Source organism: Athene noctua, chromosome 1, assembly GCF_965140245.1.
Source record: "Athene noctua chromosome 1, bAthNoc1.hap1.1, whole genome shotgun sequence".
NCBI classification, from domain to species: Eukaryota; Metazoa; Chordata; class Aves; order Strigiformes; family Strigidae; genus Athene; species Athene noctua.
In genome coordinates, this window is record NC_134037.1 from 132,681,676 (window position 1) to 132,753,764 (window position 72,089).

The window sequence follows — 72,089 nt, forward strand, 5'->3', positions numbered from 1 at the left end:
ATTTCAAAGATGTATTTGAATATATTAATTTTCTTAGATATTAAAAATCAGGCATTTAAAAAAAAATGTACCGCCCATTATCAGACCTCTCTTTGTCTCCTATCTTGGTAAAAGAATACAGACTCCAGTGACCCAAGAGTATATGAGGCAAGAGCCTACCCAGTGAAAAGGGAGGGTGGAAAAATATCACATCTTCATAGCTGAAACACTTACTATTCTGTGACAAAAAATTTCTTACTAAAACTGTCAAATAAGAATTTGTTTCTCATAGTATTTAAGGGGGAGTCAAGGCATCAATGGGAGAGAGCAGTAAAAAGGACTTCAACCTCCCCTACAAAACTGGCTAAAAGCTTTGCTAGCTCCCACATAAGTGGAACTCACTGTAACCTTGCACAAAGACTTTATATCACTTGCTTCTTGTAATTAAGCTGGTTTTGTTTGGGTATTTTTCCTGTCACGTGTAATCTTGTTTTCCCCCCAGGCAGGGTCCAGAGGCTGCTCTGTGGACCGCTGTCTCCCCTCAACATGGCTGCTGCTCCCCAGTGCTCTGGATAGCCCGAGAGCAGTGTCAGGCCTCAGTTGGTGGCCACGTTGAGAAGGCTTTCCCCATTGTTCCCAACGGGGTCTGTGTTTTATGATGCCTCACAGTATAGGCAGCCACCATCCCTTGAGGGCAACGGCAGTTTCTGTTTCATGGAGAACAATGGATGATGGTGGCCAGTCCAAAAGGGAATAATTCTGCATGGAGGAAAACCAGCAACAACAACAACAACAACAAAACAACTTCTAGTTATGAAAAATAACAGCAAGTATAGCCATTTATACGAAGCATCTGGGAGGAAAGCACCTATTGTGCCAGATCCTCTTTACAGGCAAGCTGAGAGGGAGGTGGGAGGCATCACGCTCGTTTTCTTCACTGAAGGGGAAGCCAGGAGCACCCTCCCTGGAGGAGTGATGGAGAGGAAAGCAGATGTCTGTAGACAGCTGGCTCCAGGCTTGTAAGCAACGTGGGCAAAATCAAATTTTGCTGCCCAAAGGAGAAAGGACAGGATCACTTCTGCCATGAGATGGAGGAAAGGTGAGAAGCTGAGGCAGAGGGCTCGGGGAAAATCTGTGAAGAGCCGATCAGCTGCTGCCACCATCACCAAGAGGCCAGAAGAGCTGGAGACGCAGACCAAGGCTGCTTGCCAGTGCCACCCTCCTGCCCAGTCAGAGCTGGTGCCCATGGAATCCTCTTGCTCCCTCTGCAGTGGTTGACCTTGCTCCCTGAGTCTGAGGCACAAGAAAAGCAGGTGGCAGAGCAGGGAGGTTTTGCCGTCACCCCCAGCCATGCTCTAGGCAGCTGGCCACTGACTGAATGAAGTGCTGGTTTGGCATACAGGGGGAGAAGGATTGTGTGAGCCTGGAAAATTTCATAAATTCACAAGGTAAAATCAGGCTAAGGGAATGCAAATGAGGGGGTCATGTATGAAGAATAACTAATGGTGGGAGGTGATGAATCAGCAGGAATTTGGAGTGCAGAAAGCAAAGGGTGTTAGAGTCTATTTCAGCAACTTTTCATTGCTCTGGTGAAACAAAGCAGCTGCAAAACCAAAGTATCCCATAAACCATAGGTGTTCTGCATTCCCCAGACGGGAACACAATAGTCAGAGAACAGCCATGAATGTGCATATAAATGGCAAAACAAAAAAAAATTAACACTGAAAATCTTTATCTGGAGTGTTATTTAATATTACATTAACACATGTGAATGATATTTTTAGAGATAATTATAACAACTCTGCATTTTACATACTTCAATCTTTCTGATATTCAGAAATACACTTGGCTCTGCCATATCTACATTGTTGTAAAGTGTTTATTTTGCTACTTTGTGACAGTCCTATTTTTTAAATTAACGTAACATAATTAGTGAAGTGTATATTGAACTGTATATTAAAAGGATGTTAATTCATTACCAGTTCAACAGGTGTTAAGCCCCTGATCTCATTTTAGCAATTAGTATTTTTATTAACCACATAGAAGAAAATATGAAAGCACTGCTAGTAAAGTTTGCAGATGATGTACAGCTTGGTGGAATGATAAATAGTATTGAGAAAGAGACAGTTATCCACAGCTGGGTTGATTTGGTATGAAGGGGAACTCATTCAAGCAGTGTGTCTGAACACACATAAATGGGGAAGGTCACACACCTGGAAATAAACAGACAACGACACTCTTACAATCTGGGGGACTGTGGAAACCACTGACACTAAAATTGGTAGACAGAAATCAGATAGAAAGAATGTGAGATCTCAGTGAAGTACAGCAGCTAACACTATTCTCAGATATATGTTATTTATTGTTCTATCAATCTGTGCATCATCTGCAAACTTTCTTAGTAACACTTCTTTTTTTTTTTTTTTTTTTTTTTTTAGCAGATGGTTGAGTAGAAGCAGACAAATGATAATGAGAATAGCAATAGTATTGTGGCACATTTTGGTGCTTATCCTGAACGGAAGAGCTTGAAAAATGGAAAAGATTAAGGAGCCACAACTGTAATTTAAAATGTGTAAAGCCTACTTTATGACAGTTTTGAAAAAAATCAGTCCATGCCATTTCTTTAAGTAAAAAACTCCACCATATTCTTTGATTATAAGGGGAGCAGATTTCTGAAAATAAAACGTGTTTTAGCTTGAAGGGCAATAAAGTTATACAATCTAAAACTGGTAAATTAAATTGCACTAAATTAGACTGGAAATAGGGCATGTTTTTTAGGAACTGGACCAGTTTATGAAAATAAATCATAGGTTTTAAACCAATGATTTTTCAAAAGTGTCTGGTGTTTAATGACCCCTGATTTAAATGTGAATTTGGCAAGCAGATTTCTCTGTACCCTACTCTCAAATCTTTAAGATCCTTATTCCAATAAGCAAGTTGAGGGATTCATTTCATTATGTAGAGCCTCTTCTGAGAACCTCGGGCAGACAGGTAAGTCACAGGCAAATGTTCACACCGTAATATAACCTTCAGAGAAAGTGAGAGAGATGTCATGCTAATTGCCATTGTAAAAAGGCAGCTGTGAGGTTTTCTTACTAAACTGAACAACCAGAGTTACAAAACAAAGGTTCAGACTCTGTGAATTCATTCCAACTCATAAATTTTCCAAATCTCTTTGCTTATGAGATTTTCCCTAACAGACATTTCTTAATTTTGCCAACTTTGCTTAAACTTTTAAGCTTTCTTCACTTTTCTATTAATTCTAGTAATAATATTTGCAGTCTTAGAAGTCTTTAGTAGGTTTTCAGGTACGGAAATACCACCATCAGTTGGGTATACCTGAAGGAAGTTTGGCAGATAGGGGAAATTATTAGGAGAGAGAAGGCCATCCTCACTAATAATGTTGCCCAGAGTAAAACTATAGTCCATGGACTATTACTTGAACACATGCTTCCACTTCAGAAAGGAAGAATTGCTGTTTCATACCAGCAAAAGCCTCCTCAGTGCCCAAGAAGATTATGACGGAACAACCAGTTCAGACGATGATTTTATCAAACTGTTTCCCAGATTCATTCCAGTTTTACATACAACTTAACAGATGGGTACAATGGGGTGAGGGAATACATGAATTTAGTGTAATATATTTTGTGTGGTATTTGCATTGATGCATATTAGTATATTGAAGTTTTAAAAGGAGGGCATTTATGTAGGAGATAGGAAGGTCTCAGGACAGCATCTAAGCCAATAAATTTCCTTCTTTGCAGGGCTAAATTCCTGTAAGAATACCAGAAAGTATGAGAAAGTACTGTATATCTGGCCTCCAGTGCTTCTTACAACATCTTTTCTCTCCTTTTCCAGTCTTGTGTTCTTTAAAAGGAGACAGATATGGATGATACATCAGCACTAATTTTTTTCTTTGTTAAGTCTGTTGACATAAGACATTTTTTTCTGTCTGTGGCTTTCATTTAACTTACAGAGGGTAAGTATGTCCATTCACCATTTCTACTGACAGTCCCTAAGAACACTTATCTGGACAATAGTATTTGCATATAAAACTGAATTTTAGAAATTTTAGATACAAAAGACATGAGTTATAAAAAACATTGTTTACGTTACACCCAAAAATATATTAAGCATTTTAGAGATAAAAAATAAGATAGCTCTCTCCTGGGAATAATGATCGAAGGTCTCCTCAGACACCCAAACTGGATTAACCGCTGGAAATAATAGCAAAACTGGGTTTTCTATTTACTGTAGTAAAGCAACCTTGTCTATAAACTCCTTATTGCTGCAAACCAAAGGTGTGTGTCTGGGGAGGGCAAGCTTTTCCCCTTGATGTTCCAGGACATGGAAATACAATCCTTTTTTAGACACAGATGTTTGCAATAGAAAACTTTCACTCCACTCTCTTCTGTTTTTAATCTGCTCATGACAGGAAACACAGATTCAAAATGAATGTAAAGAACACAGTCACCATAACTGATGATAATACAAAAGAACATGTAGGAAAGATTTCTTTTTCCCAACATATTATAGGGAGAAAAGGCTTACAGATTTCAGAAGATTCTAGGTGTTTTTATTTCTCAGGGGCTACCAGTAGAGTGTTTTTCCATGAACTTCACAGGATACAGCTCTCTGCAATGCTGCGATACTATCAACAGTTTCAGCATACAAAAGATAAAACAAACTCCATGCTCTCTGCCAGATCTTCAGTGCTTTCAAACAACTACCCTGCCAAAGCTTCACTGAACAGACAGATGTATAAAAATGGTCCAAAATTTTTCCATAGCATGTGTAAAATGTAAAATGAAACAGGTAAAAGCAATTGATGCACCCTCTTCAGCTAACCTCTAGTCTCTCAAGAATTTCAAGGATGTGCTTTTAAACTATGCCAGCCTACACATCTGAACTAAAGTTCTTTATGTATGACAATGTGAAGGGCTTGACTGGACTCTTTCCTCGGCTTTTTGGTTGCCTGTTCCAACTTTTCCTCTTACTCTGTTCAGATCCCACCCTACCTGGTCTCCTTTCTCTGCCTCCTCTAGTTTGCCTAAATCCCCTTTCCTTCCTCTTTCATTCAGGTAGTACCTTGCCAAAGACATCCCTCATTTAAAAACCAACAGGAGTCACAATATTTACATGGTGATTTCTGCAAATTCATTTATCTCTCAGCAGCAACTCTGTGATGTGATTTTAATTCATTTCTCTCTCTTCTTCTGTATAAATATTATGATATTGTCTCTAGCTATATGACAGCATACTATTTTTTCTGCAAGGGTCTTGCTTCATTGATTATTGTTAATTTTAAAAACTATTTTAATTCAAAATGGTGTCCTAAAACTTTCTTACCATAGGATTTTTCTGTCATAAACCCTCAACTTGAGTAGAGAATAACTAATTTCCTTCTTATTCATTATTCTTTGTTACTTTCATCAGAGAATGTGAGTGTTTCAAAAGTATCAGCAAAATTATTTTGACAATGATGACTTGAATAGCTGTTACTTTATTTTAAAGACAGGAGCTAAAGCACAAATAAATCAAGCATAAAGCATAAATCTTACATATTAAATTAATAGACATAGGTTCTAATATTTTAGGCTGTTTCATGTTTTTAGCATATGGGATATTAGAAGCACAGCAGCAAAAAATCAGCTTTTAGCTAGGAGTGCACAGAATTTCCACTGATTTTTCAGGTGAGGAACACAAAATATTTTAGTACACACGATTTTTTCAGTGGCAAGGAATAAAGCCAGGTTTTCAAAATTTATTCAGCTTCTCTAACCATTCTTCATTCTTACAATCTTCTGCCAACAACCAAACATCTTCTAATTTCTACATTAAATAAGACAAGGAGGCTGTGTATAAAAACTCTCTACACATACCTAACTCCCAGGACGTCATTCACATTGTAGATCAGCCAAGGCTGGGTCCTGTGTAAAGCACTGCCTCCTCGAGGCTTCATGAAAATACAAGTTTTATGGGCTGCAGTCCAGCTACAGAGGCCTTTCTACCTGGAAAAAGAGTTGCAGACTTTCTGTTCTGTTCCTAGCAATATCCTGTATTTTGAGCATTTGCCTAAACCTTCTCTTAAATTATCTTACAGCTATTTTCTGTAGTTTTCTCACTGATTTTTCAGTATCTCCTTCTGAGTATGGAAACCCAAAGTGGACTTAGTATTTACTGACTGGTACCCCAGTACTAAAAAATCACTTAGTTGACCATTTCAGCAACAGAACTGCACTAGTAGAGTTGCTTGTCCAACACAAACTCCAGATCTTTTGCAGAATCACTGTGTCCCAGGAAACACACAGTCATTTGAAAGATATGGTCTAGAACTTTTCATTTCTAAGTCAACAGTCAGTTTGGTGGTATTAAAAACAGAGAATTGCACTACTGATATTTTGACTGAGTTCTGGTTCATGTTCACCCATTACTGGTATTTTCCTAATTTGGACAGCAGCAGATTTTGCACATCTGAACAGTCTTGAACGGATTCACACTGTGCATTGGGGTAATATGGGTAAGGGAAAAGTGTCTAGGAATCACACATGAGGAAGGTTAGAAGGGTTTCAGCAGCGGCAGGAGATTTCAGAGGACAATAAACATGAGAAGTGAATTTTCCTCCTCCTCTAACTTGGCCATCTCTCAGGATGTGAGCCATCTCATCTTCTCTGGGATTCTCAAGCCAACCTCTTTCTCTTCTCACCTGTCTTGCACATTCACACCACTCTCACTCTCTGCCTGCATCAAGAATATCCCATGCTTATTCTTCTGCCCCTGCTAGATTTCTATCATAGTAGTGCACTCGTGTTAAATAGCTATCATAAATAGCTATTTCTTTTTGTTCATCTTGAGTTTGGGTTTAATAAAGACTTCACAGTAATAACTCAGAAAAAAACCCACTTTAATTCAAGCTTTTACTTCAGTTTCAATTTGATTTTAAAACATGCTTTGTTTCAATACACTCCTATTATCAGAATGGTCTGAGTGGTCACCATGTTTTCAGCATTATTTACAAGTCTGTCAATACTTGTGTCAAGGGCACATTTCAACATAAATTATTCAGCATCTATTTCCAGATTACTTCTAATAGTAATGAGTAGGGCAAAGCAAGGGGCAACACAGAACTCTACTAAAAGTCTCCCAATTCAGATTTAATAAGTACTTTTGGAGAGCTGTCAGCTAATCAGCCCTTAATCATTTAATGTGTGCTATTCTGGTACATTTAATTAGAATGCTCTGTGGTACTAAGTCAAAGGTATTAGAAAAGTCTAAAAAGTATCACCTCTTACTGTTCCATTTATTAACTTAAATTCTAACAATCTTGAAACTTAACATTAATATTTTTAAAGTAGTATTCACAGTACCTTAACCTTTAGTCTTTTATCACTGAATCCCACAAAGCTTTTTTTCTTCATCAGTTTGCCTCAAATCAACGTCTTATTGATTTATAATAACATTATAATATTTATATTTAGTAGATGATAAAGGCTTTCTCCTTGGTAACTACATACTAGAAAAGAGTTTGTTTTTAAATTCTTTACAACTGAAAAATTGTCTTAACATTTCCTTATCACAATATCTCAATTTTCTTTACAACTTTTTGAAGCTAAGTTTATATTCCATTTGCCTCTTCAGCATCCCCCTCTTCACTGCACTAGTTTAAGACAGTTCTATCTGCTCCAATTAGTCTCCAATGGAGAACAGTTCTAGTTCTGAAACAAAGGATGAGGCACCTGTGCACCAGGGGGTTGTCACCTCATGCTCCACTGAAAGCATGTCTTCAGTCTCACATTAGTGAGCCATTTTTTGGCCTTGGGGATGGAAAACCTCAAAAAATATCACCTGGACTCTTCCATTTTTCAGCTTCTTCCTTGATGTCTCCTACAGTTCAACCAGCTTCATGTGATTTTTGCTTAGTTATGTTCTCAAAAATTGCTGACACATTTTTGCTGAAATAGAACACTGAATAAAAATGTCAGACAAAGATGAACATTGCACATAGAAGTTTCCAGCTCAAATTATAAACAGTATCTATAGTGATGATGCAAAAGGGAAAAAAATTATATGTACAGTTCCTGGGTTCGAGTTAAAGTCCTTATTGACTGTGCAAAGTATATTTTTTAGAATTCGTATTATAGTAGAGTCTGGGGAACTAAATGAAAATTAGGCTATAATGTACTAAGCACTGTACATACAGAGTTTTAAAATTTTAGAATTGTTATTAACCAATGCATCAAAGTGAAAATAAATAAACAGTTATGTAAAAGTAGTTTCAGCTAAATAAATTACTTCAGGATACTACAGTTAGGAACATTCTATGGTAATATCCTCAGTGGTAAGGTTTGGAGTAATCTTGGTTAGTTGGCTGTAGGAAATAATCAACTGTATGACTTGAAGTGCCATGATAACAGACCTACAAGCACCTTCTTTCCTGACTGCTATTTTGTTTCCCCAAGTCCTGCAGCAGAAATCCCCCCAGTCACTGCCCTAGATGTTTCCAGTCCTACAGCGTTTTGTGGCTTCCCGGAATAGGAATTGAACTGGGTAATTAGCTGGGGAGAAACCTGGCACCCTTCCCAAAAGAGCCGGCACACAGGGTTGATGTACAACGCCTTCACGAGCATGTTAATCCTAATTTATAACTTCAGTGTTACTTGTTTTGATTATCTGGTGCATTGGAAGCAACATGGTCTCAAAGACTGGATTTGGGGACACGCTGTGTCAGGGTGAAAGATGACCAGAGCTGCTTCAGCCTCGGCACTGGGCATAAAGCAGGGCAGAGGAAAGCTTTTGTGGGTTTTCTGTGCGGATTGACTTTAGTTTGGCGAGAAGATGCGAGGCAGGCATCTTCAAGCAGGGGCCAAGCTGCGGATCTCTTGCTGGAAACGCTGCGCAGACACGGCCGGGCGGCCTGAGGGGAGCCGGGGAGACCTCGGAAGTTATAGAGGGGCTGGGGGGACACCCTGCCGAGAAGGGCAGTTTCAGGAGCAACCTGCACATGAGGCACGACTCTGAAAAAAGAGGGGCGAGGCACCTGCGTTTGCACCGCGGGCAAGACACAACGGGGAGAGCGCGACCTCCACAGCGGCTCCCACCGCACTCCGCGACGCTCCCCTAGCACGTGACCGCTCCCCTGACACGTGACTGGCTCCCCTGCCGTCGGCCGCGCCCCCGAGCTGCCAGTCCGGGACAGCGCATGTGCATTCTGCACGGTGGGGGACACCGCATGCGCAGATACTTCCGGGCTTCTGCCTTGTTTCCATTTCCCCCCCACTCCCCCCACCCCCCCATTCCTTCCCGCCTTTGCCATGGCGACACCGAGTGGCCTGATCCGGGCCCTGCACCGCGGGACCCTCGCCCAGGTAACCGGCCTGGGACGCTTTCCCCGGCCCGCCTGGACGCCGGGTCCCCTCCCGGTCTCTCCGGTTGGGCCGGCCCAGCCGCCAGCCCGCCCCGGCCCGCTCCGCGCATGCGCACTGGGGCGGCCGGTGGGCGCAGCGGGGGATCGGGCACCGTGAGCTCCTGCCGCCCTTCGGGCCGCCGTTCTCTCGGCCCCGTCCTCTCCGCTTCCCCGCTGGCTGTTCCCTGCCGCCCCTCGGCTGTAGCGGCTTTTCCTCCGCGGGGCACACGGGGTTTAGGGGCGCGAGAGCGAGGCCTGAGCCAGCAAGCGAGGTGTGGGGACACAGCGGCTGCTCCCGCCGCGGCTGGTGGGTGGCCTGGTGGTCCTGCAAGCGCTGAGGTACCGCTGGACCTTATTCACCGTTGAACTTTACTTTTTCCCTAGAGCATTATCTTCCGATTTTAAACGTACCGACCGGATACAAGCTCCAGCCTTCTCTAGCAGGGGAAAAAAAAAAAAAGCGCATGAGTGTCTGAACGTTAGTTAGAGGATATATGTCTACCCTCAGCCTCCGACTTACACAGCTCGGGTGGGGTGTAGTAGTGGTTAAATTTGCTCCATGGATTTGGGATTTTCACTGTAACTATACAGAACTTCCCTTCCCCATCGCCCCTTCCTCCCCTGTTCTATTATAAAATTGAAATAAGGGGGTAATTGATTGCACTGATCATATCTGGCAATCAGCCAAGTCAGGTAGGAATATATTAAGCGAGTTTGTAGGCAACCTTCTTCATAAAAGTTTTCTGTCTGTAAGTGATCCGCCTTACCAATCTAAATTTTTATGTAGTTTGTAGTCTTGTTTTTAAAATGAGTGGAAAAATTACTTATTAAAACAATCTGATTACAACAATACTAATGTTGCATCATTTTAGTGAACGTTTGTTTCCCTTAGCTGGACAATTGTTTTTTTCATTAAAATCATGCTAACGTTCATATATCATCCAAATCCTGAATGGTACGCTATGTTTCTATAATGGCACACTTTATCCAGAATGGGTGTCAGGGTAGGTGTGTCTTATGTTGCTTGTGAGGAGAAATAGGGTAAGTAGAAAATCAGAGGTGGCTTTCAGTTTCTTGGTGTTATCCATGCTATCTGGGACCTTGCAGCAACTGAATTCTGTTAGCCCCAACCACAGGGTTGTTATTCTGAGAATTTCAAGCTAAAACATACACTAAAACACAAAATGTTGGTGTATGTAGTGGTGAGTCTGGGTAAACTACAAGTTGCAGGAAAGTTTGAGTTATTTCAGAGCTAGGAATTTTAAGGTTAGACTTAGGAAATTCAGGCATATTTCAGTTACTTATCAAGACAGCTAATAGCATGCAAATGACCTTGATTCTGCCCTTTCCATCGAGGAGGTAGAGTGAGAGGGAAAGAGGGAGAACCAGTTATCCCATATGAAACTTTCATAACTGATATTTTACTTAGTAACTGTATGCTTATGTGTTACTCTGAGGCAGAGGTAAGGTTTCCACCTGTATTTTTTGTTTCTGTATTCATTTGTGCATGATTACTTTAAATTTTAACCATATAGAAGACTTAAGGAGTCTCCTTAATAAGTTTGTTGGATGTTTCCATTCCTTTAGGTGCTTTGCTTTCATTTTACTTCTGTGTATCTAAATCTTCCTAGGTTTTTAACACTTAAAATTTGAACAGTAACACTGTCCCTGTAGTACATTTGCCAAAGCAAACAACATGCAGATCTTGCACTCAAACCACTCTTTATTTTTAGAATAAAACCGGCAAAGTTCCTTAAAAAATATTGAAAGAGTTTATAGATGCTTATCTTTCCAGCTGTTCACGGTGGCTCTTTGGGATCTGTTCAGTGTCCTGGTGGTACCCACCCCTGCCTTCATTCCTCTAGCAAAGGATTCTGGTTTATCTTGCATAATAGAGAAATCTGCTTTGAGTGAACTTCATCTTAATGTTTGCTCTGATATGAACTTCTTTGTCACATCTGAGTCTATTGTCAGATCAAGATTAATTATCAAGTGCTTTGTCACCTGGTTACTGTTACTTCCTGTCCTTTAGATGTGATAGGGCTGAGAATGTACTTCCTTCTTTAAATATTTTAACTTAAAAAACAAGAGCCCAAAGGTAGTGTTGGTTATGTAGCTTCATACCATCCACCCTCAAATAACAGTAGTAGTTTGTTTCTCTGATTTTGAAATTTGCAAGTCCAATATGCTGTGGCCTTTTGTCACTTTCCTCTCTCGCTTTAAGTGCCCTCTTATGTCTAGCTGGAAAGAAATGCTCTAGAATTGAAGTGGTACTTCAGTGCTTCTTCAAAAGAATTACAGAAAAAGACTGGCTTCCTAATTTATGCTGTTCCTGTTGCCAGACTGGCCTTCAGAGTAGTTTGACTCTTATGGCAGCCAGACAGCTTGGAACAGATCATGTATTTGCTGTGTGCTAATGAATGTTCAAATTTCAAGTTAGAAATGTGTTTGTCTTCAAGCTTGAGCAGTACATATCTACTGGCACCCTTACAGTTTTGATGTTTAAGTGTTTGATCATGGGATCATAGTTATTAGAAGATGCAATTTCTGTGATTGCAGCTTTGTTTCACTGTAGAACACATGTAGTTTATCATTATACTTGGTTTATCATGCTGTGGAAAAGTTCCTCTATACTTTTTGTTGTACATATTTCTAGTAAATGACTAGAACATGCAAGCATAATATGTGTGGTTAAGAAGAAGGTAACATTTTACTGGAGACATTGACTATATTTTGGATATCTTGACTTTTAAGAGCTTATTTTCAGATTCATTGATTTACTGTTTTTCAGTGGTGTCTTAAGTCAGGGTTATAGAAAATCATTTCATCAAGTCTATTTCTTTGACAAGACACTCTTAAAAATGGTGACTAACACGTGCTCCAGGGAATGACTAATAAAATTCTGAGAAATCCAACTAGGCATAACCTGTCAGGAGGAAAACTTAATCTGATTAAGGTGAGTCAGTCAGCTGTTGGTGTATGACCTGATAAAATATGAATTAGGTTTAGTCCTGTCAGAAGTTGTTGCTATCAATGTAGGTGTTCAGTTACATCTTAAATCTTACTAATCAGGCCTCACATTGTGTCAGTCAGTGAGTTTCGTGGGTTAGCTGTTACATGAGTATCTTCAGCTGATTTCTCTGAAGTCTCACTGTTACAAAGACAAATCATTTGAGATCAGAAGTGGCCAGTGGTCGAATCCCAGCACGTGTAGGCTTTCTTTTCTCCAATTCAGACCTTCATTCCTAACCGTAACAGTTGCTGATTTAAAAAAAAAAAAAATCTAGGTGAAGTAAAGATAGGGACTGTTTGTACTTAGGTGGTTAGGGAAGAAAATCTTACCTATCAGCAGTGATACTGAGGAGTATTCGCCATGGTAAGGCCAGTGATTAACTGTGGAGCATTTCTGTACTGATGTGAACTCTAACTCTTGGGCAGGGTATCTCTTTTTCTCCTCTATACCCAATAATGGACTTCTAATTTGTTCAGAGATGAGCCCAGTCAGCATTGCACATACTTCCTTCAGACTCTCTGATCCACATAGCTTCTGCTACATAGTATGCTTGAGACATAGAATCACAGAATCATCTAGGTTGGAAAAGACCTTGAAGATCATCCAGTCCAACCATTAACCTCCCACTGGCCGTTCTCAATTCCACCAGATCCCTCAGCGCTGGGTCAACCCGACTCTTCAAGCCCTCCAGGGATGGGGACTCCACCACTGCCCTGGGCAACCCATTCCAATGCCAAACAACCCCTTCTAGAAAGAAATACTCCCGGATATCCAGTCTAAACCTTCCCTGGCACAACTTGAGGCCATTGCCTCTTGTCCTATCGCTTGTTCCTTGGCTCAAGAGACTCATCCCCAGCTCTCTGCACCCTCCTTTCAGGGAGTTGTAGAGGGCGATGAGGTCTCCCCTTAGCCTTCTCTTCTCCAGACTAAACACCCCCAGTTCCCTCAGCTGCTCCTCATAAGACACGTGCTCCAGAAGGTAGTTTACTACCTTCCCTGTTACCCCAGTGAAGTAGAAAAATTATGACATCTTGCTTTTGATTATAGTCTCATGCATCACTAGATGGCTTTCCAGGCTCCCAGCCAGAGAGCTATGTTTAGATGTTCTTTGCCTCCAAGAAATCAGGAGTCTTTGGCACCATTTTTCTTTTCTAGTAGTAAAGTAGTTATTGCTATTACGGTTATTGTAAGAATAATCTTAATACCTATGTTGATTTTCTTCCCGAGAACATCTTTTAGGGGAAAGATAAACCTCTCATTTTGCTGCCTTTTTTTCCTACCCTGGTCTTCCCTCTTTGATAGGTAACCCTTCCCTGGACTTCACACATGGTCTGTTTACAGTGACTGTACTGTTGCTAAGCTGTGCATTTTGATGTCCTACAGTTTTCATCTCTTGTCAACTTTCACATGGATGATGCATCAGGAAGTAGATTCTCTTTTAGCCTGATGTGATACAGACCTGCATCATCCAGCCACAAGGGTTGGTATTTTTTAACACAAAATACTTTCCTCTGATGCTAGAATTTTGTCCTTGTTTTTTTGGCATTCAAAGTTGGATTTGTTGTAATGAAACTCAGGACAGTGACTCTAGCAGGTAGTGTTCGGGTCATACAAAGAGAAGATTGGTTTGAGTCCCACAGTCCCAAGGTTGCTGCTTCTACCTCTCCATGAGTGCTGCACAGACAACATCTCTGGTGTTTATAGTCAGGACCACTGCAAGTACAAGACCTTCAAATCCATGGAATCTTAGCCAACATATCTGTAATTTTAGCAGCTCATTTAAGAATGTGCCTGTTTCTTTACCTGAGTTAATAGCTGAAAAAATGCCACAGGGTAGATCCCTGTAGGTAGTTTCTCTAGCTTGCTTTACAGTTTGTGACCAAAGGTGGTGCCAAAATCAAGACACGTTTACTGCCTCGTCCTCTACTGTGACAGCCTAATGGGTCTCAAGACCAAAGCTAAACTGCTCTGGCATGCTTTGCTCTTAACAAATCCATGATCGCTGTTGTTTTCCTCTAGTTATCTTCTAGGGAATTGCAAAAGATGTTTTTTGTTCAGTGAGAATTGATGCGAAGCAGACAACCTCCCAGACTGCTCTTCTTTCCCTTTATTTTTGGAGACAGGAATGACATTTGTCCTTTTTTGGTCTTGATACTTTGCTAGGCCTCTGTGAACCTCAATGATTCTGGCCAGTATTCTCAGTACTTTAAGAAGAGAGCTTCAGACTGGTTGGCTCTGATGAAATTTGATTCATTTTTTGAGGAAGTATTGTTCTTTCTGTATTCAGGCCACCTGATCACTCCATTGTTACTGTGCTAGTCATGTTAATGACTGGTCATGTTTCATATTTTTTAATGAAAACAGCTGTGAAAAAGGCCGTTAGATAAAAATTGAAGGGTTGTTTTGAAGGAGACCACTAAAATTCTTTTTCCCAGACTGCAAATTTAATCTTGAAATTTTTTTACTATGGTTACCATATGAGTTCTGGAGAAAGGAAATAACTGGAATTACCAGGCCCTAATCTTTAAGGATTTCCAATATTACAGTTCAGACTGTAGTGGGAGAGAGAGTTTAATTTTTAGTATCATTCAGATGTGTTATGAATTAAATGCAAACAATTTAAAAGCATCCATGTTCCCATTTTGAATTTGTTGCTGTCACAGAGAGGTCACTTTGTTAACCATTAATGAAATGGGTCCCCAGATCTATGTAACAAGCTACACGCATACACAGGTTACTGCAGCAGGTCGTCTTCAGAATGTCTATCCAGGCAGTAACATACTGAAACGGATGGTTGAGCAGACAGTTTTTTAAGTGCCTGCCTTGGATTTATGATCGTGACAGTCCCCCGTGTCGTTTCTCTTTCTTTTAGAGAGCATGAAAGTTGGAGGTAGCAAAGTGCTTTTGACTGAGGAAAAAAAGCTGTAAATGCAAATACCTGTTAGACAACAAAGACACATGGTGTTCCCCCGCATCCAGTATGGGGTTGTTCAGTATGTTTTAATCTACAGGACCTTTAGGAAAGATCTAAGTAACTTGAGAAATGCTTTCCAAATACAGGTAGCCTGTATGTGGATTCATGTGTAAAAATTGATACCTTTTTTTTTTCCTGTTTTCCTGAATTTCAGCTTTTTTTGACTGCAGTTGTTGGGCACAGATACTAGAAGTTATTTAGTTACCCAACTCCTGAAATCAGCTGGATTTAGCAACATGTTCCAGCTTTTGGATTAAACCCCTAGTGTCTCCTATCCAGGTTGGAATGGAAGTCTTTCCTAATCAGTCATTTGTTTTTATTTTAATCACTATATAACATGTTTAATCCTCTAGGGAGACTGTCTTACCTTTCAGATAAAGCATTGGAAGCGTTCTCTATGCCAGAATGAAACCTTAGCTTGTGTATGATTTTCAGAACTGAAGGGAAGTTAGTATGCAGTGACAATATATGTTTTTTGGTCTTAACTAGGTTTGAGAGAACTGAGATTTGCATAGAGATTTATTAGACCTTCCCATCATAGAGAGGCTTCTCCTAATCTGCCTTGCTTAATGCCTTGTCTCTAGTGGATTTTTGCCACTGTTGTAGCTGCACAGGAGAGAGCTCCCATTGTAGACAGAAATGAAGGATCTTGGAGGCGTGAACGGGTCCTATTCATTTCCATAATGGAGTTCTAACAATAAAGTCTGGCAAACATAGATTGTTTTAGCAGGAAACAGCCCTTTATTCTGGCGTCTTGGCAGGACTTGGGTAGAGTCCCACCATTCTTTCCCCACTCTGGCCCTTGCTTTCAGTCTCTTGGCTCAGCCTGTCTTTTCTCTTGAGAGACTTCTGTTTTTATTAACTTGGGTTTGTACAGTGAGTTTAATGAAAGATGCTACTCTGGCAGTCCTGGATGTTGAAGTTTTGTGTAAATTTCTCTGGTGCATATGTACAATTCACAATATGTTTGTGAACTGTACAGTCTGTAGTGGATCACCTCCGTCTCTAGACCACAGACTGGGGGTCTTGTTTTAATGCCGTTTCATTGGCAGATAGAATTTCCATTTACTAATACAGCAAGTGCTATTCTAGACATTCAACAATTACTTTTTCCATGACACAAGTTGTGGTTTATGCTGGGACTCTAGGGTTAGATGAACAAACATTTTGTGGAGTTGACTCAAATTACAGTAGGATCAGAAGTTGAAGAAAACCCCTAAACATTAAGTCACCTTAGATCATATATTTTTTGAGCTCTGCTGAGTTTGTAAGTAGTGAATTGTAATTATTTTCCTTTTGGTTATTTGAGCCCTTGACTGTAACAATACCATTCTTGGAGTCCCCAACTCAGACAAATCATGTAGCAGATTTTATAATTTTCCATTGTATCAGGCACATCTGTGTATCCACTGGACAGGATTAAATACATTTTTGCCCTCAGAGATGTCCACCTTGAGAGTGTGCTGAAGTTCTCACCTCAAAGGAAATGAAATACGTACATATTTCATGTTGCCTGGCCAACTGTAAAAATGTCCCTCTGAAGGGAGTGACAGCACCTTTGACTGTTCTGACATGGCTGAATGCTTGATGCACATGCGAAGTGCTGACATTGCTTTAACTTTGCAAATATCTCAAATGTGGATATCTTCCAGGAAAAAAAACCAGCTAAATGTGGGTGTATGTATGTATACACACACACACACACACACACACATAAATACATGGTGAAGGACATATACTTGCTTTTTCATTTCCCTCATTCTTGTGCTGAAACGTGATGATTGCTACCGCAAATGAAATGTCTGCTTTTACTTTTACCTTCAAGTTTTTTGAATTATGCTGGGGCTTGCTTCTTCTTCTTGGACCTGGCAGAAGTAACAGAAAGGTGAAGTATACCTGATTGCTTCGATGGTGTCTGCACGATATCTGAATGAAGAATGAGTGTTGTGTGGAGGAAGCACTAATGGTTTCCTCAGTTTTCATGGTGTTGCACATAGGTCATATTATAAACTACTACCAGGATGCTGATGTTATCTTCATAACCAGGTTTACTGCTATGCTTCAGCTGTAGTTAGATGGCACTTTTGTAATTGTACAGACTAGGAACTTTTTTTGGTTTAGATTATTTACAGATAAGGGATTTGGAGTCTTATAGTATACAGAAGGTGAATTAAGTGCTTGTTGTTGGTATTTCAAAGTGAGGTAGACCCATCTAGTTCACCTACTTTAGGTGGGTGTAAGTATTTATGTTCCTGTGCAGAAAGATCCCAGGGCTAAAGTGCTAAGTTCCCATTTTTGAGGCTCAGTGTTCCTGTATAACTCTTCAAATTCCCTGAAATATTCAGAAGCTAAAGTGAGATGAAACTGTATACATACTTCCACTCTGACAGATGGAGTATATGTGGTTTTGAATCCCATCACTGTGGTTTCTGGTCACAGTCAGTCACAATGAAATATTATACCTTGGTCTTCATAGTGTCCTACTCACAATCTGGAAACTGAACTATTAATCTCATTTGGAAGGTTGTTGGCCAGCATTCAAAAGAAACGAATTGCTAGCATCTTCAGAGCTTCCTAGGCTCACCATCATCTTTTTTCCATTTGCTAGGTGAGTAGTTCTAATTCTGGAATCTGCCATGTTAGCTGTGCCTTGGGAAAGATATAGCAACATTTCCGTGTTAATAAAAGACTTCAGACTTCCTGATGATCTCACCAAAGATTCACATAGCAACTATTCCTGTCACTTGCTTTCACACTTGTAGATACTCCAATATCCCTGTCCTTTGGCAGCCAGATTGCTAAATGGCCTGTTTTGAGCTTATCCAACAGCAGGAACAGTTCTTTTCAGGGATTCTGCCTTAATCCTGTGTCTCATGGGCATTTGCTTTTCTGCTTACCAACATTGCTTTTTACATTAACAATAGCAGAGAAATATGGGGACATACAAACTTTTGGTGACAGAACCATGTTATGCTATCCTTCCTAAATAGAATCTTTTTATAGCCACATCAAAGTTTCTTTCAAAGGTGGTCTTTGACTTCAGCTTGAATTGGGTTATCCATTTGCAAATATTTTTCTTGAAATCACATACTTGCCAAGATGTGGAAAGGCTTTACTTAATAGGCATCCATAGGGTGCTTTCCGTTTGCATGGAAGAACAAAACAGTTTCAAACATTTCAAAGCCTCTTTGTTGCTTATGTAGAGGGAGTGAGGGGTCCAGCCCTCTGAATTCCTGACCAAATCTCATTTTGCATCTCTGCTGGCAACAAATTAGCCCATGTAATTGCTGCCACCAAGAATGAGTACTCATTCTGCTCTTCATACACTTCCACTGGGTTTTTTTGTTGTGTTTTTTTGTTTGGTTGGGGTTTTTTTCCCAGAAGGTATCCACATTTGAGATCTTTGTGGAGTTTAAGCAATGTCAGCACTTTACATGTTCATCAAGCATCAAGCCAGGTCAGAACAGCCAAAGGTGCTGTCACTCCCTGCAGAGGGACATTTTTACAGTTGGCCAGGCAACTCTGTTTGTAAGTCTCTAGTAGAATACTTGCCAGTACTCAAAGAAAACTGGAGTATTACACATCTCTGGGATACCCGCAGTACGAACACTACGAACACTATTTACACTGATGTACTCCAAAGGGTACATCCCAGTGGAGAGTTAGTGATTTGCCTGGTTTCCTCTGGGTCAGTTTGGGCAATATAGATAAATTAGCAAGGCAGACCTCATCTTTATAACAAAGTAGTGAGGGCCACACATGAACTAGGAACTTTTCATTTGATGTTTCTGGGCTCAAGGTGTGTAATGAGCAGGACCGTGACTACAGTTTGCTGTGATTTGGGTGGCGTGTGCCATGGCCATTCTAGTCTCACAGGTAATGTTCTATAAACTTGTACGTGCTTTAGGTCTCAAACATGGTAACCCTTAACAGTACTGCTACACATCCTTACCTGTATTGCTTTTGGTTTTATGTTCCTTAGAAGTTAGTGACAAAGGGGCAGATTTTTTTAAGCAATGTTTTTTTGTGCAAGTGATTGAAGATGCTGGTGCACGTTAGGTATCAGTCCTACAAGAACTTCCTCTCATATAAGCAAAGAATTTTTGCTCTGTATACAGAAAACTTAATCAGTTGCAAACTCAGTCTGCTTGTTCAGTGCACATACAGACACTACACTCATCCCATCTTCAACTCAGCCTTGGATTAAATTCCTTAGGAAGAGAATACAGCTTTTATTGACCGTTTATTTTTGGGGTCAGTGCTTGTATCTAAACTAGGGCATCCGGATGAGCTTCTGTGCTCCTGAACACAGGAACATGCCTTGGCTACATTCTCTTGGAGGGCAAGACCTGAGCACAAATGAACCTTTCTGTCTTTGTCCCCCTCATCCATTCCTTGTCCATTGTTTATCCTTTCTTGTAAAACAGCCCAGTCAGGTGATTTCAGGACCAACCTGCACTGATAAAAACAGTTTAAATATAGTCTATGAGTATTGGCTGTCTGCAGAAAAAAATTTTAAAATTCTGTAGAAGTCCCTGATGCAAGTATAATTATTATATCTAAAATAAACTAAGTTGATCGAGTTCTCTTCAGCATTGACAAAAAAGAACAGCTGTAGTATTTTCTTTGTGCATGTGTGCACCATTAGGGAATTCACTGAGACTTTCACATCCTAAGGCCTCTCAATAGCCATCAGGTGGTTTTAAAACTTCCATTTTCACCTGAGATGAATTTCAAGCAGTGACCACAAGGTGAAAGTTTTTGAACAGCTGTGTTAATTTTGGCCCCAAGTGAAATGAAGCCAACATTTCCTTGCTACAGGAAATTGCCAAATAAAATAATGGAGAGGAAATTAACTACTCTTTGAGGTTCTAGGACAATATTCTGAAGAAACATAGTAATTCCAAACAAAAAATATTTCTTAAAAAACATCCCTCTAGATGTAAGTTGATAGTCTTTGTTTATATCCCATAGGGCAATCTTGGTAGCAAGCAGACTCCTCACTTGAACAAAATATATAAAAAAAATATAATAAACTCTCTTTCAGCTAGAGGTCAGAGAAGGAGCAAGAGTGATCAGATGTTTTTAAGATATTTGGATACTACTGTGATCAAAAACATAAAAACTCTTTAATTTCTCTGGGAGGGAAGTATTTAGTTATGGGGGCATTCTTTAGCTTTTTGTTTTGCTTTAAGATTGTGATGGTTTTGATACTTAAAATGGTTTCATGTATTAACTTAAAAGATCAACGTTTCATATCTGAAATAAGCTATATTTATAGTTTAGGAATATGATATACTTTTTATGTTTTGACAGTAATGCTTGCAAAATGAGTACTAATTCTTCACTCATTGCTATCAATTTTATTCTACTGAAGCAGCATACACTTCTGAATGTAAGTATATAGCAGCTTACAAGTATTGAGTGTTAACCTGTATTTCACATCTCTTGACAACACAGAATGATTTTTCAAAGCATATCAGTGTTTAGCTGCTACCTGTGAAAAGGCCTCAATTCTGAAATTGCTAAATGCAGGTAAAAAGACTCTAATCTGGAAATGCCATGGGATGTAGCTTATCTAACTAGAACTCTTAATTTCTCTTCCATCCTCTTTAGTCATCACACTTTGACCTGAATCATCCCAATATAAGATCGTAGGCTTAAAGGACCAGAAGAGACACAATTAGAGGGTGACCAGGTGCTCCCCCCCAATAAGAATTAGTTGCCCCTACATCTTTATCAACACGTCTCATATTTTTTCTTTTTTTTTTTCTTTTTTTTTTTTTTATAATAAAGAACCTCTCTAAGCACTCGTCTTCTTTAACCAAGTAATAAGCGATAGAACAAGAGGTAATGGCCTCAAGTTGAGCCAGGGAAGGTTTAGACTAGATATTAGGAAGCATTTCTTTACAGAACAAGTTGTTAGATGTTGGAATGGGCTGCCCAGGGAGGTGGTGGAGTCCCCATCCTTGGAGGTCTTTAAGAATAGAGTCGACTTAGCCCTGAGGGATCTGGTGTAGTTGGGAACTGTTAATGTTGGGTTAATGGTTGGACTGGGTGATCTTCTAGGTCTTTTCCAACCTAGACAATTCTGTGATTCTGAAATGTTTTCTTTTTCTCACTGTTGGAAAGTTTTCTTCACATCTAGTCTGAATCTTTCTTACTGCAGCTTAAGCACATTGTTTCTTACCCTATTAACCATGGTCCCAGAAGTCCTATGTAGAGTTTGACATATTTAAGGTACATTTAAGACCTTGTCCCTCTACAGTCTTCCTTCCACTGGACTAAACCTCTGTTCTTTCAGGCTTTCCTCCACAGTCTTGTTTCTGAGGTCTCTCATTGAATTTGACTGTACTTCTGTGGCCTCTTTCTACCACTGTTTTGAAACACAGGATCTAAAATACATCCCAGTACTCCAGCTTGAGGCCATCCTCATCCTGAGTAGGATGAGTAAACTGTTTTGTCTCCAGGATTTTAATCCTATTTATATATTCCTGTGCAACTTGTATTTAATTAAAGCGGTGGCTCTGCAGCAGCATGATATTGATTCATACTCACCTTCTAAAAAGTTGCAAACCCCAGATCCTATTCAGCCGTTGCTGCCTGGACAGCTGTTCTCCTTCCTGTGTTTGTGTACTTGGGTAGTTGAGTATTCCTTTCTGTACGGATCCATGAACTTTTGCCTGGTAAATAGCATCCGGTTTTTTCAAACTGTTTCTTTGGTTTGTCAATATCATTTTGAGCCCTTATCATCCTTCCACCTTTGTGTTGTCTGCAGATTTAATGAATACTCTTTATTTCATCATCAAGATTACTAATGAAGATATTAAAATATTAAATAATATTGGACCCGAAAGAAAACCCTGTGAAAGTCTTTGGTATATCTTTCCACAGCCATTGACCAGCCATCAATAAGTACTGTTTTGATTTTTTTCTGTCCAGTTCCACCCACAGTGTAAATTATGTTCTAGGTGCTATTTCTCTAGCTTGTGGGAAACAGATAATATCAGAACTTAATGAAAATCAGGATATAACATTTAGTACTTCTCTATTCTAGTATCTTTGGTACTATAGAAGGTTATTAGAGTGATCTGGCATCACTAGTTCTTAAGAAATACTGCTTTCTGCTCTTTATAGACGTAATTTCTTCTCAAGTTCTTTATTTGTTCCTGTGTTTTTCCAGGAACTGAAGTTGAGCTGACTGATACAGAGTTAACTACACTTAGGTGAGGTCCGGGAGTGGAGCATGAGGTTCTTTGCTCGCTCCTTGGCCCGCTGCTGCTGTGCCAGTGTGCTTTCTGCTGGCCCACGGGGGTACAACTGGATCAGGAGGAAGGCAGACCTAGTGGGTGCTGCAGGGAACTGTTTCCAGAAGGCATCTGTGCCCTCAGATTTTAATTGATTGGTTGCTGCTGGTTCAGCCACATTGTTCAGTGAACAGTAAACTAGTTTTTCTATGGATTTGTGTCTTAGGAGTGTTGTCCATAGCGTAATAAGCCTGTGTCTCTGCTCCCTTTCCTTTTCCCGTGTTCCACCTTCTCCAAGTAATGCCTACAGTACTGTAACTATCACATTTTCAGCTTCAAGCACTGTGTGTATCATCTGATGGATTTGGAAGCAGCATGTACTGAACTGGCCTGACCCTCATGCCTTGCCTGCCTGCCCAGAATGTTCCTGTTGATAGTCTAGTCCAGCACACTTATCTCCCACTGTGGCCTCCTGTCAGTGAGGCACTAATTTGGTTTATCTCTTACAACTACCACACAAGTAAGGTGTTAAGAGCATAGTGTTACTAAGTCCTTTACCCTTTCACTGAGCCTGAGTGGAATGGGCTGGTAAGGCCTGTAGTTAAGGTCTGTGGTTAAGTAGTTTGATTGGAGAAGCTTTATTGCCTTAGCTTAAAAAAAAAGAGAAGTAAATGGTTTGAGAATTGTTAAAGCTGATAGACCGATCCCTGTCTTGGATCATCTGAGACCATTAATTGCAGTTTTTTGGATGTCTTTGAAAACAGGAGGTGCAGAAGTAGTGAATGTGTCAGCGTGCATTGGACCTGCTCTGTAACTGTGCCTCTTTGGGATATACCTCAGCTTTGAACAGGAGCCATTACATGCTGTCCTTCCAACTGATGTGGAGAACTGCAGGAAGCACAGCACAAAAAAAAAAAAAAAAAAAAAAATCAGGCTGTGTCCTTGCTAAAAAAGACTTCATGGTTTGAAATAAGATTGGTGACTGCCATTGGCTGCATGCAGACCCAGTGCTTGGTTCCTGCACAGTCCCTTCCCGCTCTGCCAGATGTTATCACCACGTCTTGTCCTAGGACTTCTGCGGAGTATTTGAGCTAGCTCTTCTGTTTTGCAGACTGCTGACGGCTTAAAAGTCCCCTAGCCAGAGTTTGTATAACCTGTTTCACTCGGCCCGGGAGGGAAGGGACCATGGTTGCTTTGGGTCCAGAGGTTGCGTGGCGGTGTGAACTGTGGCAACCTGCTGTAGATAATCCTTGCATCTGTCAGTACAGCTGTCACTAGCACACTGAGTGGCACGTGGAGCTCATAAAGGCAAATGAGAAAATACATTTGTGGGACATAGCGTACCACATTAAAGGATCCATTTGCTTAGTCATCTTTAACAAGGCAGCATGAGAGGGCAGCCTAACCCAGATGCAGTTAGACTGTATTCTTTTCTTAAGCCTGGAGGGCAGAGTTAAATTTATAGGGTGGGGTTAGTATGTGCTGTAAATGTTCCTTCTTTAAATGTGTTTCTCATTTTAAATATAAATATTAAAATCTTACTTAATTTTAACTATAAATACATTTGACATTTAAGAAAGGGGTACAAGGCACTGCCTTTTAAATCTCTATTTAGTTCAGTTTCTGGGCAAAGAGTTAATCCTTTCTCAGAAGCTGTTTATCTGAAAACTGGCTTTGGTCTAAATATATTTCTTTCTAATTTAATGTTAGATCTTTAATCCCTAATTTTAAGAATTAAGCGTGATGAAATAGCATTTGTACCAAATGAATTTGATGTATTGAATCACTAGATCAAGATAAACATGTTTTAAAGATTTCTACAGCAAGTTTGTGGAGAAGTAATTGCTTTAAAAGCAATTGATGAACCAAAGTCTGTAGTACATAGACTGCTTCTAAGTTTCCCATTTCCTTCAAATTTTTTCTATCTCTAATAACATTAACACTTAAATTGTCCCAGTTAGGCTTTAAAATTTATGCTTTCGCTAGTAAAATCTGACTCGTCTGGTTTCCCTTCGTTTTGCTGTTTAATAGCTGTCTGAAGACAGGTTTTGCTAAGCCAATATTAACAGACGATTGTATCATTTTAGCAATGAGATCTTTGAAGTTGCAAAATATTAATGAGGGAAATAAAAAAAATTGTAGACAGATGCAAAAGGTGCAGTAGTTGGAGACTTTCATCAGCCAAAGAATTTCTTTTGTCTCTGAGGCTGAGGCAAGTTTTTGGGTTTGGGTTTTTTTTTTAAATTCTGATCCCTGTTGGGAGGATCTTCATGTTTGCAATTTCAAATTTTCCAGTTTGTGTGTTATTACTTGTGTCTGTGTTTGCCTAATGCTGCTCTTTCTTCCCTTTGACTTTCACATTTTCTTTTCCTCTGGCAAATTCGAACTTGCTTTAGTTTGGGACAACTGGGGTGAAATGAACCACCATGGATAAAATTATTACAAGAAGAGCAAAGTCTGTGAATGATCCTTTGCTGTTTCCTGAGTCATTCCAGTCTCATTAATCAGTGCTGGTGCTGTGGAGGCTGTGTGGTGTGTTATGTCGCCAGCACAGCAGCTTCTCAGTCCCTTTCCCCCACCCCCTGCATGCCTACACAGTGGGGAAAACTAGAGAGGGAAGCCATCAATCTTTCCTGTCGTAGATGTCAGCAGTGATTCTCCTGTCGATTTCCTGCTTTCTCTGTAGTGCCCACCACCTGTGTTTAGAATTAGCTCTGATGCTGTGGATCTCACTTGGCTCTTCACCTGTTCTGCCCTGACTAAATAGCTGTTAAAATAAAGCAGAGCAGCTAAATGCTATAGCATGTGAATAGTGACCACCACTGTGGGTTGTAGGGCGATTTCTGTTGCAGCTGCTATTGTAATACTGTCATAATTTTCTGTAACAGTGTGTGTTTTGGTCTGAAATATCTTGTGTTTCAGCTTAAAGGTGATGTTGTGAGCAAGTCTTCTTTTAAATTTAAAACAAAGATGAAAATATTTATTAGATACATTACGGATAGAGGCATAAGCCTATCCTCCCATCAGTTAACTTGCTGGGATAGATTTATGAATGAAGTTCAAAGAAATTAATTAGTCTGAAGCTTTGTCCTTACCTTCAGTTACTCAAAGGATACCATTAGTATTGGTATTTGATTTTTATTTCTCTGTATCTGGCTATTGGGAGTCTTGAAAATGTAAGTGTCCGTCTCTCCCATCACTGGAAAGGTTGAGAAGCTGATATGTACTTGCTCTCTACTTCTAGGGCAGGATTTGTGTCATCACTCTAACTAGCCAAATTTTTATGTATACTTTTATGTAATTGTACAGATGTTTTCCTATACCAAATTAAAAGGAGAAAGCAATCCTGAGAATTGTCTGTCGATTGGCAGCTGTCTCCTACCTCCTTGAATGGGTGATTGCTTTTTCTGTTTTTAAAACCCACAGAGATGAACGTGTAGGCATAAGGTTTCCTTATGATTGTAGCTTGTCTGCTGTCATTTCAAGTGTATGATGGCAATATTTATGTGGAGTTACAAAGAAGAGAGGCTCCGAAAACTTAAGTCTTGTGAATGCTTTCACTTGATTTTATTTATGTAACTCCTTTGTGGAGGAACTGTGTTATGACTGATTTTACTACATACTTGAGAAGACGTTTTCTGTTGATGGTGCCAGGCAAATAGATGTATTTGACAGGTAAATACTTACATTCAACCCTCACAGAATTCATAAAGCTAAACATGAAAGGTATAGTCAGGATACTAAGAACTGGCTAGTGACATGGGATATTTTCATCTGCGAGGACGTTTTCCTTAAGTCCACCAACTTTGGTGTGTTCTCCAGTTCTGGCACATTTGCCTCATGAGCAGGGAATGTGTTTTCGGCTGCTGAATTGAGGCCCTGCCTATTGTAGCTCTCCTTACTACAACTGTGACATACAGAGAAAGGCTCTGCTTTGGTCCAAGAGGGCAGCATTGGGTTTTGGAAGCTATCATATTTTCCGGTATACTCTTTTGCATTGAAAATGGACATGGCCATACTGCAGGGTGTCAGGGCCAGACTTTAGCCATCCTGCTCTGGAACAAGAATGTAACCCTTATTCCTGCTTATCTGAGAGCATTTGGATGTTGACAGTTTTTTAATATAAGAAGCAGCAGTTGTTGATCTCATCATGAAAAAGGAGGTTAGGTAAGAAAACACTTGAATCTTAGTAGGTTTTGGGCTAAGCTTCATTTAGAAATACTGCTGAGAAATGCACTGTGACGTTTGGAATTGCCATTGTCTTACTGAGAGAAAACAAATAATAGACATTAAAATGTGTCAGATACTACAGAGTCAGATACTACAAGAGTGAAGATTAACATGCAGCACTACTGGTGTAGGTGCACACACCACACAGAGTTAAACATACGAACAGCAGGCTCACACTGTGCTTACTACAGATGTCTGAATGAGTGAGTGCCTGTGGGCTGGAGCTGCATGTCTTGTGGCTTTCACTCTGCTCCAGTGGGAAGTCTTCACTCCTTTTGTTTTTATCCTTTTCCAGCTCCAGTACTTTTGAGCACACAGCTCCCATCCCCTGACCTAACAGCTTCATTGAAGTGCATTCCAGCCCCATGATTTCATGGTACCAGGCAGAACTCCCCTGCCATGCTGCTATGCTGCCCGCTGCTTCTCACGGAGTGAACAAACAGGGAACATAAACTCTCTCCAAAGGAGCAATGTTCTCTGTATATTTTTAGTGCTAGAAATCCAAGATTCATTTAAGGGTGTTTTGTGGGGGCTTTTTTTAGTATAGACTTCTGCTAACACAATGGAATATTTCATACCACCCTATTTGCTGTAACATCTCATGCTTTATGTTGTTAAATGGAATCAAAGGACTTAAAGATGAAAGACTGCTAGTCAACTGGTCCCTCAGCTGGGAGCCGGTGTGTGTTTGTCCTTTGTATTGTATTTGCTAGTGCTTTACCCAGGTCCAGCCTAGCTCAGTTTTCATTATTGGATTTACTTGGTTCTACAAATTCCATACTTTAGGTTAAGTAATTGCTAAACTTAGACTCAGTATAATACTGCTACTGTTCATATCTTGTGCTTAACTTGGTATTTATTGCCCATATATTGAACAAACCTTTTATAAGTAGTTGTTTACCATTTGAATGTGAAAGCACTATTAAAGATGCCATGCTTGATTTCACGGTTATTTTCTTTACTGGATAGACAGAGAACTTAGCTCTCTCTTTATATGAAACTTTGTCCATTTTATGTTGTGCTTGGGTGTTTTCTTTCCAACATGTAGGGTGTTACCAGATGCTAACTTAGGAATTATTACAGTAAACCTATCTTTAATTAGTTCATTGTAACCCTTCAAATACTTGCAGTTAGTACAGAATTTGAATGTACGGTTTCTGGTGAGACACTGATGTCTTATATTGGTGAAAAATGTTTTCAGACTGCCTATTTAAATGTCACTATATTATACTCAAATTAGGGGACATCATAGGGCATGTATTGGCAAAATTTTCATAGTGACATAATCTGCAAACTGAGCAGTGATCTGGGAACAGGAAAAGGCAGTAACAAACATGTTGTGGGAAGGATGTGAAGCGGGGGCTATGGCTGCAAGTGACTGGAGTCCATGTGACTTGGAGACTGACAAGGTCTGGAGACAGAACTGTTCTTCACAGGCTCAGCGTGCCAGCTTGTTTTGGGTCAAGCTGTTGGCACGTGAGCTGATCTGTGCTGACTGCACAGAGGTTCCCACTTTCTGGTAGGTCTAACAGACAGTTACCTCAGGGGGTAAATCTGTTTTTGCTCTGAAGTAGCACTAGCTTCAGGGCCACAGGGAAAGGAAGAAATAACATCAGGAGACATTTCAGGTGATGCTGTCTTTGACTAGACTGCAGTTGAAAGATGTCCAAGTTTCTGCACCATGGTTTAATGTGGTCATCCTAACGTACTTCATTGGATGCACATCCATAGTGGATTTCTAGAACATTATAAAGTTTCTTAGATATTCTAACAGTGCAGGTAGGAAACATATTTTATATAAAGTCACTGGAGTCAAGGCAGTAATAGCTTACTTACCATATGGTATTCTCTGAGCCTCCTAACTGTCTTGATATACCATACAAGAGCTCTTCTGGGAAGCAGGGGATGGAAAACACAAGTGGAGGAAAAAAAGAATACAGGCATGCAGGAGGGATGAAAATGTTTGACAGGAAAATGGAGAGTAGAGCAGTAAGAAGCCTGTGTAGAAGAGTGTGGTTAAACAGGCATATAAAGGGGCACTGGAAAGCACGTAGCACTGTGGGGAGAAATAATTGTGGGAAGGAGCATCAGGATTTGAGCTGAGTCAAGTGAGACAGGAAGATGAGAAGAGGAAATATGCTCTCAAAACAACCAGAAGTTCTGGAATCCCTGTTAGGGGCAGAACACCATCTTAGTGATCATCTGTTTATGGATTTAGGGGCAAGTTTTCTTTGTGAGTTCTTATTCTCTTGGTGAAGAACAGGAACGTAGGAAGGAAAAGACAAATGTTATGCCTGTAAAGTACCTCTTGAATTGCCTAACAACTGTTCTATGCCCTTAGTACAGTTCTGAAGCCTTGTGAATCCCAATTTCCCTGAGTTTCTATGAGTTTCTTGAAGACTTCATTTAATTTATGTATGTTGGGATGCTGTATGCCTCCTTTTCTAGGTGAGCATCTGGTTCTTCTCAGTGTTAATAAGAAGATGGCTGCAGTCCTCTGTCCAGGTAGTAGCTTGGTAGGAGGTGGGAAGGTTCTGCAAGTGGTGTTAAATGCTCTCATGTAGGTTCTTAGAAAAACAAGAGATCAAATGGCAAACAAGGAATTGAGTATCATAGTTCCATTTTTGTGTAATGGAGAAAAGAGACATGGGTGGTCAAGAACTGGAGCACAAGAACTGGAAGTTAGAATTGCTGTTGGAGGAAATGGTGTACGTTTCATTGCAGTGACTACCTTGCAGCTCCTGTGCTGGAGGTTCTCCAAGAGCACTTAGAAACTGACTCAAGAATATACTAGAAGTCAAGAAGATATTTGGGATGGGGTGAGGGAGTTACCAGCTGGACTTAAATGTGTTGGTTTAAGCCTTGCTGGGACCGGAGACCACGTTGCTGTTGCCCTTCCCCCACCCTCAGCTGGGCGGGCTGGAAGTGAGGCACAAACCCCAGGTTAAAATAAGAAGAAATTTAATACAACAGTGTGATAAATAACAATTTGAACAACAACAGTAGCAATGATAACAACAATAAACAGTAATAACAGTAAACAAGACAAAAGATATACAGAGAAGTACCACAATGGTTACAGACAGCTCGCTCGCATGCTTTCTGTGACCAAAGCCACAAAGGAAAAAGCTTCCCTCGCTCCCACGCTGACATCAGCATGGTATGAATAACCCACCTGGAGATCCCTTCCCCCTCTCTGCTGGGGAAACTTAACCCTATCCTAGTTGAACCAGGGCAAATGTGTAGGCATTTATGTGAGCAGGGAGGAATTATCATGGCTGCTAGCCCAAACCTGCTCCTACCTGTCAGTGCAAGCACTTAAAACACTGGATAAGAAAACTGTCTTGATCTGAAAAACAGGCTTACTTTGAAAGCAAAGAGAATTTTTCAGCATTTTTTGAAGGAAATGGGCCAGGCTTTTTCTGAACTATAGATCATGTTAAAAAAACCCCAACTATTCCACTTGGAAACACTTTCTCATTAATTTTTCTTGAGTCTGAGTCAAAATGAACTAAGCCCATTTGAAGTCCTTTTTTCAACAGTTAAAATGATGGTACTTGCTCTTGACTTTTGCTGCCATTTTGTGTGGTTTCATAGTTGTATGACTTCCCCCCCCCCTGCATTTGTAAGAGATTCTCTGAAATGAAAACAGACTACATCAGTAAATTCTCTCTACTTTGTTATAGATGTTGCTTATAAAATTTAGCAGGAAAAAAATCGTGTAGCCAGAGGCATAATGAAGTTGATGCTCCTGCCTCACAACAGAGTCTGAGGGTTTGTATTGTGCAGCTTTGTGACTGGGACTCCCTGATGAGGTTGGTGGGACGCTCATTTATAAGTCAAGCAGTCTTGCATGCTCTTACAACTTGGCACGTAACAAGCATTTTCAAATAAAACATTACTGAGTTACTTCTGAATATGGTGGAATTCTTTGGAAAGGTCGGGGAGGTAATTGATCATATGCTGACAGCTTGGGGCTCTGAGAAAATGGTCAGATGGAGGACTGGGATGCAGGAAAACAAACTTTCCAAGATGGTAACTGTCACTTAGCCAACCTATACATGTTTTAAACTTTTTAATCTTTGCTCGCAACCTCAGCTTCTTAATCATTTTTTGCTGGTTCTCTGTGAACTCTCTTCAGATGTTGACACTTTACAGGTAGTGATGCATCCACAGTATTCCAGGTGTGATCTTGAGCTATAGCAGTATTTCTTTGTAGAGCCCTTTTAGAAACTACTGCTGCCAAGATGGGTAGTTTCAGAACATTGATAATCTCTTTCATTATTCTTTGACCTTTGTGTCAAGGACTAGGTTTCTTTCAGGAACTGCTCAGAATGTTCTTTGCAGCTAGAAAAATAAGTCTCCAGTGTTCATGAGAGTTAAGATGGCAATCTACTGGGATATTGCATATGTTTACAACAGAAATGCTTGAATTGCTCTACGCTGTGATCCTAAGTTTCTGTATCAGAGTGGATAATGTACTAGAGAGACATACAGCTTCATTGCAAAAAAGGATGAAAGAATGTATCACTTGGTTTCTGAGATCTAGTTTTCACTGATCGTGTTTACAGCTATGTTTACATGTGCCATCTGACAACTTAAAATTATGCTGTCAGTCTCTCTGCAGTAGGATAGTGTAGTGTGACTAATTTACTGCAATTATGCTTAATCAATCCTGAGGTAATTTATATGTTAATACACTGATGGGACGAGAGAAGAGACAGTTGTAAGTCAATAAATGACTTCAAAATATAAAAGAATCTGTCAAAAATATGCATGTGTTAATTTTACCAATGCTTTGTAACAGAATACGGTCGTGGATCGGATTTTCTCTGGTATCCAGCCAACTGGAATGCCTCATCTGGGTAACTACCTTGGAGCCATTCAGAACTGGGTGAATCTGCAGGAAGAGTGCAGCTCAGTGCTGTACAGCATTATGGACATGCACTCTCTCACCATGCCCAAGGAACCAGCTGTCCTGCGCCAGAACATACTGGACACCACTGCTGCCATCCTTGCCTGTGGTATTGACCCAAAGAAGTGTTTCCTCTTCCGACAGTCACTGGTTAGTGCTCCTCTTATGTTGTTTCTCATTAAGTGGCTTTCCACCCATAATAATGAATGAGCATAGCATTACTGAACTCCTTTATCATCTTTGTGTTGGTGGTCCTAGAACATACTAACAGTGTTGGATTTCAAACTTATCTCTTGCTGCTGTTTTGAAGTGGCTGAAACCATGATTGAGAAGTCCATTTAGGGATAAGTACATTTTCAATTTCCCAAGCAGAGCTAGAGGTTTGTGTGGGTTATGATTAAAATACTGAAAAGACCTGTTAGGAGAGCATTTATTTAGCTCTGTAAGTCTCACTTTAGTCACAAAGTTAACTCATAAATGTGTAAACATAGTCTGTGCAACCATAAAGGCAAGAAAAACATGTTTCTATGGGTTTGTATAATTTCTTACCACTTTATCTGCCAGCTGCACAGTATCTTAAACAGGTGATTGGCATGGTAAATTTTGTGTTGGTTCCATCATAATCACCAGGGAGTTACCAGTCTTCTCTGGAATTTTTTCCCCTTCTTTGCTATAACCTCCTTCTCATACGCACCTTTTTTTCATGTGATCTGATAATTCATATGTGAAATATTTGCTTCTTCTCTTGACCACCCGAAGGGGTACCTTCCTACTTGGTATGTGTCAGCCTAGACTATCACATACTGCATTTTCCTGGAACACATCTTAGTTTCTTGCCTGATTAACTTTCTGTTGCTGACTCTAAACTGGCAAACTTCTGTAATTTTCCACAGAAGTAGATGTGTCATAGCTTCTGCTCCTGTGAAGACATCTTTAAATGGATGTCCAATTTGCAACAGAACTGCGAAGGTGATATGTACAGGGTCTGAATTTTATCAGTGCGAGATGAAACCATGATATTGCATTCCTCCTTTGAACGTCGTTCTTTACAGGCAGAGTTTCCTGAGGTTGTGAAACAGCAAATGACAGTCATAGCTCCATATCCCCGGTGGATATTAAAATTATGAGGACAGATACACTTCCTGCTTCAGTTTTCCTCTGTATTAAAAAACCAATCTAAATAGATTAGCTCAGAATTCTAAGGGAGATATATTTAAATTAATTCATCCTTTGTTCAAATCTATTTATCCTTTTAAATAAGTTGCCAGCTTGGAGGTTTTTTTGGCTCTGCTCTGACAACTTCATTCCCATTGAGGCTGACATCAACTGGAATAATCTCAAGGTGAGTTACAAACCAGTGATTCAGTAAAAACCAGTCTGTTTTGTTTTTTCTTGTTTTCACGCAAGTGAACAATTCAGTTAGTTACAACACAGGATCAGTGACTAGATACACAGAGAGAACTCTTCAGCCTGGAAGAGGGGTGATTTACAGCTTATGGTTAGGGAGGACTAAAGGTTTTTAAAACTGCAGGCAAAGTGGAGAAAATAGGTAGGGAACAACTGTGTTATCCACTGAAGAACATGAACAGGTATCAAAATAATTCAGCACGAGGAAAACAATGCTGCATTTCATGCAGTCCACGGTTAAGCTGCAGAACGTCTTGGCACAGGATACAGTGCATGCTGAGATGTCGATGAATTCAGAAGAGGACTCAACAAATTAGTCTGAAAAATGCACTGGGGAGTGTTATATACCTGAGGTGGCACCTCTGCAGGAAGTACTGAAACTACAGTAAGGACGATATCTGTGCTTTTCTGGGCTTACATTCTTTACTGTTGGTTGCTGTCAGAGATGGATATTTGATCTGTTCCAGTGTTGCTTTTTTTATGTTCTTATGAGTCTAAAAGCTAAACTACTGCTGTTCCAGGTCTTAATAAAGCCAACACGCACGCTTCCCCTGAAGGCAGCGGATTATCAGTGAGGATCTTCCATTGCAGTCAGCCACAGAAACCGTGTTCTATCTTACACAATATAATAATGCAGAGCTTCAGTCTTTGAGTTCCCAAAGAGAATGTGTCAGACTCAGGAAAATGATGGGAGGACAGGACTAGAAGTGATGCTTCTACAGAACCAATATGCTCAACAACCAATGAAACCTTTAGATAGCTAGACTTGAAAAATATCCAGCTTTATCAGCCAAAAGTTTCCAGCAATGATGATTCTGATTTACGTAATGGTGGTTAGGCTGGCCTCTGTTAGACTACCTTTTATCTTAATTTTTCTGGGTGTCTTTATATGTCCAGATTGTTCTTCTCTGGTTGTTGTTCTTCTACAATCTGAACCATTAAGTATTTGCTTTCTGTAGGCAGTGTCTGATGTCTTGAACCATATTCTTACTAATACTTATCACATGTATATCAAAACAGCTTTCAGAAGTGGCTGATTCTAGCACATTTTTGAAAACTCATTGTCACGCTGCAAACAGAAGGACTGTTAGAGTTGTTTGGAAATCCAGGCTGTTTCAGTAATGGTTCCGGCTGAAGTGGTTTGTTGACTTCCCAAAAACAAGCTTATTTGAGCTGTATGTAGTGGTCAGGTATACCCAGAGATGCACTATGGTCTGTTACAATTGCATTGGCAGGACCAGATGTTCCTCTGGAAGCAATTAAAAGGAATATCTGCGTGTAGCTCTTGATGCGAGGAAAGGAGACAGGAACCTTGCTAATGTGATTATTGTTTTAGTATGATAATGAAACAGTATGTTATGGAATGTCATAATATCGAGATGACTGTTTCTAAAAACAAAGGTGTAAAATAGGTTGCAGCTATTGCTAATCAAGAAAGTTTATTGCTTGATTTTGAATTGGTAATTGCTCAGTTTTCAGAGAAGGAGCTGGCCTCTCCTTTTCAGCCACTGTAGCAGTCTCCAAAGGTGGGTGGTCTAAAAAGCCACAATTTTGTTTACAAACATTTGGCTGAGGTGTAAAGCAAAGTGACCAAAACCAGTTGCATACTGAAATAGGTTGTACTTCCAGACGTCATCAGGAAAGTAGTGAAAATCCATCTGCAAATAGAGAACTGGATTAGGCATTTGGTTATGGGCAAAGTAGCTTTCTCTTTTCAATACCAGATCAAACTGGTAAATGAGAGAGTTCTCCGTAGATTTAACATGCTACAGTTATTGCTGTATTTTGAGTTCTATCTTGGTAATTACCAAATTATAGCTCACAGAAGTGGTACTGCAGTTACTTCTGATTTACACTCCTGTTTATTTTTTTTGCACAAACATTATACAATGAAATTATTATTAAATAAGAACTTTTGGTTTTAATCACCAAAACCAACTACAACTGGTAGCACCCTGATTCTGTAGCAGTAATAGCAGAATGAAATTCCTGCATTGGGAAAGTATGCTAGTAATGGTAAGCCCTATTAAGAGAATTGCAGTCCTGTTGTAAATGCTGCTGTGTCCTCTTTCTCTGGATTAACCTAGGCAAGAATGGTCTAGAATTGCTCAAGAGAGGGGATTTTTTCTTCATTTATTTGTCTTACTTCTTCTGTATTTTCTTTCTATTGCTGCTCGTGTAGCTTCTCAGGAATATGTTTGCCATATGTGAAAAAAAATATTGATACTTTGTTTCTTGAAAGGCATGTGCATTTGGTCAGAGTTTCACTGTCAGTAGACTTTTATTTACAGCAGGGTTTATGCAGATCAAATCTCTAATCCAGGGGTATCTGAAATACCTTCCTCCAGAGTTTTCCCATGTTTTATCATTCTTTCCAGTACAAGCAAAAGACAAAAGGCTGAACAATATTAATCACAGAATGACTGCTGGAGAAAAGTGTGGTGAGAACAGATACCTCTCATGTTTTTACTACATCCAAAAGGTGCTGCTATGATAAGGATACAGGTGAAGTTGTCGTGGAGTCCTAGACTTCAGTGATGTCATTGCCTTGCAAGTAAAATGAAATTGAGAGGAATTTTGCTTAGACTGGTTTTTATTGTACTGCTTAGAGAGTATATGGCTTCTGTTCTTATGTATCAGGTATACAGCTAAGTTACCTATAAATGGAAAGTGCTAGTTTGATGAAAATTTGGTTTTTATGCTTCAGAATCTCCCATTTGTAAATTACAGTTTTTTGTAACATGTATATAAACAGAAAGTTAATGGCTGGCTCTGTATTTGGTCTCCATACATAGCAGTTCACCAAATACCTCCCACACTTACATTACTATATACAAACCTGAACTCCATTTTAGGGAAGTAGTGACTTCCCTAAAAAAAGAAGAACAAGTGATGATTACTTGAAAATATTTAGATGCAAGAAAGATGATGATGAATATTTAGGGTGGAGCTTGAAACCACATTGTCTGTGAAGGGTTATAAACAAGCACACTTAATTAGAATACCTGGGAAGAGACAACTGTGGAATGTGTTGGACACTAGAATGGCTTCCCAGTGAGAGAAGCTCTTTCATTGCAGCTTATTTAATTACATTTTCTTAAGTAGTTGTAGGAGACAAGTTGTAGAAGAGTGACGATTTCTGTAAGAATAAAAATAAATGTGTATTTCAAAATTATGCATTTTTATTTGGAGCACAGCTGAAAAATGTATGAAACCCTCTTTGCTCTTAGAGAAAACAATGTCAAGATATGCTTTAAGTGGCTGCCTTTGCCTTCCAGGCATAAAAGAGAAGTAACAGATTAATGACTTATACAACATATCCTGAGTATACTAGAAGAAAGAACAAATATTATTACTTAAATTGTACCATAACTGATAAAAGCTGTAACAGTCATCTTTCATAAAACATTCTAAGTTTTATTAAAAACAAAAAGAACTACGAGGGGGGGGAATAAGGAAGACAGTAAGCAATCTGCACACGTGGTAAACTTATATGGTATAACCCATTTTCTCTGATTCCTGGTGGGTACAATACGCATTTTAGTTCTTACCTATAACCATCTTGTATCTCATCTGCTTCACAGTGCAAACAGTTTTAGAAACTGCTTTGCTTTTATGTGGTCTCAGGCTGTTCTTCCCGTCCACCTACCTATCGTAGTAGATTCATGCTGAATGTCCCAAGAGAAACTAAAATTCCATCAGAGTTGATTCAGCAGGCAGTGGCTAATATGCTGCACTAACACTTCGCTGAGTCTGAATTTCTGGACAACGTAACATTCAGTTTTTGGGTGGAAAATTGCAGTTTTCAGCCTTCTGGATGGGGTGATTTATTTTCTGAGTATAATCAACTGCAGTATTCTTGCAGTGTGCGAGCAAATTGAAGCAGTAACTCTGGGAGGTGGGAATTTGCCAATTTGTCTTAGCCTTAACTCCAAAAGCCAAAATATGACAATTTAAATGTGTGCACTAACTGTTTCACTGCTATTATTTTCCAGAAATATCCAGCTGCTTTGTTTTGTGGGCAGAGTTTGAATGGATTCATTCTACTTCTTGTCCAATTTTCAGAGGGGCTTAAAAGCTTCCATTGCATCATAGCTTATAAATTCATTAAAGTACATTAATTTAGCATGGTCCATTGAAAACTTCCTGTCATAAGAGGAAGTATGTGACTATTTAATTTAGAAAATTATTCTACTTCTCTCATCCCTCTTGTTTTCTCCCCCACAGGACAGGGCTAGATATAACTAGAGCTCAGTGGGAAGAAGAGTCATGGTTCAGTAGGAATTTTTTTTTTCTCTCTCTTCCTTAATTTACCTGGTTTATCTCATACTGTTATGTAGCTGTTATATGCTACTCTGTCCACCAGTCTTCTGGACACCAAACTAATTACTCAGAAAGTATTGTAGTTTAGACTAGGAGAATGTTTCTGAAAGTAAGTTTTATTTCATAAGAATAAACAGAGGGAAAAGGGTGCCTCGGCCAAATTAATGTGTTCTATCTGAGTTTATAACCAGTATAACCTGAACCCAGTAGGGATATTCTTGGTCAGGTTCTTTGGAAAGGAGAGACAGATCTTATTTCTGTAAGTTTTAGCCAAATATAAATAAGGATAAGTTATTAAAATGTTCAAAGGTAATAGTGAAAGCTGTAAATACTGATAGATTTACCAGTGATAGCTAGATAAACACCCCCCAATTCAATGCATTGCTTAACAGGTTCTTAAATCAGATGTTGCCTTTGTAACCATGAACTTATTCTACCCACACTTGAATTATTTCTTTGAACAGGAATTTGAGATACCATGTCAAATTTTCTGTCATGAAAGTATCTCACTGGGTGTTCAGTTGCTGTGTGTTTGATTCAAGAGCAGTCTATTTTGTCTTGTTTATGGCCCCCTTATTCTCTCTAGCTGTATGAGATAGAAATGCATTACCAGGTATCTTGAACATATTGCTTGCAACCTTAAGCATTAATAAAAACTCACCTCTTATTCAAGAAAAATAAATGTGAGCAACACTTTCTTCTAAAAGGCCTCTTGAAGTTTTTGGAAGCACTAATTGGTACTTCTAGAAGCGACAAAAATCCTAAAAAAGATGTTTCATTTATTTTGAAATTTAGTACACTTTCCCTCCTCTGTTCACATTTCTTTTAGTACACAGCTATCCAAATTACCTCCCCAGACCCACTTGTTTGTTCTCTACACTGTCAAAATAAAATCTTGGAAATTTATTGCCCATTTAAAATGTAGCCCTTAATGAGGTTACACTGCTGAGGGGAAGCTGTTTCCATATAACAGATACACAGCAAATTTGCAGTTCATTAGAAAGAAGGGCTATAGATTGCAACTTCAGGAATCCATCTTGAAAATGAAACATTGCATCTCTTTTTGCAGAAAGCCACTTCAGCTGCGGACACATGACTTTGTATAATAAGCCTCAGAAAGCTGAGTTCCAGTGTTGCTGATTTGCCTGCTTTCAGATCAGCTCATAGTATCCATGCCTCTCCCTCTGTTATTGTTCTTGTATCTTATTGCTTGCTGTCCGCCTCAGCTGTATGTCTCAGCATGAAAAGTCATCTAGAATTACTGGGACAAAAAGCAGCTATTGGTTTTCCATGTATATATTATCTAATGTGGCTGTGGCTAAGGAATAGCAGCAATAACTTGGTAGGGAATAGCTAGGATCAAGGATGAAGTAATAGATCTGCAGGGAGAAGCCCTGAGGTTGTACTTCAGCATATAACGCCCCAGAGATGATCCAAGTGTAAATTGTGATCTGAGTTTAATAATGTCAAATGGCCACACAAGTGAATTAAGAAGCTATTTGTCTGTAAAGAGGGAGGAGCAGGGCAGGGCACTCAGCCAGGTTAAGAAACGGAGATGTTTGTGCCTTCTGGATAACTGCTCATTATCATTTGGCAGTGGTCACCTCTGTTAAATAAGTGTGCCTTAAAAAAATAAAAGGAATCTGACTGTGCAGACTTGGGCTTGTCGGACCACGAGGAAGCAATGTAAGTAGTTTGTTCTGGAAGTAACTCTTTGATAAGTGATTAGTAAGCCAGGTTGTGGGGGATGCTTAAAGCAATGGAAATTGAAGGAGGAAATGTATCGCTGGTAATAGCAGAGAGATGACCATCTCGACCCTTTGAGAAATGTTGATGGTTTTTACAGACTTGTAACAGATTAGGAAAGAAAACTATGTTAAAGTGGGTGAGACCACAGAGCAGGAAAAGAGAGAAACGATGTTTTTACTGAGAGAAGCAAGGGCTATGATTTGGGCTGCCTAAAAAGGGAGGGCACTATATAGATCTGGTTAAGCTTTTTTGTGAAAACTGCTAAATGGGAAATAGTTGGCTTTGTAAGGGAAACAATAAATAGAGGACTTACAAGACTGTTAGTCCTCCAAATATTTTCAACCAAACTACAAGAAATATTTCCTGAGAAAATCATATTTATATTGAAAACAGGCTGTTAAATTCTTGCAGTAGACAAACATAGCTGTAGCTGGCATGAAGGATTTAATGGATTAGATAGCTGTTTTTCAGAATTACCAATGATTGTAACGTTCTTGGAGGTTGGTTTGACATACAGTTCAGGGACTGTCACTGGTGGTGAGTTTTGTTCATTAAAGATGTAATTCTGTTTTGCTACGTTTTGTGGTATTTTTACTGGGGTATTTGAGAGAGAGGGCACTGCTGTGAAACTGATGTCTTCGCAGTGAAGGTTATTATTCTGTTCTGTTATTATTGTTCTGTTTCAGGAAGGTGGGGATTCCTGAAGTATACCATAGCTCCAGAAGGTACTTCTGTTGTCAGATTTTAAAATACAAAACACATTAAGTTCTTTACTCATTCAAGTGTACACAGAATAATCTTAGCTGATTAAGACTCTGTACCCTTTCATTTTCTGGAGTTAGATTTAGGGTGAGCTCCTTTTTGTAAAAAAAAAAAAAAAGAAAAGAAATGCAAACAAAATACCTCTCCAACAGACCTACTCTTTTTAATGAAAATCATTTGAAAAGCAATGCTTCTTTGACAAAGGTCTTCCTGGAGATGGCAGGATAAATGCTACTTAACACAATAGGAAGCAACTGAAAATCATTTGACAGATTGATAACGAAGATAAGATGCCTTTTCTCTGTTTCATTTCATTTCATTGTTTGAATTTGCTGGAGGGATTGTCTTTCTCCATAATACTGTGGGGAAATAAAAATGCTTGTGGGTGAAAATACCAGAATCTAACAGAAAATGTGTCATTGGGATTGTACTGCTGACCCACGATCAAGATGATAATAGTGATCAGGAGATGTTAAGTGAAATGAGAGAAGTTGCAAATTTAGGACAGGGAGCAATAGTATTATGTTTCAACTATGCGCATATAACCTTTATCAGGATGAGACATATTGATAAATTTTTGGATGCGCCTTTGTAAAAATCTGTTAGAAATTGTGCCATTCTACGTTTGCTTTTGGGTGGTGTGCAGGACCTAGTTCAGGATGTTTTAGTGGAGGGCTCTCAGTAGTAGCAAACTCATTATAGTGGTGTTTAGCATTATGGCTGTAGAGAGCAGACCAAATAAAGTGCATGAATATTCTATTTCAAGAAAGGGTGCTAGGTGAAAATAAATTGTCAAAAATAAATAAATAAAAACCAAGGAAACTAAAACTATCCTGGAAGTAACATTTTTTAAAAACCAAAGGTATTTTAAAAAAACCCAACCAACAGTTAAATGTGTGTCACCATTCACGAAGAAAACATTTGTCCAGCAAACCTCTTTCCATGGATCCATAAGTTAGGAGGCAATCATAGGGAAAGATTAGATTTTCAGAAGGGAAAACTTGCCCATATTAGAAAAACAAAAAAACTACAAAATTGCAAATGCCTTTTTTTAAAAAAAGAAAAATTAAGGGGGCTAAAAAAGGATTTGAGGACCACCCTGCAGAAGATTCTTAAACTGATAACTAAGTGGTCTTGCATCAAAAACAGGAGGCCATTTAGGGGACCAGTGAGTGCAAAGTACAAGAGACACTCAGGGTTGATAAAGCCCTAAGAGCTAGTCTCAGTTCTTGGCATTGGACTTTGCTGCTGACAGTGTTGGGAAGGTTGCCATATGCATTTTATAGCAGCAGATCAGAAGAGCTAAGTCAGTTTACTGTAAATTTACAGAAAATATTAGGTAAAGATGGACAGTTTAGGCACCAGATGGCATTCAGCTGGGAGTCTGAAAAAAACTCAGAGGTAAAATGCCAGAATTGGTGGCCACAGTGTGCAGTTTGCCACTGTAAATTCTCACTGTGCCAGAGGAATGATAGGTTGAAGTCATGTTGGCAGTACACAAGCAGAGCTCTAAATGGGACCCCAGAAACTACAAACTGGTGATTTTAACTTTCTTCTTACCAGGGTGGTAGAGTCTTCAACAAAGAATAGGATGCTGAGTGCATGAGTAAACAGTCCCTTTGGAGTGTCACTATGGTTTTTGGGGCCACTCCTGTTTAACATCTTTATTGATGATCTAGACGAGGGTATCGAGTGCACCCTCAGTTAGTTTGCAGATGACACCCAGTCAGGTGGGAGTGTTAATCTGCTCGAGGGTAGGGAGGCTCTGCAGAGAGACCTGGACAGGCTGGAGCCATGGGCTGAGGCCAACTGGGGGAGTTTCAATAAGGGCAAATGCCAGGTGCTGCACTTGGGCCACAACAATCCCCAGCAGCGCTACAGGCTTGGGGAGGAGTGGCTGGAGAGCTGCCAGTCAGAGAGGGACCTGGGGGTGCTGATTGACAGCCGGCTGAACAGGAGCCAGCAGTGTGCCCAGGGGGCCAAGAAGGCCAATGGCATCCTGGCTTGTGTCAGCAATAGTGTGGCCAGCAGGGACAGGGAAGGGATCTGACCCCTGTACTCGGCACTGGTGAGGCTGCACCTCGATGATGGGTTCAGTTTTGGGCCCCTCACTCCAAAAAGGCCATTGAATGACTCGAGCGTGTCCAGAGAAGGGCAACAGAGCTGGTGCAGAGTATGGAGAACAGGTCTGATGGGGAGCGGCTGAGGGAACTGGGGGGGTTTAGTCTGGAGAAGAGGAGGCTGAGGGGAGACCTCATGGCCCTCTACAGCTCCCTGAAGAGAGGGTGCAGAGATGGGGGATGAGTCTCCTGAACCAAGGAACAAGTGATAGGACAAGAGGGAATGGCCTCAAGCTGCCCCAGGGCAGGGTCAGAGTGGCTCTTAGGAAGTATTTCTTTGCAGAAGGGGTTGTTGGGCGTTGGAATGGGCTGCCCAGGGCAGGGGGGAGTCCCCATCCCTGGAGGGCTTGAAGAGTCGATTTGACCCAGCACTGAGGGATCTGGTGGAGTTGAGAACGGCCAGTGTGAGGTTAATGGTTGGACTGGATGATCTTCAAGGTCTTTTCCAACCGAGATGATTCTGTGGTTTCTTTAAAGCGAAATCCTGTTTCATTAAACTGCCAGACTCAATGAGGGTGTCAGTAAGTACATGGATAAACAGCATCCCAGGAACATAATGGATTTGAATTTTTTTAAAAGCCTTCTGTAAAAAAGGCTGTAAAAGGTTCTGTATCAAGTCTTATTTAAAAAAAAAAAGAAGAAGTATTGGTGGAAATGATCATTACTATTGCAGCTGGCTGGAGCTGAAAGCCAAATAGGATATAGCAATCACTTTTTTTGAATGGCATAGTCAGTAGTCATGTCCTTCAGGGATTCATGCTGGGAGCAGTTCTGGTCAACATCTTCATTCGTGATCTGAAAAGGTAGTGAACAGAAGTTTGTGGGCAATGCTAAGTTCTTCTGGGTGGTCAAACGATATGCCAAGGAAAGGAACTTCAAAAGGACTCGTAAAATAGAGTGGGTAGGCAAATTAGTGGTAGTGGAACTTTAAAGGCAAAGTTAGGCATCTAGGTAAATGTAATCTAACCAACCCTTCTTTATACAGTATTGAGCTGAGTCACAACACAGGAAAAGTTTTGAAGTCAGCATATGCAGTTCTCTGAAATCATTGGCTCGGCACAAGTAATTTTTTAAAAAGCCAACAGTTTGTCATTATCGACACATCACCAGGAAGAGAATTGAGAACATGACAGAGATGATGTTTTGTCGCTATACAAAACCTTGGTGTGCCCATATCTTGAATATTGGGTAGAGTTTTGGTGTCTGCATCTCAAGAAGGAAGTAGTGAAGTGAATTAAAGGTGATAAAAAGAAGGGGAATTAATGCTACAAGGGATAGAGTAGCTGCCTTAAAATGAAAAATTTAGAAGTCTGGGATGCTTCAGTTTGAAGAGGAGAAGGCTAAGGTGCAATCAAAGTTTACAAAATCAGAAAAGCACTGGATAAACTGAATGTGAAATTATTCACCAAATCGTGCAATACAAGAAACAAGTGGCATTCTATCGTGATTTAAGCCCAGAGGGCAACTGAATACCAAGCAGCTGCTCACTCACTCCTTGCCCCTCAGGGTTGGGGAGAAGAAAATAAAACAAAAGGCTTGGGAATCAGGACAAGGACAAGCAGGGTTGACTCAGCAGTTATGGTCATGGGAAAAAGACAGACTCAACTGGGGAAGAAAAAGAACATCATTTTAATTTGAACACCACCACCACTTCATTTACCTATCAAACAGAATAGGATGGCGAGAGGTACAATCACATCTTAAAAACACCTTTCTCCCAAGCTAAGCTTTGCTCCCGATTTCTCTACCTCCTCCCCCTCAGTGGCGCAGGGGATGGGGGTTGTGGTCAGTCCATCACCTGTTGTTTCTGCTGCTCCTTCCTCCTCAACAGGGAGGAAGACATCCTCAGTCCTCCATGAACTTTCTCTGACGTGAGTCCTTTCCCTGGGTTGTAGCTCTTCATGAACTGCTCCAGCATGGCTCCTTCCAGTAGGCTGCAGTCCTCCCAGCAACAGACTGCCCCAGCGTGGGTTGCTCTCAGAGTCCTGGCCTTCTTCAGCACAGCCACCTGCTCTGGTGTGGGGTCCCCCACAGGCTGCAGGTCATCATCTGCTCCACTGATGACCCCCATGGGTGCAGGGGCACATCCGGCCCTTCACCACAGGCTGCAGGGGGGTCTCTGCTCCAGCGCACCTCCTCCCCTTCCTCCTCCCTTCCTCCACTGACCTCAGTGTTTGCAGAGGTATTGCCCTTGCAACTCCTCCTTCTCTTAAGTCCACTTTCTTAAATACATTACCACAGACCGAAGCCACCATCACTAATTGGCTCGGCCTTGACCAGAGGCAGGTCCAACTTGGAGCCAGGGGAGCTTCAAGAAATTTCTTGCAGGGGCCACCTCTGTAGCCCCCTGCCCCACTACCAAAAGCCCCACCGCACACAAAGCCAACACACATTCCAAACTATTATAGAAAACAAAGAGTTCAGTGGATAAATTGAAGTACTTCTTTATACATCAGATCTGAACCTCTAGAGCTTGTTGCTGCCTGAGGTTGTGAAGTGGGCAATATCACCAGGTTCAGAAAGGGATTAGAGATATTCATGGGGAACAATTAGACTGGGCCAGGGATAATATCTTCCAGTATTCCCTAGTACAGCAGTTACGGATGCTGGAGAAGTATGAGGGGAAGATACTGTAGGAAGTAATAGGCTTAAGTGCTTGCACTAAATGCCATCTCTTGTTGCTACTCCTGGAAACAGTGTTAGGCTATAGCTACCTCTGTTTTGATCCAGTAAGGTATTATTTCTTGTGGTCTTATGTTTTGGCTGTTTAGTGAAGATATTTGCTCTGAATTTTAAATGGACTTAGAGCAGGAGGCTGACTGAGTTTGTCTAAGAGAATTGTAATCCATGGGTGTTGCTCAGTGCCAGAAAGGAAGAGTAGACTGAGCCTTTATTTTACTGATATCATATACATCTTCACTTCTTCCAGTTTCTTCGTATTCAGAGTTATCCAGTCCAAGTGATGGAGTACTTAGCTTAATGAGTAACCACCTTTGAGCTGATGCACAGTGACCGACCAAATGCAGCAATTACCTGCCCCTCTTGCCAAGTTAAACACAGTAGCTTAAACCATGATTTAGTCTGACAAATGATTTGTGGTTTAAGCCTAGTACCTCCTGATTCACAGACCAACATACAGCCAGTTATGCAGTTTGGGTGATGAATGTTAACTCATTAGGCTCCAGTACTGAAATTTTTTCCAGCTGAAATCTGTACCCTTCCATGCACTTTCTTATATTTTCTTCCCCTTTTATCAGGCCCTTTCTTCACAGTACTCAGCGCTCTAGCCTTGCTTAGGAAAGGACTGTGTGTTTGAGTATTAGAAGTGATTATAACTTGCTGGGACCCAGAACTGCAGATTCAACTCAACAAATGCTCTTTAGATCACTTGGTGTTTTGGTAACTGATGTAATGTCAAGCCTCTGATGCAGTGAAACACACGTGCAGTCTTGGCTGTAGAAGCAACGTCTGACAGAGCTGGATCAGTGACTGCATAGCTTTTAAAGGGAGTCCTTGTCAACACAAGTGCAACAGAGCACCATTTCCTCTCTATCCATGCCTAGAAGAAAGGAATGGGAAACCACTTTGAACCAGATGGTGATTCCTTCTAAATGAAATAAGGGTCTTGTGCTTAGTGTTTTCTATAAAGCTCAGTTTACTCTTTGTATCTCACGGAAGGTACATTTGGGGCATCTTACTGTACTTCGTCTTGTGCGTAGAAAATTGCAGGTCAAATAAGCATAAGGAAATTAAAATAATTAAAAAAAAAAACCTGTGGGAAAGGTAGAAAGAAGAGAAAGGGAATCAATCTGGAATGTTTTATATCTCTAATCGCTTAGCCATTGTTTGGAGGTCAGATAACTCTATACAACACTGACAACCAAAATAGTCTAATGACTGCTAGCTAGGAAATGACTGCATTTAAAATGTGACAACAAAGGAATTTCCATTAACAATGCTATTAATTCTTGCTTGTTAACAAACACTTCCTACTGCTTTCCATCTGGGTTGTTATATTGTGTTGCAAGCATGAAGCTTTGAACATCTTTGATTCAGTTAGCGTGCTCTTAAACATCCATATGTGCCAGTATTGAAAAGAGTGAATCAGTATGCAAGCAAAGGAGCAGAACATAGATCACCTCTATTTTTTTTATTATTATTGTCTTATATATAGCTAACTAGCAACAAAACCAGAATGACTAGAAAGAAATTAAAGAACAGCCTGTGCATCAGCAATGCTTGCCTGTTTTACTGATCCTAAAATGAGTGTTGGAAATGCAAAAATGAAATGGTATTTGTCAAGACACTAAATGTGGATTCATGAAACAGAGCACAGCACATTTCTTGTCTCTGCCTTTAGAAAGTCTTTCTCTTAGCAGCAGGGGGGTAATCACTCTGTCTAATGTCCTTCTGAAAATACTAAAATTCCACTATAACTGCAGCCCGCCCACCCCCCCCCCACCCCCCCTGAATATTAAACGAAGATTTGTTGGTATGAGCTTAAATAGAGTCTTCTATCTCTCTCATTTGTTTCAAACCACCCTTGTAGCAAAATGGGGGGGGGGGGGGGGGGGCTGTTGTCCTTGTGTTTCACCTTCAGATCAGTATTAGTTTTGATAGGATTGCAGTACTGAGGGACAAATTAATTGACAATTCAGACCATACTGTAAAGTTTGATACACAACCTTAGCTGTTGTCCCTGTTTTGCAGACAGGTCAGGCTCATTAAGACCTGTTGGTGCACCCAAGGCTCTGGCAAGCCTCACCCAGACCTTCCACCCATGCACCTTCTGCCCAGTGCTCCTGGAGCTCCACTTAAACTGGGGACCCCAGTCTGCACCTAAGCTACATCCAGTGTATCTGTGCTCAGCCCTGTCCCTGCTGCTCTGATTTTCTCACTGCATTAGCCTCAGGTGTGACTAATTACCTTGCTGTGTCTGATAATCACCAGACTGTCACTATCACCACTGACTAAAAAGTGCAGGACATTGTCCTGGTCAGGGAGGTAACTGTTATCTATCTGCAGCCACAGCCTCGTGGAGGGGACCAGCTCTTCTTGTTCCTTGACTCTTAAATCAGGCTTCTGCAAAGGACTTGCAGTTATTATCCAGCTCTGGGGCTCCCCAGTATAGGAAGGACACAGACTTGCTCAAGTGGGTCCAAAGGAGGCCATGAAGATGGGGGGCTGGAGCACCTCCATAATGAAGACAGGCTGAGAGAGTTGGGGGTGTTCAACCCAGAGAAGAGAAGGCCTCCCAGTACTTAAAGAAGGGTGACAGGAAAAATGGGGAGGGACTCTTTATCAGGGAGTGTGGTGATGAGGGGTAACAGTTTTAAACTGAAGGAAGGTGGGTTTAGATTAGATACAAGGAAGAAATTCTTTCCTGTGATGGTGGTGAGGCCCTGGCACAGGTTGCCCAGAGAGGTTGTGGCTGCCCCTTCCCTGGCAGGGTTCAAGGCCAGGTTGGATGGGGCTTTGAGCAACCTGGTCTAGTGGAAGGTGTCCCTGCCCATGGTAGGGGGGCTGGAACTAGATGATATTTAAGGTCCCTTCCAACCCAAGCCAATCTATGATTGTACTGCCAGCCATGCTGCAGTGTAACATAGCTCAGGGTATTATCTCAAGGGTGTGGGGAGGCTGTGGCACAATGCCCATCAGTTAGTTTACATGTAAGTTCAACTCTGTTATTGCTAAAACTTTTTCTTTCTTTAGAATATAAGTGGATAGAATCAAGAGCCTTGCTGTTCTTCTTGAGCACAGCACATTCAATCCATGCGGTGTCCAGAACTTTTCATGAACTTGTCACTTGACCTCACTGAAATAATAATAAACAGAAATAAATGGTTTTCTGTTCTCTAGTATTTTTAGTGGTAATATTTGAGAAAATATATTTATAAATGCAGAAGATTAAAATATATTCTGACTTCTTACTTCCAGGTTCCTAATCATGCAGAACTTGCCTGGATTCTTGGGTGCTTAACTAATGTGTCACATCTGCTACGGTTGCCCCAGTGGAAGGTATGGACAGGTCTGTAAGTTAAAAGGAGATATATGGGAATTCAGTAGAACTGTGGTCCTTGAAATACTTGTTATCTGTGAGGTACCAACTGTATCTTGGTTATCCTTGCTTTAGGTTTAAGTAATTCTCTAGTCCTGTGGTGGAAGGAGGAAAATATGTCTTTCTGGGTCTGCTGCTATCAGTGAACATTTTCCTGTTGGAAGCTATAGGTTAAGATTTTTAGCAGAGACTTACAGAACCTGTATTAAATAGGATGTTTGTTTGGTGTTGTTAAATCGGTTTTGCTAGAATACTTGGAGTTATTTCAATGCTTATTTAATAATGCAAACAGACTACAAGATATTGCAGTGGAAACCTTGAGCCTTGCTGATTAAGGAGTTCCATAAACAGCTTTTTTTTTTTTTTTCCCCACTATGAAGAGTGGCTGTTCTGTAAATTTTATGAAAGAGGGTGTAAAAGAAGCATATGTTGGAAGAGGAGTATAGAAATAATAAATATTAAGAATGTGCTGAGTGATAAAGTTAATGTACCTTAAATGTTTGCCTTTACAAGTTTCAAATGTTAATCTTTTTCATCTTGGTACTGCATCAGCATAACTGCATTATCTGAGTTCTTGCATTTCATTTTGTTGTATTTTATTCTGGTATTTAGTAAGCAGAAAAAGCAAAAGGCAGGAGAGAGAAGTATCAAAAAAGGAAAAAAACCTTAAGAGCAGTTTGGCTTGCAGAGTTCAGAGCAGTCTTAAATACCTCCAGATGTTTTCTTTTTTCCTGTTTTTCTTCTTAATTAAATAAAAACAGTAAAACTTAAATACAGCAACCAGCGTTAATGCATGGCATAGATTAAAGCCAACCTTTTCAAACCTGAAGTTCTAAAGTTAAGGTCTTAAATCCAACTTTGACTGGATTGACTTTCCAAATCTACAGATAGGTGTTACAGGTGCTAGGCTTTGCAGATTAAGTCCTCTGAACCCTAGGCACTTGCAGATCCTGTCTTTTATCTACATCTCTATGAGGGGTGAGAAAAATCTAAAGATACTTTAATAGTCTTAATGAAATAATTAAGATTTTAAGAACTTTAGTGTATTCAACTATGATAAAAAGCAAAAAGTAGATATGCCACTTCTAGAATAGAATTAGTATCTGTAACCTGACTATCTTGATTTAAATGATCTTAAAGCAGTAAAGGACTTCAGGACAGTGGGTGGATTTTGGGGAGCAGTGTGAACTAATGGAGAGAATGCTGGACTCTGCCTTTGTATTCTGCGTTCTCCTAGCTGTCACCAACTCTCCTAGTGACTGCATGTGATCACTATGTCTTGATCTCTTTTCTGTGAAACACAAGTATTAATGCCTTTTTATATTTTTATTATAAAGTGTTTCAAAAATTTATTGCTGAAAATGCTATTTCAAAAGTAGGGGTTAAGTAAGTCTCATAATGCAGCCTGATGGATTGTAATAATTTTCATTGGTAAGATTACAAACAGAAAGAAAACACAAGCCTATGTTTTCTCCTTACTACAATATCAGAACAGTGTAAGGAAATTCATAAATAGAGGACATAAAATGGGATGTGTATATTCACAAGGAGCAGGTTTTACACGGCACACTTTTCTCTAGAGTTATACAGTAAGTTGTTCAAATTAGTCAGAATTCTAAGTAATTAAAATCACAGACTTTGATACCATTATCCAAAAGTGTGATTCCTGTCTGTTTTTCTCTTGCAAACAGATGAAGCGTGCCAGCCAGAATAATGAAGGAACTGTTGGTCTGTTGACTTACCCTGTGCTTCAAGCAGCAGATATTTTGCTGTACAAGTAAGAGGCAGAATGTGAGCTCATGGGCAATGTCTGTTCAGCTGCATTAGAATGAATGTTTGTCAGGTCAACATGCTAACTTATTAAGTGGGGGAGCTGGGTGTGATTAGATCAGAAGATTGGAAATGGATGACAGCTTTCTACCTCTCAAGTGACTGGTTTAAGTCTAGCCTGGTTTGAAAGCAACTGGCAGGGCTGTAAAGAGGAAAAGGCAGTCACTTCAGGATAATTCTTGGGGAATTAAAATGCACTGATGATTAATTATACATATTACATGTTCACACACATACATAAACATACTTCATTTTAAGTAGTTATACTTTATTTTATGCATTGTACTGTAGAGCTTCTTAAACTGGCTGTCTATAGTATACCCTTACTAGTGTGGGATTCTCTGTAGGCCTGTTGATACTAATGAAATAAGTGAGTAATTTACTGCACCTTGTGGTAGCTGGGCTGGTTCGATTTTTCTCTGTGGGCGTACTGTGTGGTGCAATGGAAATACATCCTTACAAGGGACTGCTGACTCAGCATGGCTAAGTTTGTGGCCTGGCTGATAGAACTTGTAGTGCATTGTCATGACTGATTGTATTTCATATGTTTTAAACTGTCTCAGTAAGTAAATGTTAGAGGCAATGCACTATGCATTAACTGTTTTCATGTTCTGAGCATACGTACTTTGTGCAATTGTTTTGAAGTAAAGCTGTGAATATTTGTTGGGACAGAGAAGTAATACAGAACTATGAGGATGGGGACTTTAGGAGGACAGAGTAACCAAGATTAGCCAGCTGTTAACCCAGAAAAATGTATCTAGAGAAATTTAATCCCAAGTGATCAGTAGTAGGGGAAAACAGTAGTGTTAGAAGACCAGTACATTATATTTCTAATTCATTTGAATTTTATCTGAAAATAATGGGAAGCAAGCAAAAGTCAAAATAAATTTGAACACTAAAATAATCTAACCAGTGAGTCCCATTTGCTTGTGAAGCAGTATTTAAGGGTGACATTTAGACAACTTTATCAGAAATAACTTTGCCTTGATTAAGCTCAACCATGTATGTCTCTTCCATCTTTAATAAGATCATGTGATTCATCATTCCTTAGTGAAGCCCGTGGTTTGTTTGCTCCCATGTGTATTAACAGCAGGCTATCCAGACAGAGCACAAAACAAGGAAGCGCAAGAGAAACAGTATCTCTTTGAAGAAATTTGACATAATATCTTTAATAAGAAATGTTTTAATGTAAAAACATAATATAGGGAACAAGAATCAGGGAGAAATGGAAACACAAGAAGGGAACAGCAGTCATGAAGAAGAATTAAGAGCTGGAGGAGGGGGAGAAATAATACTAATTCAGATGAACCAAGGATCAAAGAGATAGGAAAATGGACAGAAAGGAATAAAAATAGCACTAGGACAAAAATATTTTTAAAAGGGCAAGGAAAAAGGTGAAAAATCATGTAGAGGCATTTATAAAGACAGTATGTTTTCTGTTTAGTGGCAAACTTTGTGAATATGGAACCATTTTGGCATATGGAAACATTTCTTTTGACCTGCTTAAAGTATATTGATTATGGTAACTGATTTTCTTTCTGTTAGTTGTAGGCCACTGTGATTTCCTATTGGCTACTGTAACTGTTTTTAGGTTGCCTTGTTGACTGTTTGTTGGGGAATAAAGGTGGACAGATTGATTCCTGGATGTCAGCCCAGTAATTCAGAATCGGAAGGAAGGAGTACCGTGTTGAACTGAAATTTTCTGGGAACTTAAAAGATGCATAGTGAACTTCCTTACACTGGAACATATCCAGGATTCAGAGCTGAATACCCCACAAGCCTTAGAAAAGTATCTGCTGGGGGAAGGGAGAGTAATCAAAAGCTGGCAAGACTTCAAGTCTGCCTCATCTAAAAGACTCATACATTTTTAGTGAGTATGATAAACTGTGGGAAAGAATTACCAGGGGAAGTAATGGATTCTTCACCTCCTTATGTCCTCTGATGAAGACTCTGTTTCCCTCCAGAACTGCATTCAAGCTACTGAGTTCAATACAGCAGATCAAATGATCCTTTGATCCTAGAAGTTCTAATCTATGAATGATAACACTGATGGCAATTGAGACACTGGCCCACATGATATTTACACAATGATGACCCATGAGGAAGAGCTGCTCTTTCTTTCCCTTAATAAATCCACAGTACTAACTTCTCAACAACAGCTATGTTTTCCTGAGACTTGACAAGGCAAGGTGCTTGTGCTTTCTTACTTTGTTTGCACACTGTCACACGTGCTCTTTCATAACTGAAGAGACAGCAGGAGATACGACAAAAACCTTTCTTTAAGCTGAGTTTAGTGAATTGCTCTTATTGATATCTTTACCATGTACGTTTTTGCGAAGGGATGTTTTTTCCCTTGGAGGTGTGCTTCAGTTCAGCCCAAAAAACAGGCTCGTCCTGGGATACAGTCAGCTTGGGGTGTTGTTCCCGCAGCACCTATTTCTAACTGGGACTGAGTGTTTGGCCTAATCTGGCCCTCAGTCATGGCAGAAGCTGTGACAGTCTTGAGTAACATTTCAACAGAACCAGAGAGTTTTGCTGAGTTTCTTGTATCTGTCTTTTATTAAAAGGTCGACACGTGTTCCCGTTGGAGAAGATCAAGTCCTGCACCTGGAACTAGCCCAAGATATAGCACAACATTTCAACAAGAAATATGGAGAATTCTTTCCTGTGCCCAAAGCCATTTTAAGTGAGCTTGTGTTGGGTGGTTTTTTTTTCTTCCCCCTTAAATGCACTTCAAGGTTTAGGATGGATTTAAATATTGTGGAAATAGTTTCAGGGACCAAGAAAAGGGAGCAAACTGGTGCTAAGGGAGTAGAAAATTGAAAACTGACAACAAGAGACTAGAGGCTGTGAAATTGAACTCCCAAGAAAGACATAAGGCTTTACAAATCCCCAGTAGAGGAATGTATGTGACGTCTGGTATTCTAGTCCTGGGGGCCAGATGCACTCTGCAGCTGCCAGTCAGCCTTGCTCTTCAAGTATTGGACCTTTTAAGAGTAGGGTCTCTGCTCCACGCTGGTAGTTCAGGAGACATGTTAGCAACAAGGCAACAGACCTCTAGCAGGCAGAATTCTTCAGTGTCTGAGTGGTAGATGTTTACATTAAGCATGCTAAACAGCTTGTAGCTTTATTGGTACAGTGCTCAAAAATCTTTTAAGTGTGTTTAATACGTATTTGCATATTTCAGTAAGGGTCTCTTACAGAGCTTAGACTTTCCATTTTTGATCTTAGACTTAGGGAGACTTATAAGGAAAATCTCAGCATTTTTGAGCTCTAGGTCATAGGCCGGGGGGGTGAGGAGGAGTCAGATGGCAAAAATGGCATGTTTGTTAAGAAACGTGAAGAATTGGGCAGGGAAGAAGCATTGCATCTTTGTTGTAAGTAATGTAGAGGAATGCACAGCAGAGACCTTCGCCCCCAAAAGGGCAAGGAGCTCTCACCTTAGAAAAGACAGGCAGTAATAGACCTTTCTCAATTTTCAAGCCTTGGTGACAAAAATGGTGTTAGACCCAGAGTGGAGTTTAGAGAATACAAGGTATTGCAAGCTCTGCAGTTTCTAACGAACAATTAAATACTAAGCGTTATAATGAGGAGTTGAGTGGAGCCTATGATGCAGGTGAGACTCTTTTCCAGGAAATAAAAAGCTCAATTTGAGAAACAAAAAAGAACTTTCTACTTTCCTCATGAAAGGCACACCTTCATGACTTCACAAGTATATACAAGCCAATGAAATATCCTAGATGAATGGAGGAGTTGGGGACCTATTCAGACTCACTAGCTGTAGGCAGTTATGTTACCTGGACTCCTTCAAATTTACAGAAAAGAGATGGACTCTTCCAAAAGGTGATTCAGAACAGAGCACTTTCTTGGGGCAGTCTGACTTGTACCCTGGAAGAACACTTACTCTTTTGCTGAGTACATAGGCCATCTGTGAGGAGTATGCGGGTAATTTAGTTGGCTGTTACTCGGTGTCTAAAAACAACTGGTGTGAGTACTTTCTAGATCAGTGATACTTTGTGTACTCCATGAATGATGTTTCTTGATGAAAGATTGAAACAGTTTGGATTGATGCTGTTACAGAGTATTTGGCAGTATTCCCCTAATGGTACTATTCTGTTTCATGTACACACATATATGTTAGTAGTTTGTACAATATCCACACCCCTCTTATCTGTACAGCGCTTTCCCTCTAACAGAGCTGGTTAATGCTCAGTTAGGGAGCTTTTAATAACTGTCTTTCCTGATATTTAGGAGAACTACCAAGAGATTTTCTGTGGAAGAGTTTCCTGAAGTAAGGATATTAACAGTTCTGGGATTCTTTTTTACCAGTGGATTTAACCTGTTTCTCCACTGTTACTGAACCTTGCAGTAAGGTGCAGTCCATGCTCTCTAGGTAACTTGTCCCCAGTGCCAGGAATATGAGATAGTTTTCAGGGGAAATTACCATCTAGTCACAGAAGATATTAAAAAATGTCTTAGAAGAAGTGTCTGCGTAATGAGAAGGGGAGAAATGGAGCAACTTTTCATCTAGTTTATGGGAGAGGAAGGGTGGGTTAGAAGGATAGAGAGGGGCATAAGGACTAAATGGGAGCATACTCGCAACTCATTTTTAAGCAAGAATAAACAGAGAGCTTTGTCATGCTGCTGCAAAATGTTCTTAGCAATTGTCATAAGAAACCACTGTCTATCTGTGTTTGCAATTATTCTCTTTTTTTATTTTAAGGTACAACAAAGAAAATAAAATCCCTCAGAGATCCAGCAGTGAAGATGTCCAAGTCAGACCCACAGAAGTTAGCTACTGTTAACATAGCAGACAGCCCTGATGAAATAGTGCTGAAATTCCGCAAAGCTGTGACTGACTTTACCTCCGAGGTGACCTACAACCCAGCCAGTCGCCCTGGTGTCTCCAATCTGGTGTCCATTCATGCTGCAGTAACGGGGCTTAGCATTAAAGAAGTGCTGCACCAGTCTGCTGGCCTTGACACTGCTCACTACAAAATGGTGGTAGCAGAGTCGGTTATTCAAAAATTTGCTCCTATCAGAAATGAAATCAAGAAGCTCCAGGAAGACAAATGCTATCTGATAAAGGTTTTAGAGGATGGAGCAGAGAAAGCCAAAGAACTGGCTACTCCCATTTATCAAGAAATAAGAAGAATGGTGGGATTTCAGTAGAAACTGCTGAGTAGTTGCAAGGACTTTTGTTTCCTGGGACAGACATTTTGTTATTTGTATCTTCTTAATCATTTTGCTTTGAAACAAAGACTTTTCTTTTTTTTCCTGGAACATCCAAGTAGAACATTTGCATTAAAAAATATGCATGAAGCCAGATATTTCCAGTGGGACCAGCACTGTGTTTGGGAGGGAGGGCAAAATAATCACAATTCACAAAAAGATCCCACAAAAGCAGAATATAAGGTTGCCCAAATGGGGGTTTGGGTTTTTCCATTGACCACTGCAAGAAGCCGAGGTATAGGCAAGGTGGTCAGAATCTAGTAGAAATATTTGTAATCTTCTCGAACATCCTTAGCTGTGCATGTGATCTTGTACAGATGGACAACTTATCCTGTTGGTGGTTATTCAGCTTTGATATGGTGGTTGAATGTGTTCTTGGATAACCGGCATAAAAGCACAGGCTTACAAATCAAAATGCTCAGGGTAATGAAGAGAGAACTTACTGCTTCTCCCTGTTGCGTCTTCAAACTCTGTGTGATTTTGTATCTGCATCTAGTTTGTGTGAAGAGAGTCTGTGTATCTTATGAATACAGATATCCGTACTCTAAAACTCACTGTGACTACTGTACTAGGTGGCTTCTTTAATAGTCACTCCAAAGAGTCCCAAGAGTGGACTTGAAATTCACTTCAGCCACCTGTGCCATCCTGCTGGTCAGGTCTGAGTTACTTCAGTGAGAAATAACATGTGCTTCAGCTGCTCATATTCCACCTCCTGTTTGGTTTAGCAGGGAGGTCCAGGATTTTCAGTTCAGCATCAAGTCTAAGATTCCTTTACAAAAGGTACAGGGGAAAAGATGTTATCCTGTGTGTAAGAAACCTTGGGTTGAGAAATCAGAGAACTTTCTGCAAAATTAACAGAATTATTTAGAAAACTGTGCTGAGATTTGAGCTGAAATGGGATTAAATAGATCTTTATGAACTCTCACTACTGAGCCTCAAAAAAGCTCAGTGATGGGAGAATGGTGTTAGCCTGCACTGATCTTAGGCCTCATGAGACCCACAGACTGGGACCCATGGACCATGACATTTGTTGGGGAACATGTGGCAAAGGGGAATTGCCAAAAACAGATACCCTTTTCTGAAGAGGGAGTAGTAGTACATTTTAAAAAGTAATGAAAGCCCTACTGGTCCTGTGCCAGCATATTTAAGTGTGTCATTGCATTTAATAGTGCTGTGTTTGAAATTGCTTTACTGTAAGGTAAATTGAGTTCATCCTGTACTGCAGCAGCTCATAACCATTATATGCCTATAGCATTTGTCATGAAGGATTGCGTCTTACATGACTGAGTTAGTAAAACTGGGGAGTGTTCTATGTAGTTGGCTTTTTTTTTAAAAAAAGAAGATATTTAGTTAATTATCATAGTGAGGTGATTCGGAGAGAATTATTTAATTTTGCAAAACAAGAAGTTGTGGACTGATCTTCTGCAGATCTGTACTGAGACCTGTATTTATTTGTTAGGAATCTGAAGAAGACAGGTGCCATGCAAGAACTTGATGAGAGTTTTTAAAGTTAGTCAAGACTAGAGGAACAGAGTGGATGGAGACAGAATGATGGAAAACCAAACTTAGTGTAGACAAATCCAAGGTAATGTCCTCTGGAAAGAAGTGTGCTCAAAAATAGTCCCTGGTTTCAAATTAGCTGTAGCAGATTAGGAAGGAGAACAGTCTAACTGTGCATATTTAGGCAATTTTACAAAACTTTTGCCAGGATTTAACAGCTACATTAGTCTTCATGGGAACTAAAACGAAAAAGTAAGGCACACAATTACTGCTGCTTGCTGAGTTGGCAAAAAGTGTTTGTTGTGATACTTTTTAACATGGGTTGATTTCTGCAAAAGTCTCACACTAGATTCCTTAAGAGAAGATAACGCATTGCTCATGAAGATACTGGAAATCTTTAACACTGATTCATCCAATCTACCTGTTCCTCTTTTTCACTAGGAAAGATAGGAGCATGTATTCAAAAGGTAGATCATAGTTTCAGGCTGACTTTACACTTCTGATATTCAAATCACCTAACATACAGAGTTGGCATTCAACACACCTCCTTTGCAGTGAAAAGGAAGTAGCAGTATTCATATGTCTTCAATACAATTTATTAAAAAGAAAAGGGGGGAGGGGATGACATCAACAGGTGATTCTGGCTTGTTACCCAAACTGTTCTGAGCAGTCTTTCCAAATCTGTTAGATTATTTTTTTTTCAGAAAAATCACGTAGATGAAGCAGGAAGAAAAGCTTCAAAAGATCCCTTTCTTTGGGGTAGGGATTTAATATATTACATATTTAGTAGTGTTTCAATCAAATTTACTGGTTTATCTCTCTTTAGTTCATGAATAGATTGGGCTTTTCCACTTCGCTTTCTCCTGTCACTCAAGCAAATCTTACTTGCCTGACCTTCAAGTAAGAAAATATGCCTGTTATTTCTCCTTCAGGAAACTTAAACTTGTGTAAAATTAGTATGTTCACCTATTGATTGTTGACTTAGCCTTTTTATTTTAGTAGCTTCTGTGGAGGAATTCTCAAAATAAGAGCTGTGTCTTCCCAGTGAAATAATCCCAGTTCCACTGACAAGCATGATCATTAGTGTCCCCTCACAGGAGACAACTATAATGAAGATGTTTGCAGGTATCTGCTCCCTATTCCAGTTTTCTTAGAGAATGGCTTTTCTGGGAAGTTAATCATCTTGGCGTTCAGGTTAAGAGTCTAGCTGGACCTAGCCTGGCTGCCTCTTTGCATTCCTTGAGCCTTTTACTTGGCATCTGGGAAGAGTTTGGCAGGCAGAAGCTGAGCTTGAAGCAACATGTGCTCGCTCCTATCAGTAAAAATTGTTTGAAACCAAGCTACTCTGATCTCTTTGCTCTTCTACCTCCCTGTTTCCTCTTTAAAACATTTTTGTAAGCACCCATTCTAGATGTTGGATTGTGTCAGTGTTTACTTTAGCAAAGTAGTGGAGATGAGTTAAAGCAGCTCTTTAGAGAACAGTTGTGGAGAAGGCTTGATGGTATGTGTTTCAGAAGGATTAGCTTCACACAAACTCTAATCTGGTGTGCCAGGGATTTAATTGTTTACATCTGACTTGCAGTGGGTGCACTTCTGAAATGCGTTTTCATGTTCGGTTTTGTCCAGTAATCGTATTCCGTGGAGATGTCTCTGTGATGCTTGCTAGAGTGCAGTTAGTGGGGACAGTGGGGAGTTTCTGCAGAAGCACACTCCTGATCCCAGCTGCAATGCTGGTGTAGAAATGCCCTGTGGTGCTGCGGAAGTCATTGTAAGGTGTTCTTCCAGGACTGGATAGGAAAGAGCTCATCCTTCCTAATTGAAAAAAGAAGCGTTGAAAGGTGGAGAGGTATCCTTACCCCTTGCTGTGTTGCTCTTTGTTTCTGCTTCCTTTTCTTCAGTGGTCCTTTTCCTCAAATATGTGCAGTAATTTGCATCTTAGTCTTGAAATCTCCTCCTTTTCCATTCCTGTGTGTTTAATACATGGGAAGTACAAATGTAGTGGTTGGGATCTGCAGTATCAGACCTAGCATCTCCAGGTAACTGAAGAAATTCACTTCAGAGATGAGCATCAGCTCCACAGTTAATAACTTACTTAGATCTAACTAAAACATTTACGCACTTGAGACATTTATCTTTTCCCCCAGTGGTTCCTAGGAAGTCGTCTTATGAGAAGTTATGAGAAGACGCTGATAATGTGTCTCAGTTTGGTGCTCCAAATTTAGAGCACAGAATTTACCAGGAATTTTAGATTCAGGAACAGTGTTTTCTTCAGCAGAGACTCCAGATGATGATTACTCATAAATTAACTCTGTCACTGCTCCAGCATTGGCATACATCCCTGCCTCACATAACTGGACTGTATGTATATTGTATGTTATATTGCCATTTGTTTGTAACTCCTGAAGATGTGTTTGAAGTATACTTGGTTTTCAAACACCATAATCTGGATTCTTAGATTCTCCAGAAGGCCTTGTGCATACTTCATTATGTGTTTATCTACAAACAGTTCAAGCAAAACTCCTTTGCAGGATTATGGTTGCTCCATTCAAGGTTAGGGAGCTCCTATAGTGACCTGAAAGTTTAAAGAAAGGACAGTGAAATGGGGTTCTTGGGGACTGGCCTTCATCTAAATGTTTTGGGGCTATAGGTTGTCAGCGAAAATGTTTTCTTATACTTGGTTAGGGCCATCATGATCCTGACAACAGTACAGGGGTAAATACTGCTGATGAAAGCCTTTACATCAGCTTATGTAGGAACTATGATTTGCTGAGGACTGTTCTATATCATAAAACTTCAACTTTTCAGATCTGCACAGTTTGCTAGATGACTGTGTCAGCAGAAATCTGTTTGGAAACTGTTAGCCAAAGCCAAATCTAATCCTTGGATCCAGTGCTCCTGGATGTTTTCCCAAAATGGGGATTTCCCAAAACAGATTGGTTTTGGTAAGCTGCAGTACCAATTTCAGTAGTTGCTGCAGGATCAGGAAGAGCCAGAGGTCCATTCCGAATGACTCATTCTTATTTTTCATTACTGCTCTGATGCACGTTCTACTTGCCCATATGGCTCAAGGATCGTGACAAAACTCAGAGAGGGTCTGTGTGTGGTTCTGGTAATAGCAACAATATCGACCCGGGTGAGTTTGAGTCTGGAAACTAATGAGCATGCTCTTTCAGTGGTCCACCTTGGGTAGATTTATATTCAGAACAACAGTTCACCTGTACTCAAATGTCTCTACATTTGAGTTACTGGATGCTGCCTACCTGTTTATTTATGACTGATTGCTTCACAGAGAAAAGGAGCATAGGGAGTCTAGTGGAAAAGGTTTTCTGTTCAGGAAAGATATTATCCGTTCTTTCCAAGAGAACAAAAACCCTCTGCTATGTTGGACTATCTAATTTCCTTTAAGTGGTTTGATCTGTTCCTTCTTTTGTGGATAAACATGGCAATAGTAGCTGCAAGAAGAATGTCGCTTTACTGTGTAGTCAAAAGTCTTGGAAGGACACAGGCATCTCCTCTCATTTCAGAAGTCCCTTACATTGTGGGACTTTCCCTGAAACTGGCTCATGCAACTAGTAAAATGCTGCAGCAAAACTGTGATCTTATGTGACATTTATTGATCCAATTAAAGCTTCTGTGTTTCCGCTTGGGTTTTTTAACTCACTAGGTTGTGAGAGAAGAGTTTTATTGAATTTTGAATTTCCAACTAAGCTTTCTATTGCATAGTCCTTTGGTGACCAGATGATAGATGAAGTAATGGAAGATTCTCTTTATTGTCACAAGAGATTCTGTGATGGTTTCCACTGTCTTTTCCGTCAGTTTTGTTCGTTGTGCTGATGGTCATATTGTGGAAGCTTTGACAGAAAAGTATTTATTTTGTTTTGTGCCAGTGAAAAACCATTCTACCTGCAACATTCCCACACTATAACGCAATGGCAGATTCATTGATCATTTTGCTTTTAGGAAGCAGCTTTGGTTTCACAACTATTTTATATAAAACCAAATGCCAACCTCCTGCACTGAGAGATGAGCACATGAGTCCCAGTTACAGTAAACAGTTTAACATCTGGGAAGATATTTTGCTACTGTAGTAAATTGCCATCACAGAACACCGTGACTGAGGATGAGATTATCCACTACATGAGTGATCTCGTGCTGCCTGTGGACGTGAAACTAAGCACTGAGCTTAATGTCTGTTGTGCTGTCGTGATCTCAGCACTCCCAACATGGCTGTGAGACAGGAACAGCAAATCTATGCCACACCAGAAGGCTCGATCAGTTCCAGATGTGCTGTATTTGGTGTATCTGCAAAATGAAATGTCAGGACAAGAGTCCCAGCACCGAAATCTTTAAAAATTATTAAATGTTTGGTAGTAACAGCATGCTTGTAAAAGCCTGGGTATGATAGTGTGGTCATAGCCTTATTCATATGGCTGACACGAGAAGTCACAGGGGTATGTGATGGTGGAGTAAAGTAAGCCATCTGCTTCCTCAGTACAATCCCTGCAAAGACAGTATGAGTCTAAACTGAAGGGTTAATGGATTAAGCATTACAGGTAGGAAGCAGTAGAGCAAGGTGGTGCCAGATCTCTTGCTGTCCTAAACCATTCTGAAACAAGATGCTCACAGTTCAGGTGGGGGCTTCAGGTTGTACAAAGCACAGGCAAGATCCTGCGTAAACAGCATCACTTGTCCTACATGCTGTTGTATCCATGACTCTCCAGTCAGTCTGATTTCTGAGGCATGTCGTCCGTGAACGTGAAATGACGGTCACGTGCTGATAAAACCAATGAAACTTCTGTTAGAAACATGGGGTTTATGTTCTCTGCTATCTTTGTTGAAAACTTTTTTTCTGATGTGCCAGCATCTATAGAAACAGTACTAAGCTAAATACAGATGAAACTTAGCAAAACAATGATACTCTGTGGCATTACCCAGAGTTTCTGGTATAGATGGTCTTTGGCTTCACTCACCCTGTTCTCTAAACCACATCCCTCTCACAGTAAATTCTTGTACGTTGAATGCTGTGAGACTGACTTTTTTATTGTGACTGGAAACAGTTGTTCAAATGTATTTCAAGGCTCTCTTCATGGTGTTTGCTGAATGAATAACAAAGGTCTCAATAAGTGACTCTTGAGTACTCAAGCCAAGAAAGATCTTTCTGAGTGGGTTGGGGCTTTCTCTGCCCACCCTTAATCCTTCATGGCCTGTCTGGCAGATGTTCCTACAGCAAGAATGGGAAAAAGTGCAATTTTCTGTTTAGGCTTGTGGGACAAATATAAACTGTGAGTGGCAGTGTGGCATCCATTCTTTTTAGGCAACCCTCATCAACTTCTGTTACTGATGTAAGTGCTTGCAAACCCCCAAAACTGAAGTTGTGTGGATATTCAGAGGGAATAAAAGGGGAGTATTTGCCTTACAGTAGCTGTGGTTCTTCAAGACATGTGCTGTGTCCTGCATTCCATCTGTTCTGATCAGAAAGTTACTCCTGAAATTCTTGCTCTTAGGTTACACTTTTTTTCTTGCAACAGGAAGCAAGGTGTGGGGTGTGAATGCTGGGCTTCAATGGCTGAGTCTCAAAAGAATGGTCATATGTTCCTGTCCGTATGTGGAATCCATGTGAACAAGGCATCTCAAAGGCCCATGGTTTGACTATAGTTTTGATGCACAAAAAGTTCTTCCATCACATCAAGAACGCTTCTCGGGAAGCACTGGAGTTACTGTTTACTCAGGCTGAATGCTCTGGCCGTGAGCAACTAAACCCATTTCTTTCTCAGAGCTAGCGCATTCGCTAGGCATCACATTGGAGCACGGGGCAGGAGGGCCTTGAAGGACCTTGCAAAAACATTGGTTGGGAGAGGATTGTTGCTGCCGTTGAGACAACTGATTCAAGCTGCAACACTCCTGGCTTACATTCAGCAACATGAACCCCCTAGAAGGAAGCTGTGAGGTGGATGGATTTACTGTGCGTGGCCTGCGTGAAGGCTGCAGGTTGTGTAGTGCTGGTGCGACCTGTTGGGAAAACACCATTTTGGTGTTTAATATCCATTGCAGAAATGGCTCAGGGATGTGCTGGAATTCTAAAGATCTTGGATTCAGGTGTGTTGCTGAATTCTCTGTGGGAGCAGGTGGTTCTGGCTCCACCAAAATGCGTTTTTTGTGGGGGACTTATTTCTAAGGGGGGTAATTCCTAGAGAGAAACAGTGTTGTTAAAATAGACTTCAGAGTTACAATATACCTGTACAGAACAACAGCAAAACTGAGATGGTATCACTGCTATTTTAATCCATTTTGCTTACCAGCATCACTTGCTGGCAGGAATAAAAACGCCACTTTTTTCCTTCATTAAGCCAGCAAAGTCCTGACTCAAAGAGCTTCACTCTACTCTCTGCTTGCCTCTGAGTAGATGGATTAGCTGAAGCGTGAATGTCGTCTTTGTGGTTTATGAGGATGTTTCAGTAGATGATGGGTGAGTTGTCAAGGGAGCTCTTTGGGTGGCCTGAGAAGATTTAATGGATGCTGGAAGGCTGGGGCGGGGGGGGGGGGAGGTTTAGTTCTCTTTAGTTTAAAATGTGTAATGTATCTGCAGTTGAGGATCAGCAGCTGAGAATTAAAATAAATACAGAAGATTTCCTATCAACTTCATAGAATGTTTTTCTACAGCTTCATAAAAAACAACAAAGTGTGCATCAGGAAGGCCATTTTGGTCTTTTTTTTTTAATCTAACTTCAGTCTTTGTCTACCTTACAGTTTTATGTTGCTTTAGTATTATTTCTGCAGAAGAGTTTTGTTCTTTGGTTAAGCAAAGAAAATCTGAAACTATGTTTTACCTTCTATTTCTTTCATATCTTTGAGCAAGTTGCTTAACTGTACTTCACCTCAGTTTCCTTTGCTGTAAAATGAGGCGTAGCAGACTTCATTACACAGGTGTAGTGGGAGGCCAAACTAACATTTGTTGAGCATTTTGAGCCTTCCAGTTGAAGATGCCCTCACTTGGTGCAGAGTTACAGTATTTCTTGCTGAGATGCTCTATTAGCAGTGCTTGTGGCATGAATAAACAGAGTGAAATGTGCTGGAGGGCAGACAGTTCAATCCACAGTGATAAATAACAGATCCAACAAGAGTGTCAAAGTTGTCTGCTTCGCAGAAACCTGTCGGCTGTTGCTTTCAAACTTGATACTGTTTGTTCTGCTGCAAAAATGCCTGAAAATGGCCTGAAAGAAACGTATGCTGCGGTCTCTACTGCAGTTCCTTCATCTGTGTCTCCTCCCTGCAGCCTGAAAGCGAGGGCCTCCGGCAAGGATCTAATATCAAACGAAGGGTAATACCGCTACAGGGAGGGGGGAAATGATAACTAATTTTCCTGAATAGTAAACAGTTTGGGTGTTGTTTTTTGGGGTTGTTTTTGGTTTTGGGGTGTTTTTTTTAAGGAGCGGGTCTCTCTGCTCCTTTAGCCCTCACTCTGCTGGTGGGTGGTTGTCTCTCGGGTGGGGTCCCCCCACCTGCCTCCCTGCCTGCCTCCCTGCTTTCCACCCCCAAACCAGGTTTGCCGGGGGAAGGTGTCCCAAGAGTCGAACAGCGATTGGGAGCGATGCTGAGCCCCCGGGGGGGGGGGGGGCGAGCTTCTCCTCTGCGGGGGGAGCCGCGTCCCGCGTGGGTTCCCCCCCGCTCCGTGGAGATGGGAGCGCAGTGTGCGCCGGCGGGCGCCAGGGGGCAGCCACGAGGGCGGCGGGGAGGGGGCAGAGCCGCCCCCCAAATATACACACACACCCCCTTCAAGAGGCTCCCCCCCAAGCCCAGGGCCGCGGTTTCCCGCGGCACAGAACCGGCGGCTGCTTTTGCTGCCGGGCCGGGGTGGCGGGAACGATCTCCGGGAGTACAAGGAGGCGCAGCTCAGCCTTCCAAATTCAAACTAGTCCCCACGAGGCGGGGGGGAGCCCGGCTCAGCCCGTTATTTGCGGGGTGAGTGCAGGAGGTCTCCCATCCTCTGGGCTTGTGTCCCTGGGCTCCCCCGCAGCCTCTGGGCACCCCCCGAGCCCTCCCAAATGTGAAAAACAAACAAGAAGCGTCGTGACGCTCAAGTTGCGCCTCGCCTTCCCGAGCCCCTTGTTCTCTCCCTCCCTCCACCTGGGCCGGTACTCGCCCCACGGCGCGGAGCCCCAGCGCTGAAGGCCACCCCGAGATCTCGGCACCCCGAAGGGCTCTTCCCTCGGCCTCCCCTAGGTTGCCGAGCAGAAAGCGGGGCACATCCTGCCCCAATGCCCCAACATTCGGGGGGAAAGGGGGTCACTCCTGCCACTCTCGGTGCGTCCCTCTCCCCACGATTATTCCCCAGCGCTTTCCTTCAAGCGATCAGGAGGCTGGGGGGGAGGCGGATTTTTCAGTGAGTTGAAAGCAGACGGGAGGGGACCGTGCAGGCGCGATCAGCTCTGCTCAGAGGGTTATTTGCTTCCCTAAACACGCAAAACACGAGCCGAGCCGAAGCTTGGCCCCAGCCGTCACTGAAACGTGGGGAGAGGGGGAGAAGCGTGCTCACTGCCCGGGAAACCTTTCGTGATTTTGTTTTCAAGTAGGATCCACAGGGCAAAATACACCTGATTCTGCTGATGGCAGCGAGGACAGAGGGAGCGGGTCGGCAGATTCAGGCTCCCGCCGCCTCTCGCTGCAGCCTGAGCATCTTCTCCTCCCGGCTCCGTTCCTTGCCCGCTGCCTCTGCCGGGGCTAAATCTGCCTTCGGAACAAAAGCAAGGACGTGGGGGTTTGGAAAGCCACTGCCGTGGATCCCAAACCTCTTTCAGACTTGCGATGAGGTGCTATGCGTAACCGCGCGTGGCCCTGCGTCTCCTCGCCTCCGTGGGACCAGAGCAAGGCTCCGAGCATGGCGGGAGGGGTGACGGAGGAGAGGGGCTCAATCCCGAGCCCCTCGCCTCTGCCGTCCTCCTTCAGGCCACACGTTCGTGGGTGGGCAGAACCGCACGCGTCTGTGTCCCCATCCAGGGGCTTTCGGGCGGGGGGCTTAAAGCAAGGCAACCGTTGCCTTTATCTTCTTTCGGACAAAGCGGAGGCAGGGAATAAATCTGTGAGTTGCCGAACATCCCATCATGTAACATTCCCCGCAGTTTGAGCTCTTTGTGATGAGCGAGAGGTTAAACTCCAGGCTCAGTGAAAATACCCCGGAGACAACGTGCGGGGAGATGGTGGGGGGGGGGGGGACGGGACACGGGAGGACGGACACACAGCACCGGCGGGCTGCAGTGATCGCTCTTTTCAAGCATCTCAGCGGGGAAAATTGCAGCAACTTCTCTACGACGCAAACCAATTTAAGGCAGAAAAGGAACCAGGGAGCAATTATAGAGTTGATACGTTTCGAGAAGCGAAGCCTTGAGCGCCCGGCACAGCTCCGGGCAGGGTCCAGCGTCAGTTGCCGCAGCTCAACCCCCCTCATCATCTTTATTCTTCTCTCCGCAAAGCCTGGGGAGCCCTGCCGATCTCCCCGCGGCTTTTCAGCGGCGGCTCCAGTGGCTCGGGGCAGCCGGTCTCTCTCCCTAGCCCCTCCTGGGGCTCACCCCGGCCGGGAGGTCTCCGCTCCCCGGCTTCTCCCGGCGCCCCAGGGCTCAGCCCTGCCGAGCAGCTTTTCTGCCTCCTTTATTTCAGGCGACTGAGGCTCCTGCAGCAGCGATCGCATTGTGCTCGCAAACTTTCCCCAAAGCGTTCTTGTGTCCGAAATCAATTTTCTAAACAAGCGTTTGCCTCCCAGATACGGATATCTTCATGGGCTCGCTTTTGAATGACTTCCACCGAATCGATGCTGCAAAGCTCTTTATCTTATAGCGCAATACGAAATGTGGCGTTGTACACATATGGTTTAGTTTTTTCCCCCCTAATTTTTGCGAGCTTGGACAGCTTTGAGCCGCGAAAGGCATATTTATATGTATTTGACTCCTTCCACATTCTAAGACTACAGTGATATAGGGTACTTTGGGAGATCCGTTTGGGCAGAGGGATTAAACTAAATCTCGGGCAAACGCACTTTAAAGCGGATTCCGAGGAAACGAGTCTATCCTTAAGACAGAGCTCAAAATGCCCTGGAAAAATCGTTATTGCCGTTGCTGAAAACAGGCTAAGCACGGAGCGATCAATTGCCATGGCAAACAGATCAAGAATAAGAGATAAGATCCCATGTGGGGGGAAAAAAAAAAAAAAAAGAAGAGAGAGAGAGAGGAGGAGGAAGGTAGGGGTAAAGCCGCTGATGAAAGAGGATGCGTGCGAGGCCGGGAGAGCCGCGGGGCGTGGGCGCAGGCAGGGCCCACTCACGGCAGCTGCGACGTGCCGTGGCAGAGGGCAGGCGGGGGGGGCAGGCCGGCCCCGCTGCCCTGAGGGACCCGGGGGCTCCCCGCCTGGGAAGGCGTTTTGGGAACCCCGCAGCCGGCATGAAATCACGCCGTTGGGTCCCCCCTAAATCACCCCCCACCCCACCCCTTCTCCCGGCTTCGGGCGAGCGGGGGGGCTGCGAGGGCTCCCATCCCCGCTGGGAGCCTGCACCCAAGGGGCTCGCCTGCCTCTCACGCCGCGTGTGTGAGTGTGCGTGGGAGCGTCCTCTGTGGGTGTGGGTGCGTTAGGCTGCCGTGTCCGTGCCTGGTTTCTGTTTGGAGCATCTAGCAGAGCTGGCTCTGGTCTCCGCACGGCCCGCAGGCAAGGCAGAGAGGGGGTGAGTATGAGTGATGGAGCCCCTAGTTGTGCCCCCTCTTTGTGCTGTGTCTGAGCTGCCAGGCCATCTTGTCTAGGGGGTGATTTTTCTCTTCAGCTACTCAGGAAGACTTTCCTCCGCGTTCCCCTTCTCCTCCTGAACTTGACAGGGAAGCGTTGGTGGGGGTTTATTTCGTGCAAGGCAATGACTGCAAAAGCGATATGTGCTTCCATCCGAATAAATAAATCCGAGTGAACTCCGCTCTCTGAACTGTGCCACCCCTTTCCAGTCTGGACTCGAGCTCCTTTTCTAACTTGCAAAATCCGTCCGTGTCCCTGCCCACCGCTCTGTCCATCTGTCTGTCCGTCTATCTACCTTTGGGGTTGGGCTTTCTGGGAGAGGCAACCTAGGTCAAACCAGTGAGTCTCAAATAATCCTTTGCCAGTTTGGCGTGGGTTTCCCCTCAAATTCGTCCTTATTTGAGTAATGGGACAAAGAAAGACCAGTCTCCTTCCTGAACAGCTAAGGCCCCCAAACGAAGATCCAATCACAGCGGTCAAAATTCAGAGGGCTTCTTTGAAGGAAATGTATTTATATACACGAACATAGACCCGTAAAAAGCTCCCTAGCCACGCCGGCACGTAAACGAGGTGTCAACCCCTGTACTGTGTGAAAACAGATAACGTTCATCTTCTTCTAGGCGCATTTGAAATAGGTTGCCGGTTTATTGTTGGGTTGTTGGTTTTGCGTTTTGTGTTTTGGGTGGGGGTTTTTTTGTTTGTTTTTGTTTTGTTTTGTTTTGTTTTGTTTTTTCCTCCAGAAATAACTATGAACTGATGTCTGAAATCGTTTTCCCCCTGGCATCCCCCCTGTTTCTGTGATGTAGCTGCCGTCGCAAACGGGAGACGAACAATTTCGAAACCTCGGATCGCGGTTAGAGGACGAAAAGAGTTAGTGCCGCTCGGTTTCTAGACAGACGTATTTTGGGAAATGGCAATGCGCTGAAGGAAAGGCGCTCTCCGAAAGGACGAGCCGCTCGTCGTGTAGCTGTGAAACTGTGGCGGGAGAAAACTCTGCAGCTGCGGGGATCCCCACCCCAAAACGTTTCTCTTGATGGTGATTATTTGCACCGGGTGCGGGAAGGCAGGAGGGTCGAGCTCTTGTTGCAGCTCTGCTCGGGTTTACGGCCGCGAACCGTGAAGGGATCGCGCTGTAAAGTCGAGCTTTTGAGAACCTCCGCTTTGGCAGGGAAACACTCCGAGAACTGCTGGGACCCCCCCGATTTAGGGGGTGCCGGCCAAGGTGTCTTCTCCCCGGCGAGGCTCTGGGGCTTTGTGCGCTGTGCCGGACTCTCAAGGCGGGGGAAGGGTTTGCTAAAATCTTTTTCCAATGCCGACGTTAAAACGAAAAGGCGGCCTTTGAAGCGTCGCTTTTGAGACGAGCCGCGCAAATCTGGAAACCGAGTCGCGGGGGATCGGTCGTGAAACCTAAAGAGGGGATGGGGAGCCTGGAAATGTTTGCAGCAGCAAAGAGGATTAATGGCACAACACCGGCTAGACGGCGTCCGCCCGGGCCCTGCGCTGAAAAATCAAAACGGGGAGGCGCGGGGGGAGGGAACCCCAATGCGAAAACCAGAGAAGATGCAGCTGCAATAAAAGCGGGTGACGTAAAACCCTCCCGTGTAAGGGCGGAGGGGGAAAGGTGTGAGCCGCCCGTGTCGCCTGGCCACCCCCCCCACCCCCCCCTCAGCACCCCCCACTCTGGGACGGGCGGTGGGAGGGGAAAGAGCAGCCCGGGGGCAGACCCGCAACGAAAGGCCCGGAGCCCCTGCCCCCGGTGGGAACTGCCTGTTCGCTCCTGCTGACCCAGCTCGGCCTTTTTCGATGCTGGAAGAGATACTCGGAGCTGCTCTTGGTTTTGTTTTGTTTTTTTCCCGAGCGCTGCGATTTCTCTTCCGCGGCTCTCTGTGTGATTCCTTCTCCCTCTCTGGTTGGCCGTTCCCTTTAAAAGCTTCGCGAAGCTCTGGATGAGTCTACTGACACTGAAGAGCCGCAATCGGCTTTTTCCCTTTGGCAGGAAACCTCCCAGCCCCTAGGGGTTTCTTCTCCTCTGCTCCAAGTTCAAAGGCATGGTTCTGAAGTCGTTAAGGGGGCACAAGGGCCAAGTGCGGGGCAGGCCGAGGGGCAGGAGTGCAGGGTCGAAGCCTTTAGAGCCTCTGCAGGCTCACCCTTTTCGGCCTCAGCATTTCGCTGCGGGTATCGCCTCGGCCTGTGGACCCAGGGGCTTAAAGGGCACGAGGGGAAGGGAAATCCCACGGTGTTTCTCTTTGGAAACATTTGCGAGGCACCGAGCTCCCGGAGAAGTGACCCCGGCGGGAAGCGGGGCTTGAGAAAAGCGCCGTTTCCCCACCCGCTCTCTTGTCCCATCTTGGGATCCAGGATCCCCAGGATCCCGTGGCAGGCATAATCCTTCCTAAGAAATTGAAAAAAATCCTTCTCTGTCGCTCCCGGGAACTGCCTCTCTCCATCCTCTGCATCCCCTGTCAGCCCGACGGCGTCTGCTGGAGAAATCTTCCCCTTGCCGCAGCACTCTGCTCCTTCCCTCCAAGTTATTGGGTTACACTCGGCTGCTGCGTTATACGGGGCATGTGCTGGGTTGTTAGAAGCCTCTATAAAAGAATAAAGCCTTAATGGCAGCCCAAGCCTGAAACTCGTTTCCCTACACATTATAACACGGTCCGCAGACGCCGTTTAGTAGCGACGGGATTGGGGCTAGTAGAAAGACGAGTCTCGTATTATTTCTATTTGATCGAAAGAAGAAAGCTGTGTAAGGTGTTTCCTGTCTAGTTGAGATTTTGTACGGCCCTTTAGGCAGGTTATTTCTTTGGAAAATAGCCACGGAGCCCATTGTCTTTATCTGATGCTTGAAAGATTGGGGAGGAGAGGAAGGAGAAAAATCATTGTTAAAAAACACTTTGAAGTTGTGCAACTGTTGCTGCTCCAGTTTTTTTCTTCAGTTTCCAGATGCACCAGAAATCGTTACTTTGATCTCACAAAGCAGCAATTTATATTTTTTAATTTTTTTATATATATATTTAAAAAAAAAAAAAAAAAGGTTGGGTAACTCGTTGGGAGCGTAATGGCAAACATGCCGTGAATGAGGTCATGGGGCGGCGCGGGGGGGCCGGTGGGGCGGGCATGAGGCGGCGGGGAGGGCCACGGCTTTCGCTCCAAACGAGCCTGGTCGCCGGAACATCTGCTCGGGGCGAGTTTTACATCCCGGCTCGTTCACCAGGGGAAAAGTCTCTGCCAGTGCACATGGGGCTTGGCTGTGGCGTGCGAGGGGATCTCCCTTCCCTTCCCTTCCCTTCCCTTCCCTTCCCTTCCCTTCCCTTCCCTTCCCTTCCCTTCCCTTCCCTTCCCTTCCCTTCCCTTCCCTTCCCTTCCCTTCCCTTCCCTTCCCTTCCCTTCCCTTCCCTTCCCTTCCCTTCCCTTCCCTTCCCTTCCCTTCCCTTCCCTTCCCTTCCCTTCCCTTCCCTTCCCTTCCCTTCCCTTCCCTTCCCTTCCCTTCCCTTCCCTTCCCTTCCCCCTCTTTGACCACTCCCCCAAAACAGGGCGCCCCAGACAAGACCACGAGTCTCTCTCCCAGTTCGGGGGGGGCGTGGGGTGCCGTTGCCAACCCCAGCCGGTCCCTGCGCCCGCCGGGGTGGGGGCATCTCTCTCTCGTCTCCTCCCTCCTGCCCGGAGGAGCCCGGACCGGGGTACCGGTCCCTATGGTCACAGTCACGGCCACGGCCGGACCCGCGGGGATGGCAGGGGCAGCGCTAAGAGCGGCCGGAGCTGCGGGCTGGCAGCTGCCCCCTGGGAGGGTCTGAGGGGCTCCTCGGGCCGCCCCCCTCCCTGGCCGAACCACAGCCACCTGCCACCTCCCGAGAGAGACCCACGCATGCGGAGGTCGAAGTTTATTTTACTAAGGAAAAACAAATGCGGGGGGGGGGGGGGGGGGGGGGGGCAGGGGGGATGACGACGACGACGACACACGACACCACGGGACGGGGAACGAACCCGAGAGACACTCTCCCACTGGAAAACAGCGACGTGTCCCCGGCGTGGGTTGTGTTGAACTCGCCTGATTTTCTTGCTGGGCGATCGCTGGTCGCTTTTCCAGTCCGTAGGGTCAGGCCGCTGTCCCATGCAGAGCGTGAAGTGGCTCTCTCGGGAGCCCGCCGTGCCGCCGTGGGGATGTTTCCAGAGCCTGCCCCCACGGGTGTCCGCGCCGGAGGGAGTTGGGCCTGGGCTCCGCTTCTACCGTGCGTGGGATGCGCGGAGGGTGCGCGGAGGATGCGCCCTTCTCCCTCAGCGCGAGTGGAGACGGACCCACAGCAGCCGTGGGCGAGCAGGATTTCGCTGTGAGGCCGCCTTGGCCCCACGCGAGCCACCGGCAAGACCTGGCTCCGGTCCCGCTGCTGCCACGGGGCGAGACGGCTCGTCAGGCGGGGCGGACACACCCCACCCCCCCCGCGGGCTGGGTTCACGCGTGGGCCCCGGGACTGAAGGGTCGCGCGCTGCCGCAGACCCCCTCTTCCCTGCGCAGTGCGGGCCGCTCGCTGCCCCAACCTTCCCACCCCCCGCCCTCAGGGACCCCCGGGCACGGCGGGGCAGGA

General features: G+C 42.3%; 1 protein-coding gene across 1 annotated transcript; it reads left to right on the forward strand.

The window, feature by feature from the left end:
* Positions 1–9,273: 9,273 nt before the first annotated feature.
* WARS2 (tryptophanyl tRNA synthetase 2, mitochondrial) lies at positions 9,274–55,813 on the forward strand. Its single transcript, XM_074927667.1, has 6 exons — positions 9,274–9,344; positions 31,654–31,911; positions 48,060–48,140; positions 49,872–49,957; positions 52,578–52,696; positions 54,734–55,813. Exons 1-6 carry the CDS (start codon positions 9,291–9,293, stop codon positions 55,180–55,182), a joined length of 1,047 nt encoding a protein of 348 aa, XP_074783768.1. The 5' UTR covers positions 9,274–9,290; the 3' UTR covers positions 55,183–55,813.
* Positions 55,814–72,089: the final 16,276 nt, after the last annotated feature.

What these genes read in the sequence shown, in the direction of transcription:
- WARS2 (XM_074927667.1), top strand. Translation starts at nt 9,291, where the DNA reads ATGGCGACACCGAGTGGCCTGATCCGGGCCCTGCACCGCGGGACCCTC. An exon ending in ACCGCGGGACCCTCGCCCAG is followed by an intron (nt 9,345 to 31,653) that starts GTAACCGGCCTG and finishes GCTTTGTAACAG; the next exon opens with AATACGGTCGTGGATCGGAT. An exon ending in TGTGCCCAAAGCCATTTTAA is followed by an intron (nt 52,697 to 54,733) that starts GTGAGCTTGTGT and finishes TTTTATTTTAAG; the next exon opens with GTACAACAAAGAAAATAAAA.